This window comes from Xiphophorus maculatus, chromosome 14 (genome assembly GCF_002775205.1).
Source record: "Xiphophorus maculatus strain JP 163 A chromosome 14, X_maculatus-5.0-male, whole genome shotgun sequence".
Taxonomy (NCBI): Eukaryota; Metazoa; Chordata; class Actinopteri; order Cyprinodontiformes; family Poeciliidae; genus Xiphophorus; species Xiphophorus maculatus.
This window is the reverse complement of record NC_036456.1, coordinates 12,353,460-12,422,924: the sequence shown is the minus strand read 5'-3', so window position 1 is coordinate 12,422,924 and position 69,465 is coordinate 12,353,460. Positions and strand designations below refer to the sequence as shown.

Sequence of the window (69,465 nt, the reverse complement as noted above, 5' to 3'; positions counted from 1 at the left end):
TTTATAGTCACATAAACTTACCATAATTCCAACATAAATGTAATCTAATATCCAAGATGTTATTAGTAAACTTTAAACATTTGTATTTGCAAGTATCTGCCTTACATTCCACATATTTTTGCCTATTTATTGTTAAGAGGGGGAATATTTTTTCCTGCATTAATTTATCAAAGACCTTCTACTTCTGTGACAGTTTCTTCTTTCTAAATTTATCTGAATCAACTTCACTTTTTTCCCCTCCAAATCAAACAATCCTACATTATTACATTTTCTTCTGATTCCTTTAATAGTAATTGTTCATTAAAGTATATATGCACACATATGCAGATTTATACAGACCCACATATTTGCATCACGCCTACAGATAGACTAAAACATATAAGGCAACAATAATGCTACTGTTAAAAAGAAACAAATACATTAAAGTAAATGAGGTGTTCTGTAACAAAAGACAAAATCAATGTAATTTTTGGAAGGTTTATGCAATAGAACACAATGTAGTGCATTCTTTCAAATTGTCTTTTTTTGCATATTTAGCCCCCTTTATTCAGCTGCCCCTAATACGAATACAGATGCACACCACACCTTGTAGATTTTTATGGTAGAAACTGCTGAAAACCATCTGTCAGTTCCTTCCACTTCAAAGCAACGCTCTGTTGGTCTGTCACATAAAATCCCAATAAACTACATGGAAGCTTGTGGTCGTAACACGAGAAAACGTGATGTGAACACTTCTGCAAGGGTTGCATTGTGTAAATATCAGAATGCGTCTATTAAGGTTGTTATATTAGTGCAGTAGAAGTGCCAACTCAACGTAAATGCTGCTATTATTCCGGTATCTTTGTATTGAACTCTCAGGGTTTATGTTTTTATAGCTTTCTTTTCCCCGTCATTTTGGGATGTGGTGAAACCAAGAGAAGGTTGAAAAAAGAAAAAAACACCGTGAACATTTTTGATCAGCATTAAAACAACAACAAAAAAAGGATTTTATTTTCCTCGCCTGGCAGCTTTTCCCTTTTAAAAAATGAAACAAGAAAAAAAAACAAAAAAACTTAAATCTGGGCTCAATGTTTCATTGCTTGTTATGCAATTTTATTTTACACCAAACACATCCTCTTTATTAGCACCTGGCGGGCAAATTCTGGACACACAGGAAACTCGAAGCACTGACCGAGCTGACGTCTCGCCCTCCGCTTTGCTCCAATTATCCTCCAGAGAGGCAAAACAAGAGAAAAAGAAAATGTTTGAAGCTAATTGGCTGGCCTGGATGGTTCTCAGATGTGAAGCAAAACTGATACAGATGGAAATATAAGAAGAGGAATCGAAGCATGGGGGGGTGGAGAGGGCTTGATTGGAGAGGAGGAAACTTTCCCAGAGAAGGACATAAAACTGATTGATGGCTTCCCTCGGGGAATGTTTCCCCAGGTGTGCCGTGTGTGTGTGTGTGTGTGTGCTTACAGTGCACTTAAGAAATGTTTGGACCAGGAACAAGAGCAATAAACTAAATTGAGGGGTGAAATAGCACGTCTTTGTGTCAATAACGCGCTTTGGCAACATAAATACAGAGACGCAAGAGACGTGAGGTGGCTGGCGGTGATGGTGGAGGTGGATTGGCACGGTTTGATAAAGGTTTTAATAAAGCACACGCTAATTGATAACAGAAGGCCTCTGTAAAAATGATGTAAGGTATTGTTTAACCGCTTTAATCAGATTCTTTGAGGTGGCTGCTGCTGACAGGTGCTTCGCACTGCCAAACTTCACACCCGGAGGCTCTGAGGTGCTAAGAGACCAAAAAGTAATAATAAACAAAGTACCAGCACTATGTAGTCATAAAATACAGCAATAAACCTCTGTGACAGAACGAGATTTCTTAACGCGGAGCAAGAGCAGGGCTATGGTGGTTGGAGGTTTGATGAACAATTTAATTAATTCGTCCAAACATAAGATAAGTCAACTTCCACGGTCTGTGTAGTCGAGGTTCTGAACAGGCCTGAGAAACAAGCAATCCATGCCGCAGCTAACCCTTCCTAAACCTGCAGGGGGCCCTCAAGAGCAGCTTGAAATTCCTACAAAATCTATATAGCCTTCTAAGAGTATTCATCACCCTTCACCTTTGTCACGCTTTGTCACATAGTAACCATTTTATGTGATGTTTTATGCGGTTTTATGTGATATAGCGGTGGTGTAAAACATGCGGCTCCGGAGCAGCAGGTGGCTCTGTCTTCCCTCCACAGGGGCTCAAAAAATCTAAACAGTAAAGCGTGTTTTTAGTCGTTTCTCTCCGTGTTCACGCAGTATTTGGATAATGACAAAAACCTTGCGAGAAATACAAATCTTTTGTGATTTTTTTTGTATCTTTACATCACAAACTACAAACAGGTTCGAACAGAATTTCCCACAAATATCAACAATCAATAGAATAAGATGTTTTCATTCTTTCCTGTTCTTATAAAACTTAGACATTTTCTTTATTTTAAAACTTCAAGCTACAAATAAAATAGTGGTTCTCTCAAAATCTGAACATATTTTTCTATTATAGCTATTCAAGGAATCAATTTCTCTTTTTTTCAAATAGGATGTAAATGCATCATGATGCGGTAATGCTTTTCTTCAGCACGAAGAGCTTTACACAATTCGACATGATACAGGGTGAGGTTTACGTTCTGCTAAATCGTTTTATAAAATTTCACAAAGTGCTGCACACTGAAGAAACTCTTTCTATTTACACCTGTATTTTCAATCTTACAAATACTAAATAGAGTAGTTGTTTTAATTTTCCCAAACTTCCTCATACAGTAACTGTATTTACTGCTATAAGCACCAAGCCAAATCTGTGTGGCCAGTAGAAAAAGTAAATAAAACATGCAACTTGGGAAGCAAAATTAGATTTTTTTTTTTCTGTTAAAGAAATCAAGATGTTTCCGTTTCCCTTTTTTTCTCCATATATTTTGTCCCATAACAATAAGGTAGTATTCATTGCATGTATTTACAAATCTGGCATAAAATACAAAATAAAAGTAGTTTTAGTACAAGTAAAAAGAGAGTAAAATGAATAAGTTCAGTGTAGTGAACTCAATCAATCAAGATCATTCCCACCATGGAATCTGCTAGATCTTTTTAAATCAAATTGTTCGTGGTGTTCAAATCAATCCATCTATGTTTATCTTTGCAGGTGGATCCATATACTGCCAGAAAGAAAGGAAGAAAGAACTATTTTCTAGACATAATTTCACCTTTTTGTTTACCGTACGAGGGAGATGTCTCCAGAAAGATCGTGCCTGAGCGCCTTTGGCTGCACAAATCCAAGTTGGCACCGAGAGCAGAGCGGAAAATTATTCCTGTCTGTCATGAGTCCAAACACAATGTTTTGTTTCTCCAGAGTTTTCTTCACTTTGTGTCTTTGGTGAGTGTTGACAGTTGGAGATGAAGAGCAGGCTGTTGATCTGCAGGGGGAGGAAGACTCTCAAAGAAAATTGATTTTTCATCACAGTCAGCTCAGAGACATTGGATTTAAAGCTGGGCCGCAGCTTCTGCTTATGTTGACATGGTTACACGCTGTCAAATATTTCTCAGTGTGGGATGTCTTGGAGGATAAAAAAAAAAAAGCAGCTCATGGACATCAAACTCCTCCCTGCTTCCCCCATTATTTCCTGTCGCATCTTGTTCATCCATTATTTAGTAGAAGAAAAGACGTACCAAACATTAAATAAGAGAGCAACAGAGAATGGATGGTCTTTTTGTACAAGTACTACAGGCTAGTTAATGTTGCAGTACAGCTGGCTGCGAGGGTAAGGTAGAAAAGTTACGGCTCCCCCGAGCCACTGCTTCAGCCATTCAGTCAGATAATGGCTTGTCAGGACTCATGGAGCAGAACTTTGTTCTTAGCGTATCCGTGGCAACAGAGTTGGATATTAGTACGAACCAGTCCCATGTCCTCTCATGTCCATGCTGGAGGACTTGCCAGTAGCTTCCATGCTTCTGTTCACTGTATTTTGTCCAGTTCTTATCATCAATTTTCAACTCTTGTCACACATTCTGAATAAGACTTAAGTTTAGACTTTGACTGGACTATTCTAACATATGGATGCATTGATCTGAATAATTCTGTTGCATCTCTACCTGTATGTTTAGAGCCATTATGCTACTGGAATGGGAACCTCTTACACAGTCTGAAATCTTTTGCAGCCAACGGGTTTTTTTTCCACTATTCCCTCGTATTCATTTCCATCCATCTTCCCATCTGTCTCTGCTAGAGCTGAACATATGGTCATCACCACGAGTGTTTGCAAAATCGTAACCCCAAATGATTGCCTGCATGCAATTTTTAGTAGAAAATTACATTTCAAGTGTCAGGCCTTCGCTCTCTGCATATTGATAACATATTAGGCTAGCTGGAAGGACTGTACCTCTAATGCCCACACCAGATGCACATCTTCAGCAGCTGAGATGCTTAGACTCATGGAAACTGAACCATAATTTTAGCTGTTATTAAAATGTGAGCTTATGCATCTTTAAAGTAGTGCCTTTTTTGTTCTCACACTCTCAGTTGTCATAATGAACTATTATTCTGCAGCACACATGCACACACACAATGAGAGTTCAGCACACCAGTAACCTCGCAGACATATTAAAGATTGTAATCAGATTGGACCCGATTCAATACGAAAATGTTCTAGCAGCTGCAAAAGCCTGTAATATATTTTCATAATGTATGATTTTCTGCATTTAGGTCTCATTTTGCAAACAGGGCTTATCTGTTTTCTTTATCTCTAAACGCTTCATGCTTCCTTTCACTCAGAAATACTTGAGTGAACAATTATCTAAACAAGGTGAATTACACAGCTGCACGGCTTAGATGCATGTAAATAATCCTTGAGCGGTCATAAATCCTGCTTCACACGCTGACATCTTTTGCTTTTATTAAATTGCAGCTAAATTGCCAGCCAGACACCTTTCAGATGGCAGGACTATTTCATGATCCAATTCTTCTTCACAGAATCAAGTCCTGCCGTCGTCATCTCGCCCTGGAAGAAACGTGATTGGACCCAGAGTTGGTTCTCTGAGCAGCTCTGCAATAAAACGACATCTCGGTTATGGTCTGCTGTTCACATGACCTGCACACTGCGACCCAGGAGGAAACCCAGCACACATTACACCATTTAGTCCGCGCCCTCTGTTGCTCCTCTGCGCCCTCTCGTGGATGAAATAAGCACTGCTTCCTTCGGCCGCCTCTCCGGGTCTGTCGCAGCTCTCGCACGCATGATCGTCCCCATCTGCTGACCTCCACCTGAAAGCAAAACCAAATGTGTTTTGCATCACATAGATTTTTTAAGAACGACCGTCTTCCCAAACACTAACTGACCTCCCGGTTATAAAAGAGGAGGCTTTTTTCTCTGGGTCCTTCTTAGAGAGGGGAACAGCTTCCAGGTAGCAAGTGATGTAAATCTGCAGGGAGGATAGTAGGATGTACATTTCTTTTTTCTTTTTTTTTTAATCTGTGCAGGAACTGAAATGATAAAGCATTTAAATTTGGCACTGACAGAGTGTCTCCGGTCCTGATGGAAGAGGAAAGGCTCCAGCTGAATGTGAAGGAGGTCGTCCCGGACCCGGGGCAGGAAGCGAGAGCCGGAGCCGCTCAGCTGGGAGTCTGTGAAACATCTGCAAACAACAGGCATGTCCTTATCAGATTTAACCCCTGCAGCTCGGACATAATGAGAAGCAGGAGGCGGATGGATCGCGAATGGAGGAACCGCGGCAGACATTAACGATTGCAGGACTCACCCCTGGTGGTCTATGAAGGGGTATCTGGGGTGAGAGTCCACATTAGGAGTCAGGGTGGCCACGCAGCTGCCTGCGTACAGGCGGAGGGGAGGGTGATGATGATGGTGGTGGTCTATTGAGGCCAGGATGTTCACCATCTCACTCATGAAGTAAACAGGTGGGTTTCTCTCACTGCTCCAGTCATCTTGATGGTGAAAAAAAAAGAGAAGAAGAAACTTATAATTATTTTATCTTCCACTGATATTTGCAGTCCAGATTAAACATGACTCACATGTTTAATCTGTGACATGTCCTATCAGATTAGGTCTCCTTAATTTATACTGTTGGGAAACCTCTGATGGATTCATATTTTACTTTCATATCTTTTGAATGTGATGGCGATCTTCAAGAATTTTTCTCCAGGTTTTCTAAGGACCTCTACCAATATACCCATTTAGATTGAGGCACATTTTAACGTTGCAAAACCAATCGTCAATGTATTTGTTGGGCTTTTACTTGATAGAGCAACAAAATGTAGTGCACTTTTGTAAAAGGGATAGAGACAAAAAAAATACAAATAGAAATCTGAAAAGTGTCATTCAACTCACCGACACACTGTAGAACCTGTTGAGAAAAATTAATTCTGCGTTTTCCTTCTATCTCTTTAGCAAGTTGCTAAGCTAGACCTAAAGGAAATGACATGTTAGGAAAAGCAAATGCGAGCTATGGGTAGAGGAAATGACACACCAGGGAACACCCTCTTTGGGACGTATAGCTTAGATAGAGGCTTAGAAGAGTTGAACAAAATGGCAACCAACTCTTCTTGGTTGCCATTTTATCCTGCTAGCTCCTAAAGTTAGGAGCTAGCATGAGAAATGGACCAGCTGTATTTTGTTATTAATAAATGGAATTCATGAATTCACCTCACTGACTCTTTTTTTAACCTCATACATCAAGAACTCAGTATGGAGAACGGATAATTCTCTACAAACCAAAGAGAAGCCCACAGCATGATACTTCCAGCACGGCGTAAAGTTGCCTGAATATGAAGTTCTGATGAAGACCTAACACAGGGAGGTGAGAGATGCTTCTTCACCGTTAATTTGTTCAGATGAGATGAGAAAAGTCTCAGTGGTTCCCAACCTTTTCATAATAAGCAGCAACATACGTGAGTTTTCGGAGCACACCTGTCATGAGGCTGAGGTAGAAGTCGAGGCTGAGATGAGCCGAGTGGACGGAGACGACGGATGTCCAGGTTGGCCTCAAGGCTCCGCTGCTCACCGCGTACCTCCTGTAGTTATAAACAGAAAACTTCACATGTCGTTATCATAGTTTTATACAGCTGGGAGAAGGATTTAGAGGTGGGTAGGTAAATAAAAGAATGAAAATCTAGAATACATCACTATATGAGGTGATGGTACCATGATGGTGCGAAATACTATATTTTACAGATAGTTTCCAGTCTCTACAGGAGGAGAGAGAATCCACAATCAGTCCCACACAAAAAACTTCTCAGACTCAACAGGTGTCAGTTGCAGTGTTAAATATTAAAAGTTATGATAAGAGAAAGCCTGAAGTAGTTTATGTTGTTCAGATGGGTTTCCTCTTGAGAAAGTCTGTTCTCTGCAAAAAGAATAACACTTGCAGGTTACATCTGGATAATGTCATTTAGGACAACTGAGACCAAAGTAGACACTTTCGGTCATAATTCACTCATGTCAGTAATCCAAACAGAGCATATCAACACAAACATACCATCTGTGAAGCAGAGTGGTGGGCGGTTGATGATTTGCAGTTTTGCAGCCAGTGGCCCTAAATACATCATAGTCAGAGTCAAGAATCTGCTCATTGCTATGCAGAATCCTCTAGATTTGAATGTGAAGCCGTCTGCCTGACAGATGAAGCTTGGTAGAACTTGGGTTATGCAGAAACGAAGCGTTGTTGTAAGGAAGTACTTAGTAATATTCTTACTATTATTTTATTTTAATTTTTTACCTTAAAAAGTAGCTTTGTACATTTGTGGCATAAGAAAAACTGATTGTTACAAAGTATCATTGAATGGCTTAAAAAACAGAAATTCAGAATTTTAGGAAATTGAATTTTTTTTTTAGTTAGGTAGAAGCACTAAATAACACATCCTGTGCTTTCCTGGAACATCAAAGTTACTTTCTTGGAACACAGCATATTTTCCAGAACCTACCAGGGTCTTTCCAGGAACTTTAATAGATCTGTTTTTTATGGGGTTTTTTTACCCCTCCAAGGGATCTTTTGTGGGCTCTAGAGTCCCTTATTTGAAAGTAGGCTGACAGGAAAGGGGGAAGGAGAGGGGGGAAGACATGCGGCAAATGCCAGTAGGTCCGGGAATCGAACCCGCAATGGCCACATCGAGGACTCAAGGCCTCCAAACATGGGTCCCCTAAGCCACCACAGCACGCCCCAATAGATCTGTTTTAATAACGTAAATAAGTTCTAAAAAAGCACCTGTTAATTCCTGGACTGTTACTGCCGACGCTTGGAAGACTACTTCTAAGTGTGGGCAAACTGCCCGGCAAGTTTTAAGAAACAACCTCGTACGTTCAGAAAAGTAACAGGTGCCAGCACACACAGCCAGCAGTAACAGTAATCCAGGCCAGGAATTTGATACCATCCCAGGCCGCCACCAGAGAATTAACTCAAGTCACCAGGACTGAATTAAATTTTAAATGAAGTTGTGCACTTTACCATCAACGGCGGCTGTAAATGCTATTCTCACTGAGACTGCACCCATACCAACACAATGCTTTTGTGTTTGAGTTGCTGATAGGAAAAGTTGGGAGAACTCCATCAGACACCAACTTCATCTAAACATGTTTGAGTCGAATGTCTAGATAAATGTGTCAAATCTGTCCTTTTTTTTTTGTTTTTAGCAAAAAACCCAAATTTTGGTATCCATGTGCTTTTTGCCATAACACTTGTGCACAATCTGGTGTATATCTTTCTGCATTCCTGTGTCAGACATCCTCACAAAATTATTATTATTATTATTTCAAATTAAGTGGCCTGAATCAAATCTTTAGTCCCAGAACCTCTGCAATCGCTGAGCAGGCCAGGCCTGCGGAAAATGTCCCACTACTCCCGCTGGCCAATCCACCCCTGGCCCATGCGTGGGAAAGTAAGCTCCAAGTTCAACTTCTAAGCCCGGAGAAAGTAAAATGTATCACAAAAGCATCTTTTAAGTTCTGGAAAATAATATTTGGGAACAGCACCTTGTAGCCTTCTGGAAAATAACCAGAATTTTTCATTAAAGAATTGGGTAAAAGATATTTTGTAGTACTTCCGAAATGTTTTGCAGGGTTGTGCAGCAAGGTATATAATCAGTCTTTAATATATTTTTTTGTGTGTTTTTGAGAAATATTTCACATGTAAATTCCCCGTGGAGTAGCAGAAAAAAGCAGCTGGTCAAATAAAACTTTGCCGCATAAATAATGTTTAGTGAGGCTAAATTACACGTCCCTTAATGTTTCACCTTTTATACCGACACAGCACAGGAACAGCAGCTCCCTCCGTCTTGAACGTCTCACCAGCTGAAGAGCCAGGGAAGAACAGCAGCATGTTGCTGTACAACACTGCATCGTCTGTAAACTGCAAAAAAAAAAAAAAAAACGCCAAGAAATAACAGGATGAAAACCAGCTGGGGGCAGCATGGAGCAGCTCCGATCCGATGCGCCTGGGGGGTGGAAAAGTCTCACCGACCGTCACTCTGCTCCCACACTCAGCCAGAGGAGCCCTGATGATGAACTCTCCATCTGCGGAGCGGCGATCCCGTCCAGAACCAGATGGTCCGAGCCTCAGTCCGACAAGCTGCGGGGGGGAGGGTCCAACAGGTGGGGTCTCATCACGATCTCCATGCTGTCCTCCTGACAGCTCACCTCAAGAGCCTGAGAGCTGACCTCCAAAGCAGCCAAGTCAGAGTGAAATAGAAAAACCGGTTCGGTTTGATGCGTGAAGCTCTGAGCTCTCAGAAAATAGGCAGAAAAGATGAAATAAGCAGCAAGAGGAGGCATTGTTTGGCTCTCTGATGCCGTTTGTCTGCAGGAGCCTCACAGCCGAATCTAATCAGAACTGATTACCTGAGCAGCAGCTCTGAGTTTAAAGACGTCACATAAGCGGTTTATGTTGTTAAAAAGGTTTATTTCAAATATATAAAACTGTACATGGGGCAATATGAAGTAGAAATACTGCTGTGATGCAAATAATATATAAAGTGTCATGTTGCAACATGCCGATTATCCATCTGCAAACAGAATAACAGACTTCCTCTATGCATAATTTCGGCTTCTGTCCTCTGCGATGCAGCTGAGGTGTAGTGTTGTCTTCACTTTCGTCCAAAAGTTTTCCCTCAAAGTTCTCTGGCATCGTGTGTCATTCCCTCTTTATCTGCTCTTTTTTCTTCCTCAGCTCCTCCTTTAAGACCGGAGTCGCCTTTCCACACCTCCTCAAGACATTCTGGATAAAAGAAAGCACATGATTCAGGAAGAGCATATATGTAAAATCTGTGAAATTTTAAATGCGTGGTTTAGACAACTTAGACTTTTGATTCAAATAAGTATTATTTCCCATTTAAATCACTTTCTTAATGGCTTCCTTATCACTGTGTGAGCATCAGAATTTTAAATAAGTAGCTCTGAAGCGTCTCTCCGTTTCCGTCCCACCTCGCTCTGACGTCTTCAGGACGTGGTTCTCACAGAGGAAGTTCTCCAGCCTCCGGTCCTGATGGTGGAAGTACCATTCCTCCACCACGTCCTCGTACTGCTCCAGCATCGTCTCGCACTGATCGCATAAAACACACTTTGTCTAAAAAAAACCCCCCACCGTTTTGACAATCGTTTACCTTTAGGAAGGGGAGTGTTCTCTGTCTTACCTGTTTTTTCATATTTGTCACCTCCGCAGACGGCTCGTCCCAGAGCTCATATGGCATGCCCAGGTCTACTTTCACTCCTTTGTTGACCAGATTCTTCAGCGTCGTCATGGTCTGACTGGAGCCCTGCAGTCAACGTCAAACACAAAACGATAAACCACATGCTTAAGCGGACACACATTGCTCAATTTAGTGTTGAAAAAGGTAGAAAGTAATCCAAACTTTCACGAAGCTTTGGAGAAACGCATTCAGTACAACGAGGCGTTCACTACCTTGGCGTATCTGAGGCTACCAGGCCTCTCGGCGTGAACGTTGTACTGCAGGATGCGCTCGCATATGTTGTCCACCGCCTCGGTCAGACGAGTTTCTCTGAAATACAGCATGAAAGACTAAATACTGACTTCTAACAAACGCAGGCAATAAAACTCTTTGCAAAACTTCAAACACACAAACTCTCTACAAAGAAGAAAACTAGTATAATCTCAAGCAGAAAACACACAGGATGCAACAAAGCCAAATAGCTCGTACAAAAAACCTAGATGTCATTATGTACCTGAAATATGTACCGAACCTGAAATTCTTTACAACCATGTCAAATATAATAATCAGCTCACAACAACTTTAAAAACATTACTAGAAGAAAGGGATTATTGCTAAAGTAGGGCAAGTGAAAGTATGTATATATATATATATATATATATATATATATATATATACAGTACAGACCAAAAGTTTGGACACACCTTTTAATTCAATGAGTTTCCTTTATTTTCATGACTATTGACATTGTAGATTCACACTGAAGGCATCAAAACTATGAATAACACATGTGGAAATATGCACTAAACAAAAAAGTGTAAAACAACTGAAAATACCCCTTATATTCTAGTTTCTTCAAAGTAGCAACCTTTTGCTGTGATTACTGCTTTGCACACACTCTGCATTTTCTTGATGAGCTTCAAGAGGTCGTCACCTGAAATGGTTTTCACTTCATAGGTGTGCCCTGTCAGGTTAATAAGTGGGATTTCTTGCCTTATAAATAGTCATGAAAATAAAGAAAACCCATTGAATTAGAAAGTACAGTCCAAACCTTTGGTCTGTACTGTATATATATATATATATATATATATATATATATATATATATATATATATATATAGGCGGCTTCTCTAAGGTCACTGCTGATCTCTTTCTATCCTGGCATTGAGTTAAAACACAAGGATATTATGAAAAATATGGCTTACGAGGTGTTGTATTGAATCTTCCTCCTCCTCTTGCCTGTGTCCAGCACCTCTCCAACCTCCAGAACCTCTTTAGAGCGGCCAGTTTTCTCCAGAGTCTCCTGCAGCTCCATTGTGAGAAACTTACAAACTGACACAAACAAACAAACAACCCAATATTAATTACCGACTCGCGAAAAGAACAGAACAGAAAAGTTGCAACAAACACGACTCCTGAGTCTTTTTATCGTCAAACCTTCGCACTTATTGGGCAGTCTCTCGTCTTCACTCCCAGCAGCAAAGCCGCAGACACAAACGACAGCCAGAATAAACGCGTTCATTCTGAATATGTGCTTAAAATGGAGAGAATTAAAGTTTAGCGTCACCTCAGCCACATCGGCATCATTTTTCTTCGTGCGCATGCGCACTGCATCCAAGCAGGCACGACCAGTCGATTGCTGGTGGCTCGATGGCAGGATAAGAAAAAGGAAAGAGGAAACATCGATTTGTTCAAATAAAGTGTAAAAAATATACATATCGAGGGCAAATAGGTCTAGTAAATTGAGATACAAGAAAATTAAATGAAATTCAAACGTAAAATAAAATTTTTTACTTGCATCTTGATGGTTTTATTATTTATGAAATTCTTACCGAAAGTCCTAATTTTTTATGATCTCTGTTTACACTCACTGCGCAAGACTACGGTTGAAGAAAAGGCATGTTAAAACTTGATTAACATTTGCTGCAGAAGCTCTGGGCAATCCAGTGAAATACTGGGAGAATATATTCTGGTCAAATTAGCGCAAGCCCGAACTCTTTAGACATTGAACGCACCATCTTTGGAGAAGGGGGTGCATTAAAAGAACCTTCAGCACCTTCAAGATTTGTGGTTCCATTTGTGTGAAGGAATGGGTCAAAACCCCATCTGAGACATTTAATAACTAGTTTCTCAATACAGGAGAAGTTAATAATCAAAAAGGCTTTCCCAGAACTAATTGTATTTTATTTTCTTTTGTATGTGTGCATTACTTTGTATGTAAACATAATGGTTTGGAAAATTTTATGCCAATCACTTCTTTAGAAATATTTAAACTGAGAAAAACACAATTCCTATTTCACATCCTGTATTAACACATCACTACAGGAACAGATTAAAGTATCAAAATTGCCTTGTACCGTCGGATCTGTTTGTGTTCAAATGTCTATTTGATGTCTATTTATTGCAATTTTTAAAGCAGCTGTCAGCATTCCCATTTTTCCTCTTGAAGTGTTTCTCAAAATACACCCAGCCTAAAATTAGAACCAGCTCCCTGGCCTAATTTAGCTCCTTCAGAGCCGTTTGCTGTACACAGCTTCAACATTGTATATGTTGGGTCTAATCAATGTGACATTTGGCAGTGAAGCAGTTAAAGGAGAAGGTGTCAGCCTCTTGGTTTCTCAGGTGACATTTGCAGCACGATCAACAGCGACCGATCCTCCAGGAGAGTGTGAGGAAGAGGAAGGAAAACCTGACGGCAGAAGGCGACCTGGAGTTACAAACCATGTTGAGATGAGGACTGAATGGAAGAGACATCAGAAACAAGGACAAGAAGGAAGTGTAGGAACGACCACCTGACAGCACGCTGGAAGAAGCAGTAAGTGACGCCCAAACGCTCAGAAAACACCCTTGTTTGTGCAGGAGGATGGAAGTTTACATGCAGATGTGTGAGGCTAACGTGTCAAAAACTGCATTACCAGTAGATTTTACTGGTGTGAGGTTATTCCCAGCTGTAACAGTGTATTATGTCACCCTGCATGGTGACCATCTGTCTATTGTCTGTGTGGAGGGAGATACAGTTACACAGAAACACAAACACTCAAGTATCGCCCTAAAGCTGTTACATAAACACAGACACATTTTAAGGATGTGAAACTGTGCACTCCTTTTTTATTTTATTTCATGAACCATAACTTCATTTCTTGTCTTGAGGCGTGAAACATCCTGGACAGACTTAAAATAGGTAAAAGCATTGTTACTCTTCTCTGCCTGTCCTATAATACAAAACATGATAGAAGCAAAGAAAAACAAGGTTTACAAAATTTCTATCATAGCCTCCTGAGACCCTGCATCCTCATATGAGGACATTACATTTTTGTAAACACAGATGTAAATAATAACATTGATTGAATGGTCTTATCGTCACACAGATAGACCCAATGTCCTCGTCTGAGGACATTGGGTTTTGAGAAAACCACTTATTGTAGAAAGCTGAAATTTCATTTTTAGGCCAATTGGGTCCTTATGATCCCAAATGACAAGGAGAAATGTATATGCAAAAACAGACCCATTGTCCTCATATGAGGGCATTGGTTTTGACATAGTTCAAGAGCACATAGAAAGCTAAAATTTAATTTCAACTAAAATTAGGTCATACTAATCCCAAATAGTAAGGAGACATAAAAAATGCACATCAAACAAAAGCCCGGGTCTCAGGAGGATAGTGTTTATTTTCCTTAAGTACTCGGTGGAAAGTATTAGGAAAACAAGATGAAGCGGTAAAATCCTTAATTATTCAAAAACAGCTGGCCCACAATGTCAATACTGATATAAAGTTAAAATAAAAGCTGTCTGTGTTGAAATAAACTCAGTAGTCTGTATGTTATTGGGTGGAGGAGGAGTTTTTCCACCAAAGATTTCCTGACAATTTTTGATGGAAATAAACTGAGACTTTCTAACCCAAGAACTCTGACCTGTGTAACTGTCAAGCATGATGGTGGAAGTTTTATGCTTTGAGGTAATTATATCTGCTAGTGGTGTTGGTTCATCACACAGACTAGGCAGAATAACACGGACGGAGGGTTGGTGTTTCCAAAGGTAAACCACCGAGTGGAACTGTCTCATAAAACCATGAGGTTTTGTATTTCAACCAGCTTTGAGTGAAAGTTTTTGATGAACAGCTTCTAAGTTTCAGACAAAACGGGAAACATTTATGAGGTTGATTAAAACAAAACTACTTTTCATGATTTCTAATAGACCACATGTGGTATCGTAGGCTGTGGTAACAGGAGCAGACTACAATCTAATGTGTTTGAATGGCAAATGGCAACATGATCTCATATCATTATGTGATGTATCAAGTTGTTTTTTTCCTCTCTGTTTGAGTCCTTTTTATCATTATCTTTCCATCTCGTTTTAGTCGTTTGATGTGAGAATGCTGGAAGCGGTGAGTGGCTTTAAGGACCAGAGCTTCGACAAGCTGAGGCGCTCCTGCCTACGTCGAGGGGCGCTCTTCAAAGACCCTCTGTTCCCTGCCACAAACCAATCCCTCTTCTACAAGAGGGCGCCCCCACCTGGACTGACCTGGAAGAGGCCACGGGTGAGTTTGCTGTGGAGTAAAAGTGTCCAAATAAAACTGAAAGCAATCCTAGCAAATGCCTAGAAAGCCTAATTTATGAATCCATCATCTCTGGTCCCTGATCTAAATTGAGAAGGCAACTACAGTGTGCCGCATTTCAACAAGTGGATTAATTAAAGCGCTTTCTATAATTAGAGAGGTTGTCAGGCAGTGAAACTCTATCCCCGGGAGGAGGAGATGCAGATGGACAGCCATATTAGTGTCAATGGTTGAGTTCAGAAAAAGCAGCAGTGTGTAAATAGACTAGTTGGTTGTTTTTAGAGCAGTGTTGTGATGGCTGGGGCTTCCAGCCACTGTAGCTGAAAACTGCAGCTACACCAACCATGTAGATGTGAATAAAAACAGCCAACTTTGAGGTTTTATAATTTGCAGGTTTATTGGGGAAACGGTTATGTTTTTATGGTGGGGAATGAATGTTTTATTACAGTAGTTAGGGTGCAGCTTGTGCTGTAAACGTTATGTTACCTTCTGATCCTTTCTGGTTTGTGTTATGCTGTTTTGAAAAAGTCTGGAATTGCATTTTATGGTTTTGCAAGTCGGGCTGCATGGTGGAGCAGTTGCTAGAACTTGTAGCAATAAGATCCTGAGTTTGAATCCTGGCCTGGGCACTTTTGACCTTGAGTTTGGATGTTCCTCCTGCAGATACATAGGTTCTCTCTACTTATTTTTGCTCCCCGCACATGTCCAAAACCATGACTGTTTTGTCAATTGCTCTCTCTACATTGCACTCAGGTATGAGTGTGTGCTTGTGGTTGTTTGTCCTGGGTATCTCTATCTAGGGTGTAACCGCTCCTCTCTCCTCCCCACCCTGAGCAATCCTCCAAGGACGAGCAGGCCGGTACAGATTCTCCATCCTACGAGAGACGAGGGTCTTCAAGGAGGCAACTGTCGTTATTCTCTTGCTTCTTCAAGATGTTTTACTCCTCAACCAAAAGTCTTCTTCGGTTCTTCGGACTTCGAAGCTGTACTCATAAAAAAAATCACTCTCACAGGGCCCTCGAGGCCAATTTATCCTCCCTTTACGCACGTACAGAGGTCCACCCAATTCTGACGTCATCAACCATTACTGTCCTCATACTTTTATGATGTTTATTAAGTTAGCATTGGACACTATATCAACAAGAAGAACGTTCGGACTCAGTTTGGAATCCGAAAGAAAGTTTCAACTAATAGCAAGCGTGGAATAAATCATGATAATGTACATTCTCAGAGGAAGACATGAAGAATCACTGGAGTAGATGAAGGTGGTCTGTGTTTCCATTAAATACATCCACATGTGGATAGAGAAGTTCCCCCATATTCATCATTTGTCTGGAAAGCATCAGGATTTGTTTTATATAAAAAAAACGTCATGTTTTCTGTCCCCTTGAATGAATGGAAGTTAATCATTGTAGACTGATGAGATTTTATTTACTTTTTATCCTAATTTGGACTTTTGTTACGTCTCTCATCTATCCAGGAAATTTGCAGGGACCCTCGTTTGTTTGTGGATGGTATCAGCACTCGCGACTTGCACCAAGGCAGCCTGGGTAACTGCTGGATGGTGGCAGCCATTTCCTGCTTGGCATCCGAGCCTTCACTGTGGAAGAAGGTTCTCCCTCATTGTCCTATCAGCTCTGTGCCCTGCCTTTACACTTTCCCCTAATCTTATGCATCCCTTCTCCTCACTTCAGGTCATTCCCAACCACATGGATCAGGAGTGGAACCCAAAACGTTCAGACCTGTACGCAGGGATCTTCCATTTCAGATTCTGGCGCTTCGGGCATTGGGTTGATGTCGTGGTGGACGACCGTTTGCCGGTCAGTCAAGATGGAGTCCTGCTCTTCTGCCGCTCAGCAACACCAAGAGAGTTTTGGAGCGCCTTGCTGGAGAAGGCCTACGCCAAGTAAGGAGAAGCAGAAAACTGTGTCCAATGGACAAGTGGAGCATTAATATTCTTTCAAAGCTTGGCAGCTACTTATATTCTTTAAAATAACCCTGTCTATATCCTCGGCAATCATATAAGGTCTTCAGCAAAGGTTCAAAACACTCATTTCCAGAGATCCAGAGTTTCCCAAAAAGAGAACAAAGCCCCCTTGCTAAGTCCCGTTTGTGCTGACTTGATGGCAATTAAAGGGTAAAAAGGCAAAATGGACACTTTCCAGTCAAAGTTGGGTTTTTTTCCTGAAACTGTTGATAAAATAAATTAAATATGTGATTTATACCAACTGTTTTAGCAAATGAGCATTTGCCAAATCTGCATTTCAGACAAATTATGATCAATAAACTAGAAGTAGTTCATGTTATAACTTGAACAGTGAACATGAATCAATGCATTTTAACCTGGACCACATGCACCAGCCCTATTTCTATTGGAGGTAAACTTTATGATAACTGGAGAAAGAAACTTAAAACATATGGCCACAATAACAGAAAGTAAGCAGAGAGAAGTCAAGGTGAGGCTTTAAACATAACAACAAGACCCCAGTTCTCAAGCACATCAGTGGTAGAATCATGCAGTGGGGCTCTTGCGTCCAGCTATGCTGGTGCGTTGGACCCAAATATGCCTGAACATTAATGCAAAAACAAAAGGTTTTTTGAGCCCTTATTTAACTGCCTTGAAATTGTTTAAATATTATTAAATTCATTTTAGTTTGATTTTTACATAATTTATAAAGCGCTCAAACAAGCTACTGGAACGACCATCTGAAATAATTGAAGTTTATTGAAAAATTCGGAAGATTAAAGCTAAAAAAAATAATATAAAAATAAGTAAAAAATAAAATAATATTAAATAAAAACAGAAAACAATGGATTAATATAAAAATAAAATAATCATTTGTACAAATATACATATAAAGAAGGAAAAGCCGGGCATGCCAGGAAGCCGTTCTGCAATGAAGTGGGAGAAGATGAGAGAATTGATGTAAATGTGTGTAAACTTATGTCTAATTTTGAGCCTGTGTGGATTAGGGGAAACTCCCCACAACACTGAAAGCCCAGAGGCAAAGCCACAAATCTCCTGCAAATGAACTGACTGACATCTAGAAAGGGATGAACTGAGTGTCACACGCGACTCCCTGAACCAGTTTGTGTTTCGGTTTCAGACTAAATGGCTGCTATGAGGCTTTAGAGGGAGGAAACACTGCGGAGGCCCTCATCGACTTCACTGGAGGAGTTTCGGAGCCTCTCAGCCTGGACTGTGAGGCCCTCAGCCTGAGCAGCGAGCGGAGGAAGGCACTCTTCCAGACATTAGCTAAGGTCCATGAGCACAAATCCCTCATCACATGCTCCATCCGGGTAGGACTTTGTCTTTTCTGTGACCCTGAGGGGCTTCAACGTTTCAGACGGTACTGGTAAATTACTAAACGTTTCACATTTCTCAGCCAGCTGAGGGGGAGACGGTGGAGTCGGTGTTGGACTGCGGGCTCGTACGAGGACACGCCTATGGCATCACAGCGGTGAGGAAGGTGAGGCTGGCGGAGAATCCGCCGAGGACAGGCGGGACGTTCCGACTCTTTATGGTGCGCATGAGGAACCCGTGGGGGACCACGGACTGGAAAGGAGCCTGGAGTCAGGGGTGAGGGCGCTTTCAAACCTTTTCTTCTGACTGCTGAGCGCATTTTGTAGGCGCTTTAGGAATAAAGCCTCAGCTGACGATGTAGTTTACAACGTTTTACAATGCCACTGCAACTTTTCTGGACAATTTCAGACATTTTACAACAGTTAGGCAAATGTTTTACAGGGGAACATCTGCTGTTTACATTACGAAGCTCTGAGAAAACCGAGAAAAATGGCCACAATGGACCAATGACTCCTTCCAGAAGTTAAAACACTACTTGTTTATTTCTTACACTCTGTCATCTGCTTCACAGTAGAGCTCATCTACAGCACCTCTCAGAAGTGATCACACCTTTTGAACTTTTTCCACGCTATACTCAAATGTACTTTAATGCTTTAAGCTGAATTTTATATGATAGATGATTATGCAGCATTTCATGTGTCGAATAAAAATCTAAAAAGTGTGGTGTGCATTTGTCGTCGGCCCTCCTGCGGCAATGCTTTATAGAAACACCTTTCACTGCAATTACAGCTGCAAATCCTTTGTGTCTCTACCAGTATGACACATCTGGAGACGGGCATCTTCGCTATAAACTCCACCAGTCTCGTCATTGAAAAACCACATGTACCACAAGCTTCTTTAAAAATGTGCAAAAGAAAAAAAAACTGCCAAATGCACTGAACAAAATGCTAAAAATAGATTTAAATACAGAACATAACAAAAAGACAAATGAGAGGAAAATTCACAATAAAATTTTACATAAAGATTTTCTAAAAGTCACATACTAGAAAGATTTAAGAAGAAATGTTTATAAAGTCTGTAGAGTTTCTCCCCCTTGGGTCAGTGAAGATGTTTTGACCGCTGTTTCTCTCTCAGCTGTAGTTCTAGGACCACTGCACATTTTGGTTTCGCTTATTTAGTTCATGTCTCTGATACAATTCAACCAGTTGACACATTACTGAGTTAAATCTATTAAATGATTTTACAATCGGCTGTTTTTCCATCCAACCTATAGAGTTTGACAATCCATTAAAATCTGTTGACTTCTGTGCTAGTCTATCACAAAAATCCCACTAGAATAAAACGTGTTGAAGTTTAAGGTGTCAGTTTGACAAAATGTGAATGAATCCGTGGTACACTATGCAGCTGATTACGATGAATACGCCTTTTGTTGTTGTTGCGCGCCCCCTGCAGGTCAGAGCAGTGGCAGCAGCTGAGCCGAGCAGAGCGGGAGAAGATGGGGATTGTTGTTCGTGATGTTGGAGAGTTCTGGCACGCAGCATTTCAATCAGAATCTCAAACTATATCTTCACAAACATATGTTGCATAATTTTTCCAACCTTTCAAGCGATTTCATGCATATATATATATATTATATTATATTTGTCCTCCCCTCCAAACAGGATGGACCTCCAGGACTTCTGCTGCTACTTCACAGACGTGGTGGTGTGCCGGCTGGTGCAGAGGACGCTGCTGTGGCCGAGCTCACACTGGAGAGAGACACAGAGCTACGGGGAGTGGGCTCCTTCTCCAGATGCCCTCGGCACAGCGCCTCTTTCTACAGGGAAGTACAGCAGCTCTGCTCAGGCCCTGAGCAACATTCGACCTGAAGGGAAGAAGGTCAGGGAGAGCAGTCAGGAAGGAACGAAAAGGGGAGCGGTCATAGAGGAGATGGACAGGAGGAGTCGCTGTGGGGGGTGCATCAACCACAGGGACAGCTTTCTGCACAATCCACAGGTGCAGACATCATAAAACATACCTAAACAAACAGAAAAAAATGCTGAAATTTACCCCATTGCCTTCTGTTTTTAAGTATATGTTTGAGGTGCAAAGCAAAGAGGAGGAGGTGCTGATCTGTCTGCAGCAGGAAGATAGGAGGGTCTTGAAGAAAAACGGAGGAGGGGAAAACCTGCCAATAGGCTTCGAGGTGCTGAAGGTGGGCAGAAGCTCTAAACAAAACGCGAACCTTTTCTCGCTTCTTGAAATTTCATCGCCTTTTCCCACCATCTCATCCCGTTGAGGTGGAGGCGAACCGCTGCAGCCGAGTGCAGCTGGTGGTGGAGCAGGCGGCCAGCTCCATCTACATGGACTCCCGCAGTGTGACTCTGAGGGGAACTTTGGCTTCGGGTCGATACGTGGTGCTGCCCACCACCTTCCTGCCGGGCGACACCGGACGCTTCCTGCTGAGGCTTTTCTCGCACTCTAATGTCCAACTCAGGTGTGCCGTAGCGCAAAAAAAGTCAGATGAAGATGAACACACCCCAACGCCCACACACACACACACACACGCACACACAAAAAGACATTTAAGACAAAGTGTTGAGGGTCAGGTCTCCTAATAGACAATAAGCAGTTAATCAATTAATAAATAAATCTCATAATACATTTAAATGAGCTCCATAATTTCTATTCAGATGATTAATATTTTTTTGAAGGGATATTTGTTTAACAAGGCTTCATTATGCATTCTATTTATGGTTTTGGTTGTGTTTGGATTTTATTTACTCTTTTTGGATGTTTTTGGTGTTTTAGATACTTAAGATATCGTTCAGTTGCAGTGTGCAGTATTCTTTATATTAATATATTACTTGAAAAATGATCTCAAGACAATAATATTGTTTATCACAATGAATTCTGGGACAATTTATCATCCAGTAAAATGTGTTATTGAGACAATCCTGTAAATTCATCATAAACCTCGTAGCCTGGTATTGACCGGCTTGCTTTTCCAAATTTGATTCGGTTAGAAGTTTAACTTTAAGCTTTTCTTAAAGCTCAACAGCATCAATGCATCTCATCTCTGTAAGGTGTAAATTTTGCAAGGGAAAGTTGACTTTACTCACAGATTTAAGGCAGCTTTTGAAGCTACAGACTGCACAGTTCAAAAGCTGCCATGAAGTTATGAGGAAATATTTTACTCCGAAACCATGTGACGAATGGGAACGAACCGTGACCAAACTAAAAAAACCCGGAGGGAGGAGGGAGAGAAAATAACAACTGAATAAAAAATAGGCAAACACGAAAATATATATAAAAAAAGCAAAACAAACCCAGAACACAGAACTCGAAACCTGGAGAGCAAAACAGAACCATAAATGTTTATGAGCGAACAGATGATGCAGCATTTCCAGTCTCCGGTTGGTTGAAACCGGCAACGTTTCCCAAATACTCTTCAATTGATTCGATTTTTAGTTTATGTTTGTTCATCAGGGCAGATAGATTGATTGTTTCCATCTATTAATTTAGCTCCAGTTAAAAAAATCAGTTTTTACTCAGAGAAACAGGAATTGATTCGTGACTAATTATTTTTCTTCCATGTAGCAGCATACATCTCATAATCCCGGTTCTGTTTTTTTTTCTCCTCTTTGAAGGGAACTAAAGGAAGAACTGCCATCTCCATCTTTGTTCCAGTGTTTTCTACCTCAGCCAGCGGTGGTGACCACAATCCATCTGCACAGGGCATCTGGTCTCAAACCTCCCAAACAAACAGGTGGCTTAGCAGAAGAAGAAGACATTGTTTTGGCCACAGACTGCTTCCATTCGCTCTGTTTTCAGCTCCTTCTGTTTTTGTTCCTTTGCATCACGTCGGGTTTCCTGCCTCGTGGCCACAGCTCCAGATGTTTACGCCGTGGTGCGGTGTGAGGGCGACGCCATCAGGACGAGAGTGTTCAAGGCTGAGGACGGAAACCCCGAATTCAACCTCCGAGCCATCTTCTACAGAAGATACCCCGACAACAACATCTCTGTCGAGGTTTGACGCTTTCTGTCTCACACCCGGTCAGACGATTGTGCATTACACGAAGTCTTCATAACCCTTGAGGGTTTTCACATTTTGTCTTAAAAATACATCAAAAATCTTGATGTATTTTACGTATTTTATGTGATAGACAAACATTAAGTAATTGATCATGTAAAGTGGGAAGAAAAATGAGTCCTGTGCAACTTTTAATAAGTTTTCTACCTGTTTATCCTGCAATTTGCAGGATTGTTTATCCTGCAATTTGCAGGATTGTTTATCCTGCAATTTGCTCCATCCGTCTTCGCATCAACTCTGCGCGATTTTCTTGCCTCTGCTGCAGAAAAACTTTCACACAGCATGATTCTACCACCACCATATTTCCTCCATTAGATGGTGTAATGTTTTCTGCCACACACACAGTTTTGCTAGTGGGACTAAACTTTCACATTTTGATCACGTTTGACCAGAGAAGCTTCCTAACAAATGTGTTTGTTGAGTCTTGGGAAACTTTCAGCATGACATGTTTAAAGTTTCACTTTAAAGAATTGCTTTCTTCTGGTCACTCATAGAGTAAAGCTTCAGTTGGTAACTTTTATAAACTAATTTGCTTTGATCTGGTTGGACAAGTGTTCATTGTGCTCCAAGTGTGACATGTGTGATTCAAATTATTCAATTATCTCTGCAATCTGTCAACAAATCTTGATATTTATGCAGCCATTTAAATCCAAACTTTACACACCACCCCTAGGAGTTTTACTACATGAAACCCCAATAAAGCATATTAAAGTCTACTCCCATCATAAGCTAATATGAAAACGTTTTGAGTTTTGCAGTAATAACCTGCATGCATGCTGGCATATGTGCAGCTATGGAGCACAGGCCTGCTGTGGGACTCCCTCCTCGGAGCGGCTCGACTCCAGACGACAGAATCCGAGAGGAGCCGGAGCCTCGTGATAGATCTGCGAGGGGGACGGTTGCGCTCGGGGTCCAGAGGCTGCATCTACGTGGAGACGTCCACCAGCGTCTGCCTGACGGATTTGTGACATCTGTCTGGTTGCCGCGGTACCACCAAGATCATTTGGATGAACAGCAGAGCAAATAGACGACGACTGTCAGGAACAGCAAATATAGCAAACCCTTTTTCTCTGTTCAGGGTTTTATTTGACTGCTATTATTATTTTTTTTTTTAATACAACAATTATCTCTGTTTCCTATATATATTATGTTTTTTTTTCTTCATTTTATACAATAAATAATAAGACACCATGTGCTTCTTTTATTTAATTTAAAGTCAAATATTCATATTTTTAAAATAAATCTTAATGGATGTTTCTTGAAAATTTGATGTTCCCAATTTTTATTGTATGTTCTTAATGCTCCGTGCAACAGGAGTTCTCCCTGCTGCACAGTCCAAACATTAGAAAGCTATGACTGCAATGATTTTTAAGATGGCCTGTAATTTCTGACCAAATTGTACGTGGATTACCAGAAAAGTCCCGTCATCGTAAACAGACTAATAACTTCTGTCTGTCTGCTTAAACCAATAATTCATGGTAGGATTAAACTGCTGACCAGATATGTGGCAATAGAGCGCAACTGTATTGTACCAAGTAGAGTTGACTATCCAGCTGTGTGCTGATCAGACCTAAAGTACTGCAGTGCTATCAGAGAAAGTGCCCTCTGCTGCATCCCCTGCTTATTTGCATCATAACCTGCGTCACACTTTAAGGAATTAAGCTCACTCCATGATATATTTGATTATTCAGAGTATTAATACAGCTGATATTGCCCAGAAAACTTACCAAAAGCATTCTGTCCGGACAACATAGAGCTCTGCCTGGCCGCAAACGTTCGATAAGACATGCTAATTCTGCAGCATTTGTTTATCAGGATTAGATCCCAGTCATCTTCGAAAGTCAAACAGGCAGCTGGTTTTATGAGCCACAGGTGTCTTGCCGCCATTACTTCACTTCTTTAATTCTTCGATACAAGCATGTGTTGCAAACAACACGCTGCTTTTGTTGATTTACGACTGATGTCTTTTTCTGCGATAACCGTTGCATCTAAGGTGCTCATCTCTTTCCACTGTTGCTCCATTCTGGCTCTGAGTTTGACTGTATTGTATTGTGCAAATGTAAAGTGGGCCCTCAAATATTCACAGTGCGATAATCATAAATTCATTTATTTTCAGAGGAACTGGAGTCCAAATTATCCACAAAAATTGTCTATACACTTATGGGTTCTTTTGTAGAGGACTTCTCGGATATTAAAGGGAAAACAAAGCTTGTTAAGTTGAAAAACCTAAAGGGCAAATCCATTTGACAGAAGCAGGTGTTTGAAAAGTAGCCAATCCTGGAGCACCATTCATTTTCCTTATTGCTGATTGGCTGTGTAGTGCAAAGAAAGTTTCAACTGTGTGCATTAATGTACATTATGGTAAATTTGGTGCCTGAAATATTAAAATAGGCAGCTATAAACATTTTAGAGGGTCTCTCAAGTATTTCTGGCTTTTGAGCTATTTACTATAGTTTGTTGGAATTGGTGCCATAAACTGAAATAAATCAACATATCCAGTTTGGAGTTATTTCATGAGATCACTTAAGTCCTAGTGCTCATGTCAAGTCCCTAAATGCAGAGATTTACCGTCTACAGTGGGACATCAACCCCTATGTTAAGAACCAGTGCTTTAACTACAAGTAATTTGCAATATTAAGTTTTATCTTTTCTATTTTTATACGAAGAAAGATGCGGTCACTGTTATGGCTAGTAATATTTTTCTTTCATAGCCAAGAATTTCATTTCAATTTTAATGTGAAGCAAGAAACAAACTAGCTCGCTGAATTTTTTGAGGTGGGTGGGGTGTCAGCTTCACTCAGCTCTCGATTTGCATAGCTAGGAGTTGCTGCCCTGCGTGGCCGCGCATGCAGGCGCGCTCCCGCCAGCTACCGCGCTTAAAGGAGCGGCTGTCCGCACACAGGCGACCCAGGAGAAACCAAAACTCTGACTGAACTGCAGGTAAGTTTACGTCCTTCCCGCGATTTCCTCATGGGGTAACTCTAACCGGAGACTTTCCGCGGCTGAACGCTGACAACGGAGGCCGTTTTCGGGGCGTGGGAGGCGGTGTGAGTTCTGGCTGGCAGCCGACTCTTTCCCACAGCGTGCCAAAGAGTGAGAGGCGAGGCCGAAGTTTGAGGAGCTCTGCGCTCATTTCTGTGCGCTCGTTCAAATCTGAGCCACGAAACTGAACAAATGTCAGTTTTCATTCCCTTCTACGTAGTTGATTTCTTTCCACATGTTGCTGCTTACTGTCAAAGATACAGATAAATTGGATCAGGCTGATCTGGGCTCCCACGCTCCCTCCACTCGCCGTTGTTCTGTGCTTGTTCTTGTGTTATGATCTTCGTTTTCCAATCAGACTGGTTATGGGAATGCAGTCTGACTAAACACTATTATTGCACTGCCATGGTTGTAATCTTGATACCAGAGAAATAACTTTTTTATTATTATTATTTTTGGAGAGTAAATAATAATGGTCAAACGTAACCTGCACTTGAAGGTTTTTAAATAGTGTTGGAAAAGTTATTTGTGTGTAGCAGGAACCAAATGAGAGTTTCCTAAGTTGTGACGTCAATTGAAATAATTTTTTTGTTTGTTTTTAACTTTTATTTGCAAAGTTTTCATGTGAGGGCAGAAAAAAAATATTGTTTTTGCTATTTAAGGGAGTTGGTCTGACTTGCATTGTGGGTAATGTATCCAACTTCATTTCTTGCAAATATGAGCTCTTAACTAAATTGTAGACTCCTGTTGCTTTAATTGTAACCTTTCTTTTAGCCGTCTGTCCCATGTGATTTATGGAGTAGATTTCGATGCATCGTTTGGAAGGTATCCAAAATGTACAAGAACAACATTGCTTTGTGAAATGTTTTTAGTTTAATGTGGACATTTTTAAAATTCTAAATCCTCTGCAGAGCACATCAACCCAAGCAATCACTTCCAGCAGTTTAGCTTTTGTCAGTAAAAATGTTTATGAAATTGCCTGATTTGCAATTATTTGATAATACGAGGGAAACAATCCACACGTATGTATTTTTATTCAGTTCTTGGGTTTAATCTGTTGCATTAACAATTATTTTACCTTTACCACAATTGCAAAGAGCCCAATCTAACCTCAAGTGTACAAACCACTCTGCCAAAAGTGAAGCCGAAATGGAGAAATGTGTGTAGCATCTGTAATTCAATACATTGCATCAATGCGTTTCTATCGGCTCAGCTGTTCTCTGTTTACGTTTATTGATCTCTCACAGCATTGTGGAGGAACTTTGATCCACTCCTCTTTATAACCATATTTCAGTTCTTTGACGTTGGCATCAAGAACTCTGTCAATCAGATTCAGGTCTTCATTTTGATTGGATAATTGCAGTACCTTGAGTCTTTGTTTTTCCACAGATTCTGTTGTAAACTTAGCTGCTGAGTTTGGGATCATTGTTCTGTGTAAAGCTGCAGTGTGTAACTTTTATATAAAAAGAACACATTTATTCAAACTAAGTTGTGACATTTTAGTATGAGACAGATAATCCATGGGGAAAAAAATAGAGCTCCTTTGCCTGCTATCAGTGCCATCTAGAAACAACCAGTCAGAACCAGGAGGCGGGTCTAAGCGCTGTCAATCACCGTCTGTGTGGCACACCCCTCGACAGCACCTTTGTTTGCTTTTAAAGCCCTGCATGGGCTTCCCCAGTCTTATCTCTGAGTTGTTGCAGCCTTACTCACCTGCCTTCTTTATCAGCTGATCACTGATCTTAAACTTATTTTGTCTAAAGTAGTTTCATGTTAGACTTTATGATGATATCCAAGATGGCAGCCGTTAAGGACGATTTTGCAATATCTCAAGCTAGACAAATTAACTTTTTCATCACATTTTTGGGGTCAGATAATTAGATAGCTTTGCCACATTAGTCGGGCTCTGCAGCCATCTTCAAAAATGATCGCCATCTTGAACTTTGAAACACACCGCATGACAAGCGGTTTCTAAAAAAAGAGCGGACCTTGAAGGTTACATGTACGGAATTTCATGCTTGCATCATCATTTCATCTTATGAAATGTGCAACAATCCACTGCACTATTTGACAGTTTTGAAGAGGTGTTTGTACAGACATGTCGCAAGAAACGAACCTGTAACCATTACCTGATTAATAGTCTCCAACATTTCCTTCTCTGAGGTCATTGCTGTTGTCTTGCCATCCTGGCATAGTGTAGCACATCTGCCCAAGTTTTTTCTCCTGAGCAACAAATAGACAAAAGTCCCACTGATTATAAAATCCTACAAAAGTAGCAAAGTCATGCACAAATTTTTACAACCTGTTAACGACCATACTGTGGTGTTTAAAGGTCAGCGTGGTTTTTTTTGTTGTTTTTTATTATTATTATTATTCTTGTTCAGGTGGATTGTATTATCTGAGTTGTCAGGTTTGTTTTGGTAACGGATGAATATATCCATCAGCGTCACAATTTCTTGTTGACCTCTGCAGGTTAGCGTCACCATCCTTGAAAATGAATGCCATCAAAGACCCCCATCCGGCTGTACTGGGTGAGATCCTCTTTCCTGAGAGCTCAATGGTTTCTGTTCTGACCTGAAAATTGACAGTCCACGTTTTGGTTCTTCTTGCAGCAGTCTCAAAGGTGATTGTCGGCATGATGCCCATTGCCTACATTGCAGTCGGTGAGCGGTTGTGCGTCTTCCTGTCGGTGTCGTCGTGTTGCTTCACCGTGCTTCCTAAAAGAACAGCTTTTCCTTTGTCCACTAGGGGCAGTATACCTCAACGAGTGTCCAGTCCAGGAGAAGATCCCCATCTACCTGATCGTGTCGGGGGTCTTCACCATAGTTCTCAGCCTCCTGTCTTGCCTCCCCGGCACACGCTCCACCAAAGATACGCCGCGAACAACGGCGGGCCACGTTGTCACCATCTGGAACTCGCTGGTGTCCTTGTTCCTCTTCTGCTGGTTCATTTCGGGTGAGCAGCTTTTATTTGTAGATGAGGTGTGCCGAACCCAAAAGGACAGAAATAATGTTACTGGTCGTCTGGCAACTCCTCTGGTTAACACCAGAGAAGCTGGTTGCTCAGTGATTATTGTAACAGCAAATTTTAAATTAGTTTAAGTCACATTTCAGCCACCTGTCGTCATTTTAGTTTTCCACTAGTTTAAATTGACTAAATTTAAAATATATGATGTCACAGTTGAATTGTTGTTGGGTTTTTTTTTTTTTTAAATTTATATTTGTACATTCTTAAGCAAAATCCTTCCTTGCTTCCTTAACACACTGATACCCAGGTTAACTTTTAGTTTTGGAACAACTTAATTTGAATTATTTTTTCAATAGGTTTTTGAAATCCTAAAGAAAACCTTTTCAGACACTGAATAATGTGTATCATTACATAAAGATGGTAATTCATAATTCATGAATTCATAATTCATGATCATCTTTTACAAGAAAGAGTCTTATTATCAGAGATTTTAACTTAACAAATGAGTAGTAAAATGCCAAAATAAAATGTATGAAGACCTTTAGAAACAGGAAGTCTGGCCAGTGTTTCTTTTTTTGTTTGGTTGGTTTGTTTTCCTCAAAATTGAAGCAGTCGCTCCGTTTAGATTTTCAGTCTTCAGTTTTGTCATCAGCCCAACTGGTTCAGTTTTCTTTGTTGCGATGTCGTCGCCTTCTCTGCATTCAGTTGTCCAACACCTTCTTTAAGGGACAAGACAAAGATATGAATATCTACAATTACTAAATGTCTAAATCATTTATCTGTGTATCTTCTGAAAGGCTACATACATAATGAAATACATGAGGCTGACAGGAAATGAGACGGAGACTACAGAAGAAGATCATGGTCTATTGTCCTAGAAAGACTGACTACAATGGTCACATTGTGAGAGTTTAAGCCACTCCTGAGCCACAAGCGACATCAGAAATGTTTTATCTTGACTGAGAAGCTAAAAGGACTGACCTGTTGCTCAGAGCTCCAGAGTCCTCAGATGAAAGTAAAATTTGCAATTATTTATTCATAAGTCAAGATCATAGAGCTTGAAGGAAGGCTTTGGGCGTTTCATTAGCTAGCCTCTATAATCATCATAAATAGCGTAAACATTTGAAACGCATCACTCTGTGTCAAGAACCGCTATAAATACACTTTTCTAACAGAATTGCTGAAATTAAATGTTTTTATCTCCCGAATTATTATGGTTGCACTCAATGCTGCAAAGCTGCATGTATGACATTTCATAAATTTGCCATTGTAGAATAAAGCTTTTGTAATTATGAACATTGACCACTAGATGCCGCCCTATAATGTTTTATTTATTTATTTATTTATTTACTGGCACCATCCACCACTGATGTTTTCTTGTGACTGAAATCACAGGCTCAGTCTGTCAGTCCTGTGAACGCTGCAGCTCACCGTTTTTATAGTGATCAATAGTTTTTACAGTGATCAATAGTTTTTACAGTGATCAATAGTTTTACAGTGATCAATAGTTTTACAGTGATCAATAGTTTCTACAGTGATCAATAGTTTTACAGTGATCAATAGTTCTTCAGGGGTTTTAGCATTTTTCATTCCCTCTCTGTGCAATGCATACAAATATTCAAATTATTACTTTTTATTTTTTCATTAAATGGCACCGGCTAAACTTTCAGATTACAAGCATTAAACATGGTTTTCATGAAGCTATTTGATCATAAATCTTTATCAAATCTCTGAGGCTTTCATAAAACGCCTGGACTTGTACTGATTATTATTATTTTTTTATCCACTTGACACTCATGGCTGACTTTCTGTGGTTAACCTAGCTAGCTTGACACTTCTTCACATGGGAGGTTTAAAACTATCGCAATACTTTTATGCTCACATTTCTTTCCCATTTTTGACAGGCAACATTTGGATCTACTCTATTTATCAGCCCGAGTACAACAAGAACGCTACCGATGTGTCGCGCTACTGTAACAAGACGCTCTACCTGTTCGCCTTCTGGAACACCACGCTGGTCTACATCCTGGCGATTCTGTTCGTGCTCACCGGCTGCTGCGTCCTCTTCTGCTTCTTCCTGTGTGGTCGGGCCGACTCCGACGACGACGCCAACCAGCAGGCCTGAGAGAGACCGCAGAGAAAACTGGAGCTGGGATGCTTGTCAATCCCAGCTCCAGCTCCAGTCACGCTGGAGCTGGAGCTGTTAGATTTTGTTGTGCCAGCTGTGCTAAACAACTTATAATAATATAAGTTTAAAAAGGAGAATAAATATTCAGTTCAGTGACTTTTATGTTTTTTTATGGCTGTTGAATCTCTACGCTTTGCTGTCGGGCGACATGCGCTTTTACACCGGCTGTATGCGTCTTTGTTCTTTTTGCTGTATTTTGTCTACCACTGTGAATCAATGAATGAATGTATTCTGTTTGTTTGGACTGCGGTGCTGAAAGATATGTTTGGTGGGGTGTTTACATCTTAAGGTTTTTACAAGGACCAAGAGGAAATCATAAAAGATCTCTTTTAGTTTACTGCTTGTGCTAATTTATTTTGCGCTGACATCTATATTGAAACAAGCGTCAAATCTTATTGTTCAGCTATATTGTCAAATATATTCTCTAGCACATTTAAAATGTGAAGTTAAATAGGTATATAATGTTTTTTTATGTTTGACAGCTTACTTAGCTTTTATGTTTGACATTTGCAGGCGTAATTAGTAAGGTAAAGGTACACAGAGACATAAGATGAACAGAGTTGACACATCTGACATAAGTGATAGCAAGTCACTCTGATGACAACACTCTTCAGAGTGGAAGTTGTTATAGAGGGAAGACCGGCTGGTTTCAGTTTCACTGAGTGAAGTCAGAGGAAGGAAAAAAAAACATTCAATAGAAACTCTTTGCTATGGAGATACAGTGCATCCTAAACACAGCGCTTCAATTTTTCCATGTTTTACGTTACGGCCTTGTTCTAAATTGTATTAAACGATTTTCAAAATTCTAAAAGCTCAAATTGCAGACGTTTCCTCTGATCATCTTCGGGATGTTTCTTCAGCTTCATTGGGCTCCACCTGTGGTAAATTCAGATGATTAAATTTGATCTATATAAAGTCTCACAGTTGACACTGCAGGTCTCCTTTAATCTGAGTGGAACAATCCCGGGTTCACTAAAGATCAACTATTTTAAACAAAAAGGGGAAAAAACACACAAACCTCTGTTATTGTAACCCTTCTTCTCCGTTATATATCAAAAAATGCTTTTGTTTTGCAAAGAGGATTTACTCCAAATAAAACTATGTAAATGCCACAAACTTTCTAAAATGAACTCTACTGCTAACTTTTATTAAACATGAGCCATTTTTCTCATTTCATCTGTTAAGACTTCAACAGCAGAAACATCTGAAATATCCCAACAACTGTTTATTTTGTATCCCTTAACATAGAAATTAATTAATTTCATTAATACATAATTTACATACAAAATACAAGATGAAATAACGGTGAATATTTAAAACGTGACAGCCTTCCATTAGTAGACATAAGTTAAAGCTTTGGAGGATGTTATTAAAACTTCTGCCAATCTTTGCAAGATGTATTTCTCTGCTGTGGATCTGACTGGTGGCTGAGACGGTGACATTAGCACGATTTGCGGGAAAGGATTTCCAGCGACTTGGCATGCGCAGGTTGATAAATCAGAGCGAAGTTGGACGGGCTCAGCTGGCCGTTGCCCTGGGCGTCAACCGTCCCCATCAGCACGTAGTTCCGACCTGAAGGGCAGAAAAAAACCAAGACAAAAAAATTTGCAACTGTGACGAAATTTCTGGGCTTTTTACACCAAAACATAGGGCGTAGTTGGCTAAATTATGGACCGTATATTTTAGAAACGGCTCAAGAATTTATTTTTGTTCTCTTTCTTTTTATGATGTCTTGCTGATTTAAAGGTACACGGAACAGAAGGAGGCAACATTCAAGAAGCAAATGATCACACTTGTGATTTGTGTACTTTGCTGACATGATTCCCATTTTCTTACTCTGTTTTGACACCCTTTAGCATTTATTTAGTCCAAAATTGCATATTTTTTATATTCAAATCTCGTTTACACTTGCTTCTGTAAAACTTGAAAAAGTCTGTAAAGACTGACATTATTCCAGCCTTTATGAAGACCTGGGAAATACCCCGAACAATGCAGCAATCCCAATGCTTTTTTTTCTTTTTTTTTTACATTTAAAAGATTTTACAAGGAAAGTTTAGATTATTGAACTGGGGTTTGTTGGAGTAGGCATTAAGATTAAATATCTTACTTTGCTGAACAACCTCAGTTTGAATAAATAGGACACACATCTTACCAGAGACTTCAACTAATGACTTGTCAGAAACTCATTGAACTTCCTGAATAATTCTTTTCTGGCCCTATACTGAAAACATGTCAATAAATTGATTCACTATTTTTCTCACTTTATTGACTATTATCAGGTAAACACTTTAACTTAATGATATTTGAGACTTAAAAGCAAACCTTGGTTTAATGTGGTTTTGGGACACAAGATGCTGTAAAAAGACTAAATCATCGCCATTTAGCAAAAACATCTAACAATGCTCGCCACTTTTTAACCAAACAACAGCTCCTCTTATGTCGTATGAAATACAGATACAAAGAAAAGATGGTGAATGCATAGCTCTGTGTTGTACCTTTGATAATCCCCGGGCATTTCTTGCAGGCGGAGTTCAGCGTGATTGACTTGATGGGTCCTGATTTGTTGATCTTGAGGCTCCCTGCCTTATAGGCTTTGATCAGAAACACTTCCAAAGTTGCCGAGCCACTTGGATCAGGACTCAGAGAAGTCACCTTCCCTGTAATCACTGGACGGGTGAACAAAGTGTTAGAGGAAAAATAAAAATGGCTAAGACTTTAAAGTAGACAGATGTGGTTGCTAAGCAATAACCTTTCTGAATTAGGATGTTTATTTCCATTTCTAGGTTATAAAATGGTAACTTATAACCTATAATCAATTTTTTACAGAGGAGATTTTTTTTTTTGAGAGGTACAGAATGAAGTAAAATCTTCCATACCATCTCTGATTTCTTTAGTGTTGGCTTCTAAAAAGTCTATCTTTTGTGTAATTTTTTTGAACAGTCTGGATTCCTAGAGGTCTTTTTTCTTGGTGATGTTACTAGCTTTAAGAGCGAAGAGTGTCCTCGTTATTTTCCCTGGTAGAAAACACATTTCTGTAGATGGATTTTGTTGAATGAGCCTTACAAGTTTAATTTTTAAAGTACAATTAAATAAAATGTCCATAGATATAAAAGAGGTTACACATCAATATGTCTTAGTGAAGAACCTGGTAATTTAAAGGGTGTCCTAATGTTTATTTAAGCCAGTAGACAAAAGATGTTTTACGAAGGAGCTTGAGTTACTCCTCACCAAAGTCATGTGGGCAGAAGTTGGAATGGAGAGTCCCTATCCTCGCGCAGGGTTGAGTACACAGTGGGTTGAGAGGTGAAGCTGCAGGAAATGTTCACACAAACACACATTCAAACAAGAAATACATCAAGTAGCATTCTTACTGATACAGGTACAAAGTACAGCTCCATTTCACTCACCTGTCATATTGACAGCAGGCTTTTTGGTCACAGTCCTGCTCAGTTCTGGTTTAGCTGTTGTTGTTTTGGGCTTTATCTTTGGCTTCACTGTTGGTTTCAATCCAATCTTTGGGGTTGGCTTCATAGGTTTGACTCGAGGTTTCATGGTGGGCTTAGGTTTCACCCAAGGTTTCCGTGAGGGTTTGGCCAGGATTCTAGGCTTGAGTGTTGGCTTAACTATTTTGGTTTTAAGTGAATTTTTATCCCCAGGTTTAGCTGTGGGTTTTCTTACGGGCAACTTAGGTGTAGGTTTCACTGGTTTTGGTTTAGAAGTTGACTTGACTGCAGGCTTGGGAGTAGGTTTGCGGAATGGGGGTTTCTTTACCAGAGGAGTCCTTGAAAACGGTTTTTTGGGGGGTTTGGGTGTTGGTTTAAGACGGATGCCAGGTCGTGGTTTAACAGGTGGTTTTGTAGTTGGTTTAGATGTTGGTATGATAGGTTTAGTAGTTGGTTGGACAGGTTTAGTAGTTGGTTGGACAGGTCTAGTCGTTGGTCTTGGTGTTGTTTTGAGAGAAGGTTTCAAAATGGGTTTAATTGGTTTTATCAAAGGCTTTTTCGTTGGTTTAGGTTTTGGCTTTACAGATGGTTTAGGAGTTGATCTTAAAGCGGGTTTGGTGGTCAGTTTAGGTGTTTGTTTGGCGGGTTTCCTTGGCTTTGAGGTTGGTTTCTGCGGCCTGGAAGTTGGCTGAAGTCTGTAGATGAAGTCACCTCCAGCTGTGGGTGTGCGGGACTCAGGGGGCACACTGGAGTAATGTGCCATGAACCCATCTGAGGTCACACTGAGATCCGACACAAACTGGACAAGGAGCTCGTTGCCATTTGTCACTATAGTTCTACATAAAGGTTGAGAAAATGTCATTGAAACCTCAAAAATGCATTAGTTGAAATTTGTTAATTTTAAAAGTAATTTCTTAGCAAAATTCTCACGCCGGCGCTCTATCTCCGCAGAATTTCCCAATCCTCCTCGAGTCATCGGTCTCTCCTCCATTAAACAATGCCACATAGTCGTAGCGACAGTACAAATCAGACTCCAAGTCCAGCTTCTCAAACTTCACTTCAATCACCTGGAAGACAGATGGCAACACAAACTAAAACTTCCCAAACTTTATGACAGGGAATGACTCAGGAATGTTTATTCCTTCCTGGTTTTCATGAAATGAGTACAGTACAGCCACAGAGAGGTGGACTTGGAGGAGAAGGGAAATACAGAGGGGCTTTTAGCTCTTTCTGTCGCCCTTGGTTACCCCCTCCCCCATTTCCTTTAGGTCAATCTCTTGGCTCGCATGAACACACCTGCAGGAACTCAATGAACTCTTTCATTTAACCTTCATTACCAGAGCCACTGTCACACTTTTCTCATTCCCATGTTTCACAAACACATCCATGTTAGTCAATGTCAATTAGTAACTACTGTATGTTTCCGATTGATGGGCCAGTTTACTCATTTCTTTAAACTTTCTCTTGCAACAACAGCCCACTTCGCACAGCATATCCAGCTGCATGTAAAGTCCAACTAACATTTAAGTTGCTGCATGAGATTAAAAAATTGTCACTGAACAATTTCAATGCTTAAAATGAACCTTTTAGGTGCATTAGGTCTTAGACCAGGGGTGCTCAAGTCCAGCCCTCGAGAGCTACCGTCCTGCAACGTTTAGATGCGTCCGTACTCCAACGGATCAGGATCAGCTCTGAACAGACCTGCTAACGAGCCATTCATTTGCCTCAGGTCTGTTGGACCAGGGAAGCATCTGAAAGTTGCAGGATGGTAGCTCTCGAGGACTGGACTTGAGCACCCTGGTCTTAGACATTTTACAGTGGATCTGTGTCACTGAACTCTGTAGCAGCAGTGTACATATTTGAAGTAGAAACATCCACAGAAAAGTACATTTTGTCCATTCTTCTATGCAAAACAACTCAAGCTCAGTCAGATTAGAGGTAGAGCATCTGTGAACACACAGTTTCAAGTCTTACCACTGATTTTCAAATTGATTTAGGACTTTGACTGGGACATTCAGCCTTAGGTTATATTCCACAATAGGCCTGCCTTTTGTCCATTTAGCTCCATGTCTGATTAACTCTCACCAGCTTTCCTGTGCCCACTCAAGAGAAGCATGACGCTGGCAACCCATATCTGACAGTGGAGATGGTGTGTTTAAGGACCTCCAAAACCTATCAGTTAGTATATGGAACAAAATCCCTCATTTTAGTCTCAGAGCAGAGCTTTTTTTTTTTTTCCAAATGTTTGTTGTGTTTCCATACAACGCTTTTGCCATGTTGCAAACAAAAGTTCTGCTTGGAACATTATTTAATAACGTAACCCTACTTTAAGATCACCATAACGTTCAAGGGGCATTAATCCTTTTACAAGGTCTTATTTAAAACAAATTTCAATTCAAGACTTTAATATCTCTGTGGATTTTTGTGAGTTAGCTGGCAGGACCACCTAGCATGATATGGCTGTCTACAATTTCTTTAACATCTGTCATGATATCACTCTAGTGGATGTTATTTTCTTTTATTTTAACAGTGAGCCATTTTCTGCACACTTGTTGCTAACAAGATGAGCTTAATTGGGTTCCCTGTAGTGTTTAAAATGAAGGAAAGCTTCAGAAATACTGCCACATTGACTGTACAGTTGAGGGGAAAATGTATCAACACTCTACAGGAGAGTTTATTGCAATTATGACCAATTTTTGTATCTGAGTCAGCAAACCTAACTGTAGAAAATTACACTCATGATTTGTTACCCACAACAAATCAGTTATTCTACTTTATAATTGTAAACACATACTTGTAACATTAGTTCATTGCACCATAGAACTGCAGCAGATTCCCTGTACTCACTGTCATCAACAAGTCTTATAAAGGCATAGTTAAATCATAGATGTTTTTTCAGTGACAGAAAGAAAATATACTGGCAACCTTCGAATTCTTGGTCTTCTCTTTGCTTTAAAAATATTTTCTTTATCTTAGGGACTGTCAAGGAAGAGCACAATGTAACTGAAGAGTCATAAAAACCACTTTAAACAAATTGAAACATCAAGTGTTTCAAAACGCCTTCAAAGGATTGTTGGATTAAAACATAAAATTAAACACCTGCATAATTTTGGAGAAGTTGTCCCAATGAAACAAAACTCCACTATTTTTATTCATCTTGATTTAAGTTTCACCCAATCAACAGCAAACATGACCACCTTGTGGTCTCGATGGGGTTCATGAGGACATTTGATCGTTCAAAGATGACTCGATCTGTCCATTTTTTAAAATTGCTTTTCTGCTGGATAACACAGAGAACACCAGGGGGCACTGCCATTTGTAAACAAGGTAAAAAAAAAAGAAAAATCCTTCAAAGTTAAGAGGCAAGTTAGTTACATTACCATAATTAGTTAGTGTATAATGGTCAGCTTACATTGCTCGGCTCGACGGTGATGTGCCAGGAGCAGCTGATACCTGCTGGGTAATTCGAGTTGGGCCAGTTGGGCGTCTTCACAGAACCCTGTGGTTTGGTGAGACGGCCTCCACAGAACTGGTCCTCTGTGAAGTCAAAACAGGAAATGCTCTAGTCCAAGCTAAATGCATGCACACATTGTGATTTGATGGGGTGGTGGCTTTGCTCCTTCAAGATGATGACATTTTAGACAAATTATAATTTTGCACATTACAAATAAAACGGCAAAAATTTCCAACTGTTAAAGTTGAGCAGTTGAAAACTAAGACGCCCAAACCTTCCATATGTGGCTTCCCTGCATTGAAGGAAGCGAGAAATCCTCTCCCTCCAGTGGCGTCGTCAGACACCATCTCCAGCATCATGGTGTTGGAGGTGGAGAGGAGTGCGCCTGGCCTGAATGTCCCACAGAAACGGCCCAGCTTTTGCACCAGGCGCGTGTGACCGTTGTAGACATCCAGGTAGTCGTAGCGACAGGTGGGGTCAGCTTCCATGTCGAAGAGGCGGAAAGACAGCATGACCACATGACTCTCTGGGACCTGGTGTGTTAGGAGAGGTCGAAAATAAGAGTTTTATTACATGCTCGAGTACATTTATATATTTGACATCATACTTCATGCTGGTTTTAAGTGGTAGGAAAACACACATTTTTGTTATGGAATACAAAATACCAGGATGTGCAACATTAAGACCGCAATGACTGACAGCCGTTTCTGGTTCCATGAGCCAATAACATATTGAGGGTGTTGGAGAAATTCTGGTTGCAGTGGGTGTCCACACCCGGGACAGACTGCAGGTCCAAACAAGTTAAATATCCCTGAGAGTACTGGAAGCACATGAGAAAGAGGAAACAATGTCCAATCGTTCCCAGAGGTATTCTTCACTGTTATGATGTATCAGAAATGTTATCAAGCCTGTTTGGTTATTAGTTACAATATGCTACTATCAAGAAGACCTAAGATATTGAAATAAAGCCCGTCAAAGTTTGAATGTGAGGGAACAGCATCACTTCCATCTGCACCATCACCTGGAGGATCTTTATCTGTCCTGTCACCTGAAACATCCTCAACTACATTATTGCATGCTGAGTCTTCACTTTACCTGCAGGGTCTTTGTCTCTCTATCTCCAGAGCATCCTTGTCCTCAGTCATCATCTACTGTACATCACCATCATTGTCACAACTTCTTATTTTATGTCATCCAAAAAGAGTTTACATCCATCCTCTTCAAAGATTACTATCAGAGCAGCCGTCTTGGTCGCCTCTAAACCCCTTGCAACTCCGTATAACCCCAGAAGAGATCAGAGATGTCCCTCCACTGTGTCCTCCTCCACTCCCAGTCTTCGCTTTCAGAGTCGTCAACATCTTCAGCATCTGCTATTGAATCTTTAGCATCCCTACACCTCCTGGAGTCCTCAGAGACCTGACATCTCCCCAAGACTTTAGAACTTTGACTTTTCAACAATCTTTAGACATCTTTCTTCTTTATGTCTCCAGTGTCCATTATTTTCTTGAGTCTTCAGAATGGTGTGGTGTTAGAGATTTTAGGGGCTTGAAGATTACTCCAATCAGCAACTAGTCTTCAAGGACAGAAAATGGTCACTCCTACTCTGCTTACATTAAATACCTTTTCAAAGAATTTTGAATATATCCTTGATGAGAAACAGAGCATCAAGCATAATAAGAAATTTGACATAGAAACATTAAAAGCAATTCACTCACAGTGATGTACCAGGTGCATTTACTATTGGGTTTGTAGAAACTGGGGAACCCTTCACTGGCCACTATGCCAGAGTCAGTGACCAGGTGACCTCCGCAGGGGAACATAGTCCTGAAAAAAAGAGAAATTTCACAGTGGACTCCATGAAATGCATCTTCCCTGATCAGCTGTACTGAAAAGTTTGGAGGCAAAATTTTGAATGCACACATCACTAAATACGCCTGGTGTATGTAACAGTGGCAGCCTGTGTTCTTCGAGGCTAGAGGGAGGTGGAAGTGGTGTGTTTTCACTTGACGCGTGGTCAAACCAGGCCAGCAGCCTTACCGTACGTATACTGTATGTGTGCTGTGTGGAGACTGCACCACAAAAAAAGTTGACAGGAGACACACTTCTCTGCAGCAAATAGGCACTTTCAATCTGCGACGCAACAGACTCCTCACACATGGAGCCTGGTGACACCCACCACTCCACACTCAGATAAACACACATCAAAAGTTCGACCAGCTCCAGCTTTTAATTTTGCTGCACCCACTGTGCGCAGATGGAGTCATCCACTTCTCCAGCAGTTTGTCATCTTGTAAAATCTATTGCTATATATATTTGTTAAGATTGAGAAATTTCTGCTATTTTCACTCTTGTTTTATAATGTGTTGTGAGTCCACTGTGGTGCTGTTTGACCACAGTGGGCTGTACTATCCCAGTGGTTAAAGTCCCTCCCTTCAGACCCTCTGGAGCTCAGCAGCCCACAGGTATTTGTTTGTTACTCATGTTCAATTTACACCCTGTGTGCTTGTGGAAGTCCAGGTTTCACTGGAGCTCTAAAAAACAACGACATAAAACTAAGCTCCAGAGATGAAGAACTCTGCTAACGTGTTGCAGCCACCAGATCCAGAGGCATCTGTGAATGTGCCCAGTTTAATTACTACATAATTTTCAACATGTGTCATTTTCTTTTGTGCAAGTTTACAGGATGTCAGTTACATGCTCCCAACACTAAACACTTCCATTTCCACTGCACTCCCACTGATCCCAATAAAGGAATCGGGCCAGACTCCCAGTCCTGATCTTGAAAATGACTTGCCACTTGTGCACACTTGTGAACATTTTGGGGGAAAAAAAACAAGCTACAAAAAGGAGGATGGTATCAACAGATATGAACTCTTACCTTGAGTCTGTATCGTTTGTCTGGCTCTGCCCTTCAGTCCACCCTAAAGCCAAAGACAGGACAAGAAGACACACAGTCGATGCCCTGTCCTCCATCCTGCTGTCCTCAAAGAGTAGGAAAGAAGGCAGAGGAGGAGGACGGAGGAAGGAGGGATAAGTCAGGCATAGGCGTGGAGAGAGTCTGAGGTTAGGAAAGGGAGGGAAGAGGTGGCAATGATGAAAGGAAAGCTGAGTGGAGGTTGTTTGATGAAGGAGAGAGGGTAAATATAAATGGACAGAGTCCCTGCTACAGCAAGCATCCCCCATATTTTATCCAAATTACAGATATCTATGCAGCGTGCCTGCTTTTTGTCATGTCTCTAGTTGTAGTAATGTAAAACAACGAGGATGTGTCATTGATCCTGGGACAACAGTGATGACAGTTCATCCCATAATCGACAATGTTGCAGGTTCTCATCCCCAGTTGCACACGCCACACATGTGGTAGTCAGGTGATCCCGGCGCATGGCAGCCTCGACTCCAGTAGCTTGTCACCATCAGTGTGTGAATGACTGAATGTAGTGTGAAGTGGACATGACAAAGCATTACACAAGTAAGCCATTTACTTGTGTGGCTTGCAAATGTGTTTTGCAAGTCAAGTGGCACAAATTAACTTCTTTTGTTGGATGTCTGGGCTGGCCATTGGAGATAGGGTTGGGAACTTGGTTACCTGGGGGCATGTCAGAGTGGAGCTCCTGCTCCTTTGCATGAAAATGAGTGTACTGAGAAGATGCAGGCATCTTTTGGAGAAGCTTCCTGGAATCTTCCCTTTGGAAGTTTTATGATCTACACTGGAAGAAAACTGTGGGGCAGACCCAGAACCCCTTGAGCCCCCGTGATCCAAGATCGTCTTAGGATCCCCCAAAATATTCTCCCACCTGGACATGAGACCTCAGTGACCCTATCTCAGTCAGATGCTGCAGTAGCCTAATTTACTTTAGTTGCATTGTAAGTACAGGTGAAGATGTGAAACAATCTTGTTTGAACCTGATGATCAATTTTGTTACTTGAAGGAGAGGGACAAAGGTGACCCTTGATGTCTTCTTTCAAAATGGCCTTGCACACCTTCAGTAATTTTTTTTCTGAACTATCAAGACTTCACATTAGGAGGTTCTGTCGGAGGATAGCCACAATTGTCCAGAATTGCTAGACCAGAATGTTTTCATCCATCCTGCCCAGAGAACAAATGAAGTGAGAACTGCGATAAGTGCAATGTGCCAACATTGAAGGACCCTCATCCAATCCATGTGTGGGCTAACCCACATCTCTACCCAAGATCAAAACATCCTCCAACAGAAATCTCTTTAACAAACCACAAAACAGTTTGGTAATGACCAATGTATTTCTCTGCATGTTGGAGCACTATCACAAGACAAAAGTGAAAACAAAGAGTCTAAAAGGTCAGAAGATTGAAATGCTGATTTCTTTGGCTAGGAAACGGCTCTAAATGTGAGAACCTAAATCTGACATTACAAGTTCGGATCTAACATGCAAAAACAAATAACAGGAGTTATGAATAAAAATGGACAACACAGTAAGTCAAAACTTACTGTATAAAATTGTTTTCTCCTCAAGAGTTTGAACTTAAAATGCTGCAAACCCCAACATTTGTGTCACTGCCAAACGTATGGCCATGATTGTATGTATAAAAACCACTTCACTGCACAGCCAGCTATAAGCAGGACTCTTGTTAGTGCCTGCATTTAGAAAACTCGCTCAGGGTACCTACTTTCAAATAGACCAACAAATAAAAAAAAAACTAAACCCTACATAGAGTTTAGTTAAAGAGTATATTTTTGGTTTGCCTTAACAAGAAGAATATTTGACCATTCTTTCTGCAGAGCAATCGTGAAGTAATTGCTCTGATGTTGAACAAGAAGGCTTGACTCATAATTTCTGCTCTAAAGTACCTTTAATGTACCCTCTCACGAATGAGGTCAATACTCTTAAGACTAATCAATCCTCTCCACTCTAAACTCAACCTTCCATGTCTTTACAGACCTTTCCAGTAACACTGGAACCAAAATAGCCAATGACCAGGCTCAACCCACAGATTTAAGAGTCTAATTGTTTAAAATGGGTGTGTATGCTGAAAAGCTAAGATTTACATCATGACACCGTGTTTACATGGTGTTTGAAGTATTAAAATAGGCAGTTATGAGAATTTTTAGGGGGAGCCTCAAATATTTGTGGATTTTTGCTAATCACAGGCTATTGTGGTCCCTAAACCATGCGAATGCCGGGGTCCACTGTTATTTTGTCATGTTTTCAATAACAATTAAATTCTTTACTCTTAATTTAATTGTGTGGTTCAACTTTCTATGGCAAACCATGGGAAGCTAAATGAAAAACATCTGGCTTTGTTGCTAAATATGTCTGACTTAAATGAAGATCTTTTAGGTTTTGGGGTCCTTAAGTGTTTCTGCTGTCAGATAACACTCATAAACACAAAATGTTTATTTTAGAGTACTGGTATTTACTAAATCAGCATCAATGGAGGTGATATGATTTTGATAACTATTTCTATAACACAGCCTATTTAAACTTTTGCATCCATATGGTAGCAACTACAGCTGCTATAAAGTTCCTGCCTTTTTATCTCTTGTACTGAAACCATCACTTTGAAAATGTTAGACTAATCAGAACCCTGGACTAAGCTAGCCTGCAAGACCATACATTCATTGTCAAAGTAGTCGTTTTAACCTACTTTACTGGGCTGGATTTCAGAGTGTAGAGCCAATTAACTTTTATGGCTAACTTTGATGTTAGCCATGACTAAATGTTAGCTTACAAATTCTACACCACACTGTTCAGAAATAAGTGAGTACATCTGAAGTTAAAATACCACCAGAAAAGCCCACTCGAACTCAAATATGGCAGATACGTAAACATGTCAAAGGTTTAATTGTCACTGCTGTATTAAATAACCGTTTATTTGAACATCTGTCAGTCCAAACCTGAATGAATGAAATACTCTGCACACACAACCTCTCTCATGTTCTAGTGAATATCTGTTAATATCTTAAAGCTGCAGGATGTAGTGTTTATATAATATATATATATATGTTTTTTTACATATTTGTTAAAACTATCACTATGACAGTATAATATGGGTAAGATCTACTAATAGCATTACATCAATATATTACTCAAGTGTCATGAAGAAGCTCAAGGTATATTTTTGTTTTCCAAAAGGTTACTCAGTAAATGTAAGTTTACTACTCACCTTGGCTTAGAGCTGTATGTGGGCACAAAAGCACAGTTGAAATTTGACTAAGAAAAAAGTGATTGTTAGCTTCTATTTGTTCACATTGTGATGATAAAAGTTAGAACATTGACTTTTGCTTGATACCTGTGACAAAGTTGCCAAAACAACTTTAGGCTGTTGTTTTTGCCTGGACATGAAAGCACAGTTTAAGTGAGAGCTATTCTCAAAGGTTAATTGTATTTAACCTTTGGGAATAGTTGTGCACTTACTACTGAACATTTTACATATTGTTTTACAAGACCTATGTTTAGCTTTTAACGCTAGTTAGCTTAATTTTTTTTTTTTTTTTTTTACTCTTTTCACGCTAGGAAAGTTAGCATGTTGACTTTAGTTTTTTGAGAGCAGTCCTTTTATAACTTGCTGCTTTGTGAAAGCTGCAAAGGCATAAAAATGTTCATTTCTCATCTGGCCAAAAAAAACACAACATAAACAGTTCAGCATGTAGCATGTTAGATGCTGTCTGATAGCCTTTTCACTCTAGAAAAGTTGGCATTTTGACTGTGGCTTTGTTTTGTATGACAGCAGCAGCAAGGACAAGTCTAGACTAAAGCTGACGAGCCAAGAAAAGCACAGCATATGTGAAGGTTGATCACGGGGATTAAATTCCTTTGCGCATTGTTAGAAACCAGGGGATGAAATTATTAAAGTGCAGGAAAGAATGCTAAATAGCCAGCCCCAAATAAGAATTAGTTTTTAAATGTAGACCTACTGGGCCATAGATCAGAAGCACAAGCAAATTTGGTACAGAAGGAAAGTTTATAATTAGAAAAGCTTTCAGCTAATTTATTAACACCTACCCTCTCATAACTGGTTCGACACACAATAAAAATCATTACTGTCATCACTGTAATAAAGGGTTGCAGTGAAGTCAACTTTCCCACATTGTTTGTCTGAACGAGGACGTGCCTTTGTCTTTTTTAGGCTGCGGTGAACACTTTGGGTGGAAACCGCAGTTTGAATAGAAGGAGGCTGCGGCCGGGTTGGAAAAAGCAGCTGCCCTCATCTGCTCTCTGCCTCCAGCTCCTTCTGGACACATCTGTGTACCCAGGCCAACTGCTGCAAAACACCCACTGACAAAAATAGAGTCGAAGGACACAAAACTAACAGCTGGAGAAAAGAAAAATCAAACATCTGAAAGGATCGTGTTTCAATGACATTTGAAGGGATTTTATTGTTTTCATTTTGTACAAAGAACTTCACCAAATGTTTAAGAAACTGCTGCAGATGCCACTGACGCCATGAAGAGTAGAACATCACATGACCAGAACAGTGCCACAGAGACAGAGAAAGAGAGAAGAAGTGAGTGGGGAAAACAGGGGAAAACTGTCAGGGTGTTTATGAAGAAAAGCACTGATCTCTTTGAAAAGCTACTTAAAGCCACGAGCGAGCACGGCTAACACATAAACTGAAAAGTGACCACCACTTGGAGGAATACTGTCCATCACAGCAGCTTTATTCATCATCCACATGAAACTTGAACTGTAGAGTCAATCAAAGTGCCAGTCAGTTTTCTGGTGATTGCCACCGTGCCACAACGAGGGGCAGCTCAAATGAAAAGTGCTTGACTTCTGGGTTAAAAACTTTTTTTCTTTTCTGACAGCAATTCAGACATATTGACAACATGATTTATTCATTTTGGGGTGGTTTTGTCTTCTGTAGCTGTAGGGGCTTAAAGTACAAAAATATACTCAAAGTAAAAAAAAAAGAAAAAAGAAAAAAAAGCAGTGTTTCTAGAAACATTCAATATGAAGAACAGCAACAGAGGAGGCGTCCCTTTGTCTTCTCAAGCTTCAACTCTGTAATGTGGCTCATCAGTCTTTATTTCCAACATATTCGCCCTTAGTCCTCTATAAACTTTACAGCTCAAATAAATATGCATACAGGAACAAAAGAGAACAAAAAAGGAAAGAAGGAACTAGAAGTCACTCTCTAAAACTGAGTGAGAGTATCTGGTGGTTTTCAAGGCCGTTCTCCTGCAGTCCCATACAACATGCCCGATGCTGTGTGATCACAGTCAGACATTTAGAGCAGTTCAGTCTGACCAGTCCAGCAGTAAATGGCAGTGTTGTGGATTAATATGCACCTTACCATCCCAAAAGAGCGTGCAACGTGGAGCTCTACATGTCCTGGAAGGTGCGTGATTTTTTTTTTCTTCTGCAGATCAGCAGAAATGTGATCAAACTCAATCGCTTCTCACTTAGATTTTTAAGTCTCTTGTTTGTCTGTCAGAGTTTCTGCTGCCAGTCTCTCCTTCTCTGTATTTTCTTCCATTTTGGCGTCTTTCCTCTGCGCCTCATCCTCCTCGTCTTCGTCTACTGCCTGGACGTCATCCATGGCCGCCTCGGCGAGAGCCTTCCCGTCCTTGCCGCTGCACTCCTGGGTTTTCAGGACGGTGCACAGCTCCATCTCGTGGATCTCCACGTCGAACGGCGTGGCGGGAGGCACCGAAGGGGGACACTTGCAGCCCGTGCAGCCCTGAAACCACAAGGAGACACACGTTTCATTTACATTCCTGTGGGTGCGCGCACTCTTGCTGGGGACGCGGGCGGTGCTGGGGAGCTTACGGAGATGTTGATGGCCCGCGGCAGGCGTCCCGTACGGATCCAGGGGTGGACCTGGCTCAGCTCCTTCTTCTGCTCGTCCGTGAAGCGAGGCTGGTGTTTCTGCAGGTTCCTGAGAGCTTCACGATCCTCCTGCAGCACTGTCTCCATGTTTCTGTTCATAACACAACAGGGAGAGGATTATTTGTTTATTTATTCATTTTAAAGTGATACTTGTTGCCCCTCAACAGCCAATATTTGACAAATACATAGATGCAGCAAAAGTTGAATGATACAGTAGCACAAAAAGGCCGACTTTTCCACAACTCCCCCCCCAAAAAACAGCAGCTTTTCAATCATATAATAGTGAAAAGACGTACTAAAACAAAACACAAGAATCAGTTAAAACATGAGAGGACTGAGTGGGGAAGTCACATGGTACCTGACGGGCAGCTGGTACGTCATCATGACCTTGTCGTCAGTGTTTGCCATCAGCAGCCAGATGGGGTCCTGCAGCACACACTTGATGAACTGATCTTCCCCACCGTCTCCTCCAGCGCTGCTGCTGCCCCCTGCTGGCTGCTTACGGGAGTGGTCATTCTCAGAGGAGTCGATGCTGCCAAAGTACTTGCTGGTGTGGCTACCACCTGATTGGGGGGAAAAAAAACAAACAAAAAAAAAACAGTTCAAGTTAAATGGTACTCAGTCAGTTGAAAAGTTTGCAACATCTACGTCAAAGAGAGCTCAGTGACCCCAACTTTTTCAAATACAATTTTGGTGGAAAATTTCTCAGAAGTAAATTGAGATTTCAACCAAGATTATGCAACAATTTATTTGGGTAATCCCAGAAAATTCTGTGCGGTAACGTGACTCAAACTATGAGCCGCAGTAAAGTAAGAATACACGTATTCTTTAGGCCTCCATCCTAAAACTACGACTCTCCGTTCGCTGCCCTTTCATAATTCCACGTAGCACGCTGCACATGTCTGATTTCCTCTCCAGAGATGAAGACATGTGCTCTCGTCCCTTGCTTTGCACCACGGCTATGTAATCAGACGTGACGATCAAAGCGATGCCGAAACCGCAGACTCAGCTTCGACAAATAGTGAAACTAAACCAGTCATCTGCAAAGTAGATGAAAGGAAATGCGTTTGATTTGGTGTTCCAGAAAACTTGAATTAATAACAGAGCAGAAAGTGCCCAGTAGAGGAAAGTGACAGAAGCAAACTGCTTTGAAGGTCAGAACTGACAAGGGGGCGGGGAGAAGTGGCTATGAGAGGAAAACCGGGTGCTTTCCAGCCTTTATTTGTTTTCTCTAACATGTTTGCTTGATCAAACAAAAGCTGGAATTAATACAAAGCTGCTTTTCTCACTGTATGTACAAGCATTATGCACAGCTGATAAAGTCTAATGCTTAAATTCATGCAGGAATGAGACAAAGAAAATGCACAAACTTTCATTTCCAGCCATCTCTATGCTGTGTTTTTCTACTTCCACGTCGAACTGAGGCCGTTTGAGTTTTTAGGTTTTCAGGTTTTTTCAGTTTCTCTACTCTTGGAAATAAATTGCTGGAATGTCCATTCCTGGAAAAATTGGAAGCTGTGAATATTTTTGCTAATCGTAGAGTGATTGACTTCAAATAATTGGAAATTACCTTATCATCCATCCAAGATTGTCCCCCATAATATGTGACCAATGATTGGAAATTCAAATGACTAACCTATTCAATCTTCATCCTTAAGATGAGAGCACAACACATTTTTTTATTTTGAGCTAAAAAGCAGAACAACCTTGTTTAGTAAAATCTAAAACTACAAATTGAGAAAATTATCAAGTTTCACATGATAAATGTGAAGTAGTGTTTAACACAATGGAGGCTGACGATCATTAAACAAAAATGATAAGTCGAATAAAAATAAATGGTTTAGAAACAACATAACCAGACAAAGCCAGATTCAAGACCTGAAAATGAAAAAATACAAGAAAAGCCATTCTGCTCCTTTTTCACTAGTTCATGTAATCGTTTTGTAATGTTCTTATGATAAGCACAGAATAAGAGTAAACCAAGAAATTATTTATCAGAGATTAACATTTTGAGCTCAAGTGTACTTCACCAATCCTCACTAAGGCACCACCTCTTTGCATCCATCATCCAGATAAGAACATCTCGAGGATTCAGAAACAGGCTGAACTTTTTGTGACCCTGAACACGTCACCTTTAACTTCAATAATCATTTAACTCGTTTAGCCAAAACGATGACAGCTCAATGATTCGGTCTACATGCAGAGCCTTGCAGAAGTCTTCCCACTCCATGAACATTTTGGCATTTCAAAAACCAGAAAATTTCAAAAGCATTTGTGTTCAGACCCGTTTACTCTGATACCCTAAATAAAATACAATGATACCCAATGGCTTTTTGGAATCACCTGGTAGTTACTTTATAGAGTTTGTTTGGAAAAAAAATAGGAAAACCATTTCATTCCAATTGTGTTGGTTTGTTTCCAAAAACTGCAAGCAGTGAATTTTGTGGTTGTAAAGCGACAAAACGTAGAAAGGTTAAAATGGTTGCCGTCTATTGGACCAAATCTACTCACTGGTGCCACTGGTTCCTGAGGAGCTGCAGCCGTTGGAGCCGGAGCCGGAGCCGGAGCCGGAGCCTGACCCTGAGGACCGCGTGCCCGAGGACCCCGAACCGGAGGCGGCTGAGCCAGTGCCCGAGCGAGAGTCTTCCTGCAGCAGAAGGTCCAGCAGGTCACTAGAAGTGGACATTGCGTCCTGGTTGGACTCAACAGCTTCAGCCTGAATAGAAGAGAAAACATTTTGTACCATTTTAAAGATGTTTCTCAAAGCTAAGGTGAAATTGTTGGATTATGGAGCAGCAGAAAGTGCCTACGTTCTCATTCTCCTTGGATGGATCGTCAGAGCTCCTCTGATTGATTGAACTTTGCCCCCCAGCTGCTGCGCCCAGCACAGAGGGAGGGGGTTGCTGCGACGCTGCCAAAGCAGTGCCGACTTCTAACCGGTTGCTCGGCAACTCCTCTAGCTGCAACAGGTTGAGAGGGGAGGAGCATCTTGACTGGAAGAGGGGAGACTCCGCCCCCTCGCGGTCAGCGGGAGTCTGTGTGAAGGACTGTGGGGTGCTGCTGCGGGACGGGGGGCAGGTGCCCACCATTGGCACAGAATTGGAGACAGAGGGGATGGGGGCGAGGGCAGGGGGCATCCCGGTGAAAGCGTAATTGGGGTTGTAGAAATGCCCCGGGGCGACGCCGGGCTGAGCCATGGGGAGCCCCATCTGGGGGAACATGTAGTTGGGCAAAACGAACGCCATCATGGGAGGTACCATCTGGGTGGAGGGGAACCGTGTCGGATCGGGTACGGGCAAAGGCTGGGGCAGTTGCGGGTAGATGGGGTACATTGGAAGCATACCAGTGGGGAAGGGAGTGGCGGGGATGCTGGCCTGGGAGCCCACCGAGGGCCATGAGGGGGAGTTTGTGGGCGGCCCGAGGGGCATGTTTAGAGGAACGGGGGCTGCGTTCGCTCGAGGGTCCTGTCGGTTCACAGGCAGCGAGCTGAGTTGGTCCGAAGACTCCTGGTGCTTCAGTCTCTTACCGCCGCGGCCCCGGCGCTGAGAGGTGCCGCCTCCAGCTGCTGGGTAATCACGGGAGCAGCGAACACCTGAGAAAAAACAAAACAAAAACAAAAAACTGTATGAGCATTTCCTAACCCACAGAGAAAAGAAAACACACATTTCCTCTTTATAGTGTTATGAAACGTTGCCTCTTTAGTTAACACAAACTTAAATTGTTTATGAACAGCATCCAGCAGCATTTGAAAATGTCTTAACATTTTCCAACAAAAATCATGATGCTGCCACTACCATGCTTCTCTGTTAAGATTGATATTTGGGATAACACAAAACTATACAAAAGAAACCATACATCGTGCATCTTAAAGGAAGCTGGTTGTACTGGATTTCATTTTGGGCTGTCGACTTTAAGGGGACAGAATACAAATGTGCGGCACACCTTTCAGATTTCTATTGGTATCACAGAAATCTAAACATTATGTGCTACTTTGTTTTGGTCTATCACAATAAAATCCTGATAAAATACACTTAAGTTTGTGGTTTAAATTTGAGAGAGTGATGTTCACATCTTACCTCGTGGCAGCCCAGCAGGGGCGTGGCCGCGCACGTTCAAAGACGCCGTCTGATCGAGGACCCGCAGCTTACTCAGATCGCTGAAGCGGTCGAGGAATGCCTGCTCCTCCTGCTGGGTGTGGGCCGACAGCACCTCCTTGGTCAGGCCCAGCCGGCCTGGAGCTCCGCCCCCTCCCACTGCCCCGCCTCCCATGCTGGCGCTCCGCCAGCTGTCTCTCTCCGGCTGACTTGCCTGAGGTTGAGGAGGCGGCGGAGGAAGGGGAGAAGGGGCTACAGTTGTATTACTGGGGGCAGTTGGAGCAAGTGGAGTCGAGCTAGTGCTAGCTCGAGGCTTTGGGATGGTAGCCAGAGGGGGGGCGATCAGGGTTGGAATTGTAGGAGCCTCTTCCATAACAATGTCTGAGTCGGGGCACAAGGAATGACAAGATGTTAAAAACCAATGGCTTTTAAGCTGAAATGACATTACATAAAATAACTCACAAACACATATATGCATACATGTCTGAACAAATAAAACAGAAAAAAATATGCATCAGGGTTTCCCCCAGTGTATTATAAGCCTGGTGGACCACCAGGCTTTACTTGCCCCACCAGGCTAAGGATTGCTTATTTATTTAAGTCTTTTTTTAAATGTTTGCATTTTTTAAGACTTTATAGTTGGTGTTCAGGAATTAGTCTTCCAATCTTTTAATAACTCCTAATTATCAAGTCATATTTTCAAATTTCCTGTCATTTTTAAATTCAAAAACTCGACAGGCCGCTGGATGAATGACTGGCCTAGCACTCAACCAGCGGGATTAGCAAGTTTTCTGGGGGAAACCTTGTGTATGATTTTCAAGAATACTTAGAAAAGACAGCTTCACTGTCTTGAGAAAAGTAAAAGAGGACAGAAAACAGCAACACATTTGAAGCCATTAAACTAAAACAACAGTTTTCTTTCACTCAGTATGACTGGGGCATCACACTCCTGCAACAGCTATAACTCAGTGATCTAGACCGTTAAATCTGCAATTCTGCATAAAATAATTCCAAAGATCTGGACTAGCTGCTGATTTATTTTTATTGCAAAACTTGATTAGCTTGATTTGAGGCTTTTAGCTATCTGAGCATTGCCGTTGTCAAATTCTGCTCGGTTTTGGAAGATGGTAAACTTCCAACGCTGCACTTTCAAGGAATGGCTAGATGTTAGGATGGCTTATATTATGCAAGATGGTCTGTAAATTAAATTGCTCCAAAGATGCAAAGAGAATGTTTCCAACTGTTCTTGCATGATTTGGTCGAATCAAGTCCTTCCTCGACACCATTTTACATGGGCACCGTCGTTTCTCGGACTTCCAACTGTGACCGTTCGATGCAAATAAGGCTTGATTTTACAATATAAGGAGGATCAATCTGACACCAAAGTGAGAGTTAAAATCTGCAAATCGGACAGATCAAGTGGGTTCCTGCCCACTCCTCATAGACATGAAGGCCCTTTTGCATCTAAGCTGTTGATTTTGAAAAGTGGAATAATTATACAACTATTAACTTTAATAATTTCTAAAGTTCAGAATTGGGTGTGCACCATGGTGAAAGCTAGGTTTGTGCAAGAAAAGTACATTTTCTGAACTTTACCAAGTCTGACAAGTAGTGGTTAAATGCTCAGGAAACCTAGTAGATTTCTACGAAAAGCATAAGGTCAAAAATTTTAGACTTATTCTTTGAACTAATATTGGTGTCTTTATATTTTACTTAATAAAGCTGTATTTTATTGGGAATGTAAGACTGTATGTACAATTTTGAGTCCTCCTGGATTACAAAAAATCCCCAATACAGTTATAATGTCTTTAAAAATTGCTAAAGTTGTTTGTAGAATAAAAAGAGCAGTTCAAAATAAACACACAAAAATGTCCCTAAAAGTAATGACCAAATCATTTCTGTGATAAGAACTGACCTTTTGTGAACTGTTAATTAGCACTGTGTAAATAAAGGCCAAACATTAATATTAATCAAATCATTAGCAGAAAATTCAAATTGCTTTTTGCTTTAAAAAAAATAATTTCAGTTGAAAGTGATGTAGAGATTGCCATTGCAGTTAAATACTTTAATGCATTAATAAATCTAAAAGTATCAATCACAACTACAAGATCTTCAATCCTCTAGCTTTAAAAAAGCTAGAGGATTGAAGACAGTGAAAAAACATGTTAATGTACAAAAATTCCTAATCTAATCTGAAACACTGAGGACATAGAAATTGACACTTATTTTAAACTAAGTGAACTAACTTCCAAATTGGTAAAAATGTTCTTATTGTCTACTGCAGACCAAGGTTAAGGATAGGTTAAGAAAGAGGAAAGAAAAGATCTTCAAGGCTCGTGGCATTCTTCTTCAGAACCTGCAGAGAGTGAGAGTGATGACAGTGCCCACCTGACTCGGGAGGTTTCTTGTCTCCTACATGGACGATGGTGCTGCTGAAGCTACACTGAGACGTAACTGAGGCTACACTCTCTGCCTTCGAAGCCATGGTCAGGGGAGGCAGAGGAGGTGGTTCACTTACGAGGTTAACTGAACCACCTGAAGAGAAACCAGCGTTGAAGTTCAGACGCACAGAGACATTGAGAGCCAGATTTGTTAGCAACTCAGGACATGAGACACGCTCACATTTCTGTTTCAGACTGTAGATGTGGATAATTAAATGTATTCTGCTTCTAGTCACTTTTAGGTATTAAGTGGAAGACATCGGAGATTGGTTACCTTTGTTGTTGCCGCTGGCGTCCGGCTGTTTATCGTCATCGGACATGGACGAGGCAGTGCAGGAGGAGCCGCACTTCCTTTTCACTGTGTTGGGAATGTTACAGCTCTCCAGATATCTGCGCAGGATGAATACAGGATGAGTGACGGGCATTGCGCACAAAAAAGAAGACAGAGAAGAAAAAAGCCGTTTTGTAATGCACAACAGCATCACAAACCTGATGATGCTGTCCAGACAGTTGATCTGCTGGTAGGAGTAACTGGTCGAGGGCTCCTTCTGCAGAAGAGCCGCAGGTACCAAGGAGCTGGGAGGATGAGTTATGTCTGCTATCAAGTCTCTGATTGGATCGCTGTTTATAGTTCTTACTCCTGCTGCACCTGGACAAACATGAGAGGAACAGACACGTATGTTCCCCGTTCTCCATCATCATCATCATCATCATCATCATCATCATCATTCTTGGATCGTTCATCAGCCAGCTGTGCTTTCATGTTACCTGTGCTGGTGTTTCTTCTAGGTAATGGACGGTTGCGGGACTCGATGAACACTTGCTGGCCATTGGTCTTGACCATGTGGACGTCCTTGCAGATTTGCTGGAACGTCATCTGAAAAAACAAACAAACAAAAAAAAAAACTCAAACATGTCAATTGGAGTTAATAATAACAGTTGTCAGGATATAACAGTTTTATTGCCTGTGTTTGCTTTTTAAAAACAATGGCGTCTCAGACTCACAGGTTTGTGCGAAGCTGCGGCGGCGACTTCCATGGCGGGGCCGTTGCTGTCGCTGGATGAGGCGGCTGAGGCACTGGGGTGCTGCTGGTGGGAACGGCGAGACCCCCGGGAGCCGCTGGACCCCAGTGAGCTGTAGCCCTGAGAGCTGCCGCTGTGGACCGGCTGGACAAGCAGTCGGTGGATCTGCTCGCTCAGCTGGACGATATCAGGCGTGGTGACTCGAGTCTCACAGCCCATCGCCTGGGTGAACACGTCCTCGTTCAGCGGGCTCCTGTAAGCGAGAGAGGTAGAAGTGTGATACCTCTGCTTTGTTTCAAAGGTAACACGAGTTTATACCTTTTTTTTAAGTGCTTACGTTCTGACTTTGTGACGTCCGACAACAAACGCCACCTTCCTGCTCCAAGGGTTGACGAAGGAGGACCAGCTGGTGTCGATGGTGACGTATTCTCCACTGCGGGCGCACATCCGCAGGGGCGAGTAGTCGAATGGCTGTCCTGCAAACTGAAAGACTGAAAACGAACCACGGGACAAGTTTAGACGGAATATGAAACAAGCATGAAAGGCCGATTAGACACATTCACAAGAAAACAAAGTATTGAAGCATCAGAAATGCAGCCTGATCTGATTGACAACCATATTCAGATCTACAGTATCTACAGTAGGTAACATACTTTTATAAGACCAAAAAAACATTCAAAAAGTCTGAATAATAATTGATCAAGAACACAAAAACTAGCAAAACAAAAGAGACTCAAACAGCCTCACTTTTCTCATGAATGGCCACCATCATTGGCCTGTCCTCTGGATGGATGTAGAGCAGGATGGGGGTTCCCACCATATCCTGGGGCAGGTAGCCTAAAAGCGGTACTGCCCTGAAAGCACAGAATCAGATCATGAGAACAGTTGTGTGATATTTTATTTTATGTCTGACTTTGTAAAAGTTGCAATAAAACCATAGGTGTGACGATCAGTATCAACCTGAGGTCCTGATCAATATTCTAGTTTTTGTGGATGATTTTGTTGATTGAATCTGGGTTACTGTAGGAAAAAGTTTTTCATTCCTTATATTTTTATATTGTACTCCTGGTTTCAAGTGTGAACTTACTAAGATCGGTATCTTCGCAAAACAAATACTGATTGGGACATCCCCAGTGTATGGATATATGAGTAAAACACATCAATGTTGGTTAAGTAAACAAGAAGTTATTCAGATAAAATCATATCTGCGACTGAATTGACCGAAAACCTGAAGTGTGTTAGTTGATGTCACAATGCTTTGGCGGGCTCAAAACACTGCCGGCATACAGCAGCACAACAGTAACCACAATGAGGTCACTGACCTCTCATCGACTTCCTGGAAGAGGCAGCTGGGAGTGTGACTGGTGGTGAAGATCCTCTTGTCTGGAGGGATACGGGGAGCTGAAAGGAAGAGAGAGAAAAGATGAATATTTTCCCCTCTCTGCATGAAAATATGTAAAAGGCTCATTTCTACAGCACACATGCAGTTGGTTTCTGTGCATCTAATTAATATTCAGAGGAATATGGCGCTCCAAAGCTAAATAGTGACACACAGCCTGTCCATCTCTGTCATTCTCCCATAACTCTACAGACATCAGGAAGACATGTAGACACTGTGAACTGAATCGCTGAAACTGGAGTGTTTGCTTTGTGTTTACATAAACTTTACACCTGCCTGAGTCCTAAAACCAGACTCCCTCATTTTATTTTGACTGTAAAGTGTGTTTCGTCTTCCTCTGAATCCCTTCACCTACATGTGTTTATCATTATTAAGCCTTATTAACACCATAATACAGACTTTTTATCCTGTCATGTCAGGAGAGAGTAAGTGAGAGTGCAGGCGACTAGACACCTTCGTATCCGGAGTGGACCTTCTCGGCGATGAGCAGGCAGCAGGGCTGCGGTTCTGCAGCGTCTGAGTCTCTGAGAGTGAGCTGGTAGGGGGTCAGGCGGAATGGTTGGTAGCGCATCTCGCCCCCCTGTGTCCGGTTGGCGCTGATCCGGCAGAACATGGACTTCTCCTGGGTGCAGTCGACGGGAGGAGAAGCTGCAGGGAGGGCAGGGTCAGTTAGTGTGGGCTTACAATCCTGATTTTGAGGATTTTTAGGGCCTGACATGAGCGAACCTGAGCCAATGCAGGAGGCCCATGATGGCAGGCGGCAGGGCGCCGTGCTGCTGTAGAAGGTGCTGACGTCCTGCGGGGCCAGGAGCTCAGAGAACATGATTCCCTGGAGACACTCGGGCTTGCAGCGCAGCAGGGCTGAACACTGAGGGGACACGTACACGACCTTCCCCGACAGGAAGGACACGGCCATAGAGAACGTGTCCTGGAAAACAGGCAGCAGGAATTCAGCAAGAAAAACTAGTATTGCAGATTCATAGAGCGCAGTAGGTGAGACTGAAAATATTTGAGGCCAAATGTCTTCTTCACACTTTTTCGGTCAAGACTTTTGCGGTTTATTTCGCAACAGAAATAAATAGGAGTATGAACTCACTGTGTTTTTCAGGGTGTATTCTGAAGTGATGTTGTCGAGCTCCTCTATGGTGAAGGTCGACAAGTCCAGACTGCAGCCATGACACTCCTCCACACTCCACTGGTGGTAGTACTCTTTGTTGGCTGAAATGCGCAAGAATGTATTACAATCTCTGGTAAAATGTGTTGAAATCTTTTCTTTTCTTTTCAGTAAAATGATCTCACACTGTCAGATTAAGATCTGAAGACTGAGGCAATTATTGAAGAAGCCTGAGTTTGGGTTTGCATCTGAATCTCATGGTTCAGGACTCCACAACCTCTAACAGCCCACAGCACCACAGATCCTCCACTGTACTTTACAGTAGGTGATTTTCCACATGTTCGTCATCTGTTTCATACCAGATCAGTCTCACTCTCATCTAACCTGAGCACATGGTTCCAGTTAAAGTCTCAGTGTAGTTTAACAAACTCCACATATCTATGCTTCCGACAGAAAATACCTTTTGTTGACATGCTTTCGAAACCCTTTCAAACTCATTTAGTCACTCATTGGTGCAGTTGTCTAAGAACTAGAGTAAGTCTACCGTATTTAAAAAACTTTAATTCATGCAAATAACTATATTCTTGCTCATCTGGTGACTGATTAAGATCATCATTCCTCTTTAAATAGAAGTTTTCTTGTCTAAAGTGTAATTTTGAAAAAGCCTTATTGACATTTTCTACTTTCTTGCTACAATAATTGTAGCAGATCTATCATTTCCGCCCCTCAACCCCCAAAATATATGGATATTACATCTTTTTATTCAAAGTGCAACAGAAATTGAGTGTATTTTGATGCTTTCTACATATATTAACCTGTAAATATGAAAGCGGCTGTAGCTGAGCTTGCATTATGATCATCGCGACTATCATTTAAATGTTCTGGTCTGAAAAAAAGTCAACCCAACAAAAGCAGCTGCTCACCTCGGACCTGCCTGACACACTGCAGGGCGTATTTGAGAGCACTCAGGGTGCCGGAGTGGCCCTTGGCTTTGCGCTCAGTGGGAAGGCGGAGCTTCAGCTCCTTGATGGCCTTCATTAGTTCCTTTTGCGTCTGCAGCCTGGCCGACTGGTCGCTGCTCCAGCCGGAGGTGGAGGGGGGGTCGTGCTCCGAGCTGTTGGACAGCAGGCTGTAGGCCAGAGAGCCATTGGGAGGTGACAGACTCTGGAAGTTGGAGCTGGGTAATGAAGACAGATTTAGAAAATTAAATTTAGCAGTACTTTTTTTTTTTTTTTACAAAAATATAAAGCGTCTTTTAAACATCTACACATTCAGTCATGCAACTACAGCAATGTTTTGTTTTTATTAGAATTTTATTTGACTGATCAACACAAAGAGTGAAAACTAGTTTTTACTAGTTTCTTGCCACACACAATGTTTTATCATGTAGTCAGTTTTAGTTTAATAGATCTTATTTACAGTTAGAGTAAAGCGGGCTGAATACAAAATGGAAACCACACTTTTAAGATTTTCTTCGCAAAACCGTATAAATACACACATCCTTTTCCTTCCACTTTGGTCTATATATATATTTAAAAAATTCTATATTCTTTTGGTATTATTTTTTCTGAATGTGTGAGATCTTGGCCCACAAGGCAGAAAGTGTGCGCAAAAATGTGCCTCAGATGAGTTCGACGAAGAACGGATGTAGATTTCTTGGAATTGACTGATAAGCACCATTCAGGTTTCAAATGCTGATATTTCTGGAGAAACGGTTCTCACTTCTAAAAACAGGATTCTGAGGTTTTTTGTCACTTTGAGGAAGACAAATTTTAGTTTGAAATGTAGTGAAAGGCAATATGAAAGGAAGTTTCAGAAGAATTTTTGAGAATTTAAATCATGTCATCTCACATCATGCAATCTGAATTGATTGTTTACTCAGCTGCTAAGCATGCTTTGATAAGATGTGCATGAGATGTTGTGTCTTGGTGCAAAAAGTAGGTTGGTTAGAGATGTAAGATAACTTCATCTGCAAAAGCAACTCATCATTTGAGCACAAAGCCTTCATCCAGTAGGATTTGATCATATCCACCCAGCCACCCTGACCTAAACAAATCCTGAAATAACACAATGTTGAGGTTGGCACCAGATTTATTTGTGAATTAAAGGTCTATTTCACTGCTTTTGTTGATATTTTCTTTAAATCCAAACACATTTAGCCACTACAGATCTATAAAACTGACAAATCTGGCCTGGATACTTAAAAGATTAAATGCAGATACAGTTTCTATGGGTAGCATCCCATAACTTTTTGGCATCTAGATCCAGTTAAAAACCCAAAAAATAAAAGAGTGAACAAACAAAGTGAAATGTCCCTTTTAGATCTAAGAATTAATGTGCTTTTTCTTGGTTTCTGGTTCAGAAACCAAAACGATTAATAAGATAGACTAAAACTCAAGAAAAATCTCATTTAAATAGAAATGAGAGAAAAAGGCCATTTATTGTTTCCAGAAATTCAGATTATCATTCTTTTGATTACGGAATCAGAACATTTTCATGCTCCACACATAGCCAGACAGATGTTTTCTGTAGCAAGTGATACCACTTATCAAGCTTCAAGTGATCAAGCTGTATTATCCATCCTAATCCACAGGTACAAAGGAAACACTTCTATCAAAGAAGGTGTTTGTATGTAAAGGGCTTGAAGGACTCATCTGAAGACTTAGAGGAGCACCTGTAGTATCAGAAGAGACGGTTCTCCTACCTCTTGCTGCTGTCTGTGGTTTCCAGAATCATGCCGGAGTCCTTCCCATTGGACGAGCTGTGACTGTGGGAGCTGGGCGCCGACTGATGTCCACACGAGGTCCCTCCGTCCCTCAACCTTCTGCCCTCGCTTTCCCTCTCCCCAGAGTCGTTTCCGCTGGAGACGCCGTCCATGTCGTCTGAGTGCGACCCTCTCTGGTCTCCAGACAGGCTCCCGGGCCCTCCTCCGGAGGCGCCGCCCTGTCCCTGGCCGGGGACGTTGGAAAGGGAGCGGCTGCAGGTGCTTTTCTGCTCATTTCTCTCTAGTGACTCTGCCTCCCGGTCCTCGCTGCAGGCCCCCGGTGCTCGCCCCCGACCGCTGCTGCTGGGCACAGACGTGGAGCTGTCATAACTCATACTAGTGTAGAATGAGGTTGTTCAGCTCAGCTGGAGCTACTCAAATTTAAGTGGGACTACTATGTAAATACAAGTGAATCATAGTTGTCAACTTAAGAGAAAAAAACGATGGTTTAAAAAACAAAAAGTGCTTTTCCTTGGTGGCTTCAAGCCCTCTGTGAGGGCAGAAAAGCTTGAAGTGTCACTCAACGAGGCGCAGACAACAGATGAATTTCTTGTTATGAAACAGCCCTGGCGTGGATCCTCGAACAGATGGGATGAGCGATGGAGTCAGAGTGCGAAGATAAAAAAAAAAAAACAGCTCTTGGTGAGAGCAAAAAAAAAAGATTTGCTGCACTCCTGTAGAGAGGCGAGTCGCTCCAGTCGCTTAAAGGCCACCTGAAACAAAACAGAGAAGGTGTTCACAGAATGGCAGGGAAAGTTTGAAAAAAAACAAAACAAACAACAACAACAGACAAAAAACATCCCATAATATCAGCTCATCGCATCCCCCCTCTCCAAGGTAAAACTCCAACATGGCCCTGAAATGTGTGCTCCGCTCCGCTCTGCTCTGGCTGCTTGTTAGAGAGTGTGGGTGTTGCTTTGCTCCAGCTGATGGGCTTTTTTGCACAGATTAGCCCAAAATAAAAGCGCAGAAAGACAATAATCTTCAACTCCGGTTTGCATGGTGCAACTGCATACGCACTCATGCTGAATTTAGCAAAAAAAGTACACAGTCAGTCGTCACAGCACAGTCCTCTTTTGCCCAGAAGACGATCAAAATAAACATTACGTCAAGAGCAGGAAATAATGCTGGACATCGGAGAGCTCTCTTGTTCATTAGGGCTTTAATTGGGAGTAGTGCCTCTATATGCTCAGAAATAGCTGCCACCTACGCAAGTAGGACTTTGATTCTATTTATTGGCCACCAGGTAATCCTATAAGAGTTATAGATGCATCCGAGAGACGACGCAGGCCGCCGCTAAGTCGTCAATCCTTTCAATTTTATACACCTGGCTGCTCCAAAAGAAGCTTCCGAAACTCCCCGCTGGTCGCTGATAGGTGTGCAGTGATGCTCCTCTGCGGCGTTGGTGTGTAAAAACGCCTTCCCTTCTCCTCCCCCTCTACCCTCTAGAGTGGCAGCTCAGACAAAAAAGCTCTCTGCCCTGACGCAGAAACCAGATTATAAGAAGGTTAACAGGTGTGGACAGCCAGTGACGACCGCAGCTCATAAATATCCCAAATTAAGGTGATTGAGTTGCTTGAGTTCAGTAGTTCTCGGTGCACTGGGCAGCCTTCATTAAATTGCTAAACAGCATTATGTTTAGTCAGAAGGATGATACACGCTCTGCACATGGCACAGTGTGTGAGCCGTGGTCGAACTGGGTGGGAGGAGGAGAAATAAGCAGGACGGGTGAGATGCGAGCTGGCGTCCGTACACAGAAGAAGAAGTAGAAGATTCACAAGTGAGGTGGTGGTGATGATAAAGTGTTAATGTTCCTTTTCTGAGATTACGACTACAGTCTTCAATACACATCACCATTAAAACACCGCCATCACATTGACACATACGGCACATTTTAAAAGGGTCAGAATGGTCTAGTCAAAGTCTAGGAAATTTGGCAAGACTTAAAAATTAAAGCTCATGTGTATCATTTTCCTTCACCTATACAAATACAGACCACTTTGTTTTGGCTGGATATTACATGTGGATAAGTGAAAAAGAATGGATGCTCTTTGGGGATGAAACAATTAATTGTGATTAATTGTGATGAATCGATTATTAAAATAATCGTCAAAAAATTCAAAAAATATATTTATTTTGTATTTAAGATATAAAAGACAAACTTTTTGTGTGTAAATATGTTTTCTTCACTCTTTAAGTAGCTATGTTAGTTTTAGCTTCACTCGGTCTAGACTTTGTTAAAAAAAAAAATCTAAATAAGCACCTTTTTCTGTCCAGTTATTAAATTGGTTATTCCAAAAAGTATTTATAGTATTGTATAAAATAACCTTAAATGGAAAATCTGCAGAATGTTCCAATTTTTTTCCCATTCAATTAATTGATTAATCGTCATCAGAATATTTGATAGAATAATTGATTAATAAAATAAGTGTTATCTGCAGCCGTAATGATTTCAAAGGCTCTTTGCAGGAGTCGGTTCCGGGTGAAAATCAGGGAGCTAACATGCTAACACTGATGCCTCCTCATAACAACAAGATGTGTTTGATCTATAGGAGTGAAACACACACAAACACTGGGAGAAGTGTAAAACTATACACTGGTAACTCTGCGGGACGAGATCTAAATTTATGTCCGCCCTCTCCTCTTCTGTGGAATCGGCCTCTGATTATGTAAGGTACTGTCTATGTTGGCGTGGGAAGGAGCATGGCATGATATAAAACACTACTTTGTGCTCCTGAAACACTGTTTTATTCATAAAAAAAGATTGACACTTCACCTAAGTACTGCACTTGATCTACACTGTTCAACAGGGTAATTGGGGAGACAAACCAGATGAACCAACAGCCATAGATCAATGTGAACAACTGAATAAAAGTTCCTTTTCAGGTTTTTATCATTTTACTCTGTCAAAAAGCAGGTCAGTGCTCTTATATTACCTCCTTTCTGCATAATGTAAAACTGCAACTCATGAACTTGCAGCCCTTTTTGTGTTTACAGCTGTAAACACAAGCAGTGTTTACATCTGTAAACATCTGTAAACCCATCAGTTCATCACTCTGAACTGCTGAGCTTAACAGTATTTAAGGTAGTGAAGTCCATATTTCCTCCTGATTTTCTCCAACTCAAATCAATTCATATTGAACATGTTTTGGCTTCGAAATGAGACACAGCCATCTGTTTCCAAGGTAGCAGTTACAAACAACCTCACATACTTACCAGGCATGAGCCAGTTACTGGAATCAAGGTTAGCAAGCTTTTAAAAACAACTTAAATTTCCTGTCTGTTCCCACAGGTTTCCCCATGTTTCAGGAAAACGTGCGATTAGGATACAGTAGAAGAATGTCACAATGATAATATTAATTCGAAATGAGTCACTTTTTTTGACTAGATCATTTCAAAGCAATTTTCGACAGCTCCAATATCGCAAAACTCCATGAAGCAGGAATAACTGTTTATTCTCAGTTATAATAAAAAAACTAATTAGACCTCATATCAGTCCAAGTCTAGTCTTCTGGCTCTAGAAATGTCATCAAAACCTTCACATGAAGCTTCAATGAGCAGAACAAAGCTATAGAGCGTCACTGGCAATGAAGGAGAACAACTCCTCCAGAAGTTGCCAAAGCTCTGCTCCAAAAGTTGGCCAAAAAATCTACTCGTTTCTCACAAACAAGATTATAAACAGACAAGGAAACGACTGTTGAGATGATAGTTATAATGTAATAAACAGCAAACGGTCAGTGCATAATAAAGAGCCTCAACTTGAAGTTGCAAAACTCACAGCTTGAAGCCAGCAGAGGTAGAACAGGACATGGAAATAATGTGGTCTTAACAGTTTCTAATGCAAGTTTGAGCAACTCTCTGCTGTTAGCTGGAGACCAAGGACAAGCAGCTATATTTGGGCATGCACAGACTGGACCTGGAGGCCGCACTTTGAGTTGAAGCAACCACAAATCTGAGAAAAAAAAACAACAGAATGTTCAGAGCTTGTTACATGACATTATTTGCTTATTTTGTCAATCTTTCCCCAGATGATTATTTGTCGCATGACTGGTACAGCAAGTGACCAACATCTAAAACTAAAAATTAATATATCCTTGTAGTTATCTCTTAATGTTGCTTGTCCATTCTTTCTTTAAATTCCAACTACAAAACATCGATTATGAATAAAGCCTGTCTTAATAGAGGTGACCACTGCCCCCAGACCTGGATCTGCTTAGTGGCACAAATTAACAGAAATACAAATTATTTTATTATAGATGTAGGTATTACAGATAGGGTATGGGTTGGTTATCAAGATACAGCAAGTTTTTTTTTTTACTGTTGTGGTTTTTCAACTGCACAGTGCTGGTCAGCTAGCTGACAGAAGGATGTTACACTTTTCCTCTCACCAAGAAAAAGAAAAACCCAAAATCAGGTGTTTTACAAATAAAGAACTGCCACCAATAAAATAAATACACCCAGGGGTTGTTTAATTTGCATTTTCTCTGGGTCTATGGCTAAAGAATGAACATTGCAATACCTGAACAAGTCAATATGCTTTAGGAACAGTTCCTCCATTAAAAAAAAAACAACAGATCACATCATACATTTTTTATATGTTTACGTACGGAAATTGTTCTCCGAGAATCTCACAAAGAGATATAGGAGCAAAGAAGAGGCTAAATTGTTTTTTTTAAATTCATCAATTTAAAAAAACAATAACCTTTATAGCCCAGTTTGCATTCACTGTTTGTATGCATCATGCAACAGTAAAATAAAGACCTAATCTGTAGGACTCTGTCATAATCAATCAACAGCAATTTATGAGCAATCAATGGAAGACACACAGCAGTAATAGCTTGTAAAAAAAAACAACAACAAAAAAAAAAACAATCACCTGAAGTAAACCCCGGTGTAACGTGAGAATACTTCCCGCTGCAGATTGCACATTGACTGCAGAAAGATGCGGTCCGTGCGTGAACAAGTGTGAAATTCCAGGAAACATACGCTCCTGTCTACTGATCCAAGCAGGCCACCAAAACCACGCAACAGCACAAATACAGAAGAAAATAAAAAAGAAGAAGAGAAGTCGCGCTGTTGTTTCGCTAGGCTCTCTGCGCAACTGAGGCGCGCACCTCAGCAGCTGGATCCAAGCTATTCTGTCCTGTGTACACACACGAGCACGTGTCAGCGGCGGTGTTTTCCGCGAGCCTCGCGGCGTGCTGATTGGTCGGCTGGCTGGACCAATGAGAGAGCGCTCTGTGCTGAGAAGGGATGAAGGAAGGCAGCGTGCCAGACACCAGGCTCAGCTGCGACCAGAGGCTTGTGTGTGATCTGCAGCACACTGAACTGAATCTAGATCAGCGTTAAATGACACAAAACCCCACATAATGAGGGAAACGGTGAAATATTTATTTTTAGATGTATTAAAGCGGGAGTTTTTTGCACTATATACTATCAGATCACACATATTCTCTTCCAGATAATAATAATAAGTAATCAACATTAAAGACAGTCAGAAAAAGCTCTGACGTATAAAATGGGTTCAAGAAGATCAACTCTTCTTTACTGCTATAATTATTCATGCCATTTCTCAATTGTTGTGGTTTGATTTAGAGGAAACCTGAGTCAAGTAGGCTGTTTGGTTATCCCCCAACAAGGTGTAAAATGAGTGTCAGTGGGTGGCTGACGGCTCATCTACCAGACCACATACAACAGCGTGTCATTATGCATCATGATATTCATCTACGCTGTCTGCACATTTCTCAGGCAAGTGGAAACTCTCCAGTCATCTGCTACACATGGGCTTGCAACAAAATAAGAATCTATAATGAATAAGATCTTTAGGGACTGTTAGGATAGAAGCCTGTTTTATAGCCAGCTGACTGCGATGAGCAGCAACAATTAGGAGAGAGGTTACTGTTTTATTTCATGCTGCAAATTGATTGAGAAAACTCCAGCAGTTTCTCATTTAAAAGGACATCAAAACTGTGATGACAAGACATTTTAATGGGTTAAAACTGCGGTGCTGCAACACGTTGGACTCTACATGATGGCCGTTTTACTTGTGAGCACCGGTACTTCTGATCGATTTGATGTTTCTTGAAAGCAGTGTGGAGTGTGGCGTTACTCCATTCTGCGGCGGTTCCTGTCGGACTGGTGCCCCTCCTGCTGCCGCCCCCAACCAACTAAAATGTAAGCAATTATCAGAATTGGTTCCCCAACAGAAAGCAGATAACCTAGTCTTGCATTACCCAGCAGAAAGCAAAGGAAACCTACTCCACTGTACATGTATACAAGTAATAGCAAACTTCTTCAAGACATAACTGACACATAAGATATACTTTATTTTCTAGACATTGGGCGCCCCGCCCCTTTCTGACACTGCCCTGGGTATCTGCCCATATAAAGCACCACTACTGACTCCGGTCACTCCAGCACTTCCCTCTTCCAGTTCAGTCAAATGAGTTTAAATGGTGTGAATGAAGAGTTTAAAGGTATTCAAAAAGAGTTAACCTTCGTTCTTGTAATCGGTCGTTGGAAAAAAAATGTCAATCTTTACAGCGAACCGTCTCTTATAAACCCTGTAACATCCTGAGTCTCTATTAAAAATTTAGTTTCTCCTTCATTTAAGCTATTTTAAAGTTACCCAGCTCTCACATAACTAGATCCAAAGTATATTTAATAACACTATCAATTTATTAAGAAAAGGCTATTCTGGCAAGTCTGCCAGTAACACCCTGATCCACATACACCACCTAGTAAAATGAAGCAGGCAAACAGGTCTAATGCACTACAAGTATGTTGACATCTTTGCGACGTAGACATTATCCCAACGCTGGGTGTCGCAGGTCAGGTCACACAAACATGACAGAAACTTAATCACTTTTGGCACCTTAAAGAAAGATTGGTTGTCCACTTTCCGGCAGCCCTCTACCTTTCTGAGAACACACAACGTACACACACCTTCCCTTACTAACCATCACTCTGTGTCTTTTCTTAGCATTGTTCACTAGGCAACAGAGATTTATTAGAAGATAGTTTAATTTCCCCAGCCACCAAAGGAGTAAGTACAGGCATCTTGCAGACTGACAAGAGAGATTTCTCGCCCTGTGAAGACTCGGTGTGATTGAAATCTTGTGAACTGTTTGAATGTAAAGAGTCACTGGTCCACACGTGCCTAAATAGTTCAAAATGTAGAAAACGCCGCCTCAGCCAACGCCCTTACCATCCCACAGCAGGCTTGCTGGTTGGGCCAGATTTGTTTACAAGCAAACTGGACGTGCCAGAGGATGATGTTCTTAATCTCTTGCCTAGAGAGGCATTTGCACATAATTTAAAAAAAAAAAAAAAAAACAGTACAGGTGCATCTGTTCACACTCAAGCCCTTCTCTCAAAGCTTCATGGGTTACAGACAATTAGTAAAAAAAAAACAAAAAAACAATTGGTGCAAAGCTGGGTTTATAAAACTGCAAAAACAGAAATGTATGGATGCTGCAGATGCAGCTTGTTGATAGAGGAAAGATACAGAAATTGCTGCAAAGAGCATGTATAGGAAAAATCTTTTTTGTTTTGGGAGAGCGCGATACACTGAATCAATCAGAGAAATGCGCATTTGTCTTTAGACATTCTATTTAGAAAATCAGAGTAAATATCAGCATATGAGAAAAGAAAAGCAAGCGAGAAGGAAGACAATTCTCCTTTTATGTCTCATCGGTCACGTACACAGTGTCTTCCACCCTCTCCTGTAAGGAGTTTCTCTAAGTTTCTCCCATCTCTGGTTAATTGGTACCTCTGTTCCAATTAACAGAACAGAGTTCTTCTGTTTCGGTTGGAAACAGAAGAAAAAAATATCTTCACTGAAACCTCCGTTATCAGTTCACTTGCTCAGAAACCTTCATTATCAGTTCATTCTTCCAAGTAAATAAGCAAAACTTTTATTTTCCAAGACAACTAACAGTCACAACAATATGAACAACAAGTGCAACAACCTGCTGACATCTCTAAATACAAAAGACTCAACCTTACATTAGAGGCTACCCTACACTTGGTCTGAATTATAAAAATGATGGCTATTTTCAGTGGTGTAATGCACCAATTAAAATATGACATGGCATGGGTTAGCTGCCCTAATTATTTATTTAAAGTTCCAATGTTTTACAAACTAAATTTTTCAAATATTCACTCCACATTCTGCACCTGGAGCCTTTGACTGACCTCTAAGAAAGAAAGAACCTGTGATGAGCCATTTGTCTGTCTGTATATGTCCGTATTTGATTGGCAACCACAACAATTGACAAAACATATCATAGTTAGCATGGATCTGACACAGAGGGATATTTTACAAGCCTGCTACTTCATAGGTGCAATGTATCCATAAATCAAAAAAGGAAAAACAAAAACATGAAGAAGCTGTGCTATCTTCTAAGCCTAACTACTACGTTAGTATTAACACTGGTTAGTTGGCAGGAGTTCAAAGCACTGGTATCTTCCGAATCACATCGGTTTGTGTGGCTATGGTTTGTACAATAGTGCAAAACCTATGCGTAAACTGGCCCTTTATTGGAATGCGTGTAGAACTATGAAGATATTTCACAGCTAACTATAGCATTGAGCTGTTTGTCAGCAGCTTACAGCTATGACAACTAGCATGCTAGCAAAAAAAAAAAAAAAAAGAAGGAACGGTTAAAGTAAGCTAATGAAATCCCAAGCAAACTTACCTTATCTCTGTTCAAACGTAACCACAGTTGATGTGATACATCCGCTTAAATGACACAAACTTCTTCCAAGAAAAACCAGAAATCCAGTCAATGTCGAGTAAATTCGCTTTGTCGCCCCTATGTTGGCTCTGCTTACATTTCTGAGCTCTCCGCGAATGTAGTTTACACGCACGGATACACGTGTGGCAGTTCATGCCTTGGCAAGTGATGTAGAAACAGCAGCACTGATTGGACAGGAGCAGACCGTAACCCCGCCCAAAGCACACCCCTCTGTTTTTTGATTGGTCTTGATGGGCGGGGCTAACGGCACGAGGCTCAGCGGTCACGTTGCTCTGTGACTGGAACTGCAGTCAACTTCCAAACAACAGTGGGAACACGAGAGAACTGACCTCCCACCTAAGGAACATTTTACCGTAATACAGATCATAGCCTGGAACAGAAATATGAAGAAGGGTGATGTTATGTTAACATAACAGCAATACTAATGCTACTACTGGCACTACTACTATTACTACTACTACTAAAATAATAATAATAATAATAATAATAATAATAATAATAATACACACTATTTACATAAATAAAATAATTTTACTCATTTGCACACCCCTTGCGTTGAGTACACTATTTCTATTTCTGATTATTATTATTATTATTATTATTATTATTATTATTATTATTATTATTATTATTATTATTATTATTATAAGAATAGATTTCAAGAAAAAGAAGAAGAGGAATTTTAAAAAAGGACTAAGAGGAAATATTCCTTCTTTTTATATCTGAATAAAGCTCAATCTGTATGGAAAACATTCCAAAAAATGAGCTACAAATATTGTTAAAATCTAGACATTGGCTGATTGGCTATATAATCCATGCATCCATCCATAAATTAAAGCTGTCCTTTTTATTTTAGGCAGCTGGAAAACGTATAACACTGTTATTTATTTAGATGGCAATATTTAAAATCTTTTGCTTTTATTCTTGTTGAAATATAATTCTTCTTAGGTTAGTAAAATATTAGTTGAAAAAGAAATATAAAGGGTGTTTAGACTTTTTAGTGTTATTATTGTTGATAACTATTGAAAAACGTCACATCAACCTTGGATCTTTTTATTGCATTTTATTTTTTTTAGCTTTAGAGTGTAATAATGTACTCTTTGGTCATTTATTCCTATTAGAAATATTTTTACTTTACATTTTGAATCTTGTTACCCAGACAAAAAAAAAATCAACAGTTTATTTCAATGTCATAAACTATTTTACAACACTGAATGATCGCTATCTTGCTGCAGAGTAGTAATTCTACCATCAGAACTGAGCGCTAATGACGATGCGGCTTTGCTTCGTTATTACGGCTGCGCCAAAGCTCCGGCATGCACATCTCAACGTGCTCCCTTCATGACATCATGTGGCCCCCGCCCCTTACACGCCCTCATTCACCCCTACGCTTGGCCAATGG

The 69,465-nt window shown here is 40.9% G+C and overlaps 3 protein-coding genes and 1 pseudogene across 6 annotated transcripts; 1 reads left to right on the top strand and 3 right to left on the bottom strand.

The window, feature by feature from the left end:
- Positions 1 to 9,921: 9,921 nt before the first annotated feature.
- On the bottom strand, positions 9,922 to 12,323 carry LOC102223133 (protein canopy 4). Of its 3 annotated transcripts, none has more exons than XM_023346584.1 (6): positions 12,264 to 12,323; positions 11,902 to 12,028; positions 10,930 to 11,026; positions 10,661 to 10,783; positions 10,452 to 10,569; positions 9,922 to 10,245 (listed from the first exon to the last, which is right to left on the bottom strand). In XM_023346584.1, exons 2-6 carry the CDS (start codon positions 12,009 to 12,011, stop codon positions 10,139 to 10,141), a joined length of 555 nt encoding a protein of 184 aa, XP_023202352.1. In that variant the 5' UTR covers positions 12,012 to 12,028; positions 12,264 to 12,323; the 3' UTR covers positions 9,922 to 10,138. The 3 variants fall into 3 exon arrangements, with proteins under 3 accessions (XP_023202352.1, XP_023202350.1, XP_023202351.1); XM_023346582.1 differs by having other exon boundaries at positions 12,134 to 12,297; XM_023346583.1 differs by lacking the exon at positions 12,264 to 12,323 and adding an exon at positions 12,142 to 12,222.
- A 912-nt stretch (positions 12,324 to 13,235) lies between these two features.
- On the top strand, positions 13,236 to 23,783 carry LOC102222880 (annotated as a pseudogene).
- Positions 23,784 to 31,969: 8,186 nt separating this feature from the next.
- Positions 31,970 to 40,661, bottom strand: LOC102222622 (procollagen C-endopeptidase enhancer 2-like). Its single transcript, XM_023346813.1, has 9 exons — positions 40,540 to 40,661; positions 39,377 to 39,485; positions 37,936 to 38,194; positions 37,620 to 37,744; positions 35,138 to 35,274; positions 34,172 to 35,043; positions 33,993 to 34,073; positions 33,260 to 33,430; positions 31,970 to 32,336 (listed from the first exon to the last, which is right to left on the bottom strand). Exons 1-9 carry the CDS (start codon positions 40,632 to 40,634, stop codon positions 32,206 to 32,208), a joined length of 1,980 nt encoding a protein of 659 aa, XP_023202581.1. The 5' UTR covers positions 40,635 to 40,661; the 3' UTR covers positions 31,970 to 32,205.
- A 4,324-nt stretch (positions 40,662 to 44,985) lies between these two features.
- Positions 44,986 to 68,168, bottom strand: per1 (period circadian regulator 1). 2 transcript variants are annotated; one of them, XM_005804767.2, is made up of 20 exons: positions 68,004 to 68,168; positions 59,245 to 60,017; positions 57,464 to 57,717; positions 56,523 to 56,644; positions 56,153 to 56,354; positions 55,880 to 56,074; positions 55,350 to 55,428; positions 54,775 to 54,881; positions 54,365 to 54,518; positions 54,010 to 54,280; positions 53,773 to 53,881; positions 53,494 to 53,653; positions 53,279 to 53,394; positions 52,952 to 53,098; positions 50,546 to 50,944; positions 49,280 to 50,061; positions 48,981 to 49,185; positions 46,828 to 47,032; positions 46,410 to 46,560; positions 44,986 to 46,320 (listed from the first exon to the last, which is right to left on the bottom strand). In XM_005804767.2, exons 2-20 carry the CDS (start codon positions 59,637 to 59,639, stop codon positions 46,051 to 46,053), a joined length of 4,323 nt encoding a protein of 1,440 aa, XP_005804824.1. In that variant the 5' UTR covers positions 59,640 to 60,017; positions 68,004 to 68,168; the 3' UTR covers positions 44,986 to 46,050. The 2 variants fall into 2 exon arrangements, with proteins under 2 accessions (XP_005804824.1, XP_023201917.1); XM_023346149.1 differs by lacking the exon at positions 68,004 to 68,168 and adding an exon at positions 64,181 to 64,384.
- Positions 68,169 to 69,465: the final 1,297 nt, after the last annotated feature.

Bases quoted from the DNA above. Each gene is read 5' to 3' on its own strand.
- LOC102222622 (XM_023346813.1), bottom strand. From the start codon at position 40,634: ATGGAGGACAGGGCATCGACTGTGTGTCTTCTTGTCCTGTCTTTGGCT. The intron at 38,195-39,376 runs GTGAGTGAATTG...CTAACACACCAG, and splicing joins AATGCACCTGGTACATCACT to GTCCCAGAGAGTCATGTGGT. The intron at 35,275-37,619 runs GTAAGCTGACCA...TCTGTCTTCCAG, and splicing joins TCACCGTCGAGCCGAGCAAT to GTGATTGAAGTGAAGTTTGA.
- per1 (XM_005804767.2), bottom strand. From the start codon at position 59,639: ATGAGTTATGACAGCTCCACGTCTGTGCCCAGCAGCAGCGGTCGGGGG. The intron at 53,654-53,772 runs GTAACATGAAAG...ATGTTTGTCCAG, and splicing joins TAGAAGAAACACCAGCACAG to GTGCAGCAGGAGTAAGAACT. The intron at 49,186-49,279 runs GTAGGCACTTTC...TCTTCTATTCAG, and splicing joins CATCCAAGGAGAATGAGAAC to GCTGAAGCTGTTGAGTCCAA.
- LOC102223133 (XM_023346582.1), bottom strand. From the start codon at position 12,218: ATGAACGCGTTTATTCTGGCTGTCGTTTGTGTCTGCGGCTTTGCTGCT. The intron at 12,029-12,133 runs GTTTGACGATAA...TGTTTGTGTCAG, and splicing joins ACTGCCCAATAAGTGCGAAG to TTTGTAAGTTTCTCACAATG. The intron at 10,570-10,660 runs GTAAGACAGAGA...TTATGCGATCAG, and splicing joins TGACAAATATGAAAAAACAG to TGCGAGACGATGCTGGAGCA.